We start from the raw sequence: 72,089 nt of genomic DNA, 5'->3' as shown, positions 1-72,089 counted from the left end.
AGGTATAGGCTGCATTCTCAGTGATGTTATTGGTCTCTACTAAGTGGATATGCTACATTCTCAGTGATGTCAAGGGAATATCAAGGGTGTCTAATCAGAGTGTGTGGACCAGTTTGATATATACAAACACAATAAAGTAAAAAAAAAAAAAAAAATAGAGGTTGACACTTTGTGCTTATTAGCTTCCTCAGGACCTCAAAAGAGTTGGAGATAAAGAAGTCCAATGCCCTAGATGTCAACATGAGTTGACATCTAGAGTTGACATAAAGAGTAGCAGCATCCACACAGCGGTTAAAATGGTCCTAGATGAACATTCGCACACACGGCCAAATCCCCTCGTATCCCACACAATTAGACCTCTAAGTAACTCACTGACAAAAGAGGCAGACAGCAAATCTATCCACATTCTGATGTCAAACATATGGGATATATCCTGTGCACACTCTCCACAGAGCAGTCTGGTAATCCCAACATCAAGGTGGAGATAGATAAAGTCCACCCACGAATAAAAATTATGCAGTATCACTAAATTGCTTGTCCAAAAACTTTTCAGTGTCAGACACCAGGATCATCTGCATATGGTTCCTCCAGTACACTGTGTAGTTGCAACCGCTCTCCGTGTGTGTGTCATTCCACGCTGGCGCCCTATAGAAAGTTTATGGAGGGAGCTGAAACTTCAAGTTGCCAAGCGACAGCCAAGAAACCTTAAGGATTTTGAGAAGATCTGTAAAGAAGAGTGGACCAATATCCCTCCTGAGATGTGTGCAAACCTGGTAACCAACTATAAGAAACGTCTTACCTGCGTGCTTGCCAACAAGGGTTTCTCCACCAAGTACTAATGCCGGCCATAGACGGGGCGAAAAGCGGCCGATTAGCACCGTTAGTGGGTTAATTGGTCGGCCGTTTTTCGGGCTTTTTGCACAGTTTTTTTATCAGACATGTTGGAAAATTCACGGCAGATTTTGACGATCGGCCGATTCTCCCGGCAATTATGGGCAAATCGGCCAATTGTATTTCCGATAAAAAAATCTGCGCATGAGCCGTGACCTGCAAGAAGAAGAAGAAGAAAAGAAGAGGAAGAAGAGAAGAAGAAGAAGAAAATAGGAAGCAGAAAAAGAAGTAGAAGAAGAAGAAAGAAAAAAGAAGAGGAAGAAGAAGAAGAGAAGAAAAAGGAGAAAGAAGAAGAAGAAAAAGAAGAAGAAGAAAGAAAAGAGAAGAAGAAAAATAAGAAGAAGAAGAAGAAGAAAAAAGAAGAGGAAGAAGAGAGGAAAGAAGAAAAAGAGAAGAAGAAAAAGAAGAAGAAAAAGAGGAAGAAGAATAATAAGAAGATAGAAGAAAAAGAAGAAAAAGAGAAGTAGAAAAAGAAGGAGAAAAAAGAAGAAGAAGAAAATAGGAAGTAGAAAAAGAAGTAGAAGAAGAAGAAAGAAAAAAGAAGAGGAAGAAGAAGAAGAGAAGAAAAAGAAGAAAAAGAAGAAGAAGAGGAGAAAGAAGAAGAAGAAGAAGAAGAAGAAAGAAAAGAAGAGAAGAAAAATAAGAAGAAGAAGAAAAAGAAGACGAAGAAAGAAAAAAAAGAGAAGAAGAAAAAGAGGAAGAAGAAGAATAAGAAGATAGAAGAAAAAGAAGGAAAAGAAGGGGAAAAAGAAGAAGAAGAAAAGATGAAAAAGAAGTAGAAAAAGAAGAAGAATTCCAGTCGGCTATATATTTTATATGAAAAGTATTGAGGTTGCAACAATGTATCTATTTGTATCCGAATAAAACCATCTGTATCCGAAATGGATACAAATGGATACATTGTTGCAACCGCAAGACATTTTCATGTAAAATATAATAGCGGAGCTCTCTGCAAGGGACAGAAGTAATTATGGGGTTAAATGCCGGCCATAGACGGGATGATAATCGGCCAATTTTTTTACCGTTGGTGGTAATATAGGTCGATCGAACGACCAATTTTTCTTTTGTTTTGTTTTTTAAAACGGCTGATTTTCGACCCATTTATGGCCTTCATAAGTCATGTTTTGCTTGGGGATCAAATACTTATTTTACTTACTGAACTGCAACTCAATTTAGAAAATTTGTATTGTTTGTTTGTTCTGGATTTTTGGTTGATATTCTGTCGCTATCATTTAAAATACACCTATGATAAAAATGATAGACCCTTCATTTCTTTGCAAGTGGGCAAACTTACAAAATCTGCAGGGGATCAAATCGTTATTTTCCCCTCTGTATATAGGCCGCATTCTTGTGTATATGAAATGTCTCATAAATGTCACCTCTGCACCGCATTCTCTTTAGTGGCTGCAATGCTTTCGCCAGTGAATGCCGTACGTACGTATTGTATCTGGCTAAAGGCTACTAGCTTGTTTACTTGTAATTCAGGTCATTGATGTTATTCCTGAGCACAGCAATTACTGTTTTCCAAGACTTACTGCTGTTTAAAGATCCAACGTATTATTCAAAAAGCATGTTTCTCATTAAACTCTGACCTAGTTTAGGTATTAGAGATTCCATATTCATCTTGCTTATTAAGGGGCCCTAATTAAAGCTTTCTATGACAGAAATGTCATATTGTTTTTGGCATGGCCCTAAATAATGGCATCCACTGCTTTTGTTGCTTTCTTTTTTTAGTAGCAAAAAAACCTTTGAACCAAAATTTTACAAAAACTAACATGAAACGGACCATACAGAAGGGTCAGATTTGCATGTTTTTATGATGCTAATTCTATTTTTGAACAATTGGGTATTATATGTATTTCACAATGTCAATGCACCGCTGATCCCTTGGCAGCCATATATTACCAGGCTTGGCTAAGGCGGGTAGATGACGAATGTTTGTACTTGTTGAGATGATATGAGTTGTAGCTGCAGACTGTCACCTTGGTTCAGTGGTGGGCAACCTTTTTTTTCAACTGAGCCAAATCTCGCCAAAACCACGATTGAAATTTATTTTGAGAGCCACACTTTTAAAACTGAAAATACATCTCCCATATAGTAATTCATCCCCCATAGTAATTCATCCCCCATAGTAATTCATCCCCCATATAGTAATTCATCCCCCATAGTAATTCATCCCCCATATAGTAATTCATCCCCCATAGTAATTCATCCCCCATATAGTAATTCATCCCCCATAGTAATTCATCCCCCATATAGTAATTCATCCCCCATAGTAATTCATCCCCCATATAGTAATTCATCCCCCATATAGTAATTCATCCCCCATAGTAATTAATCCCCCATATAGTAATTCATCCCCCATATAGTAATTCATCCCCCATAGTAATTCATCCCCCATATAGTAATTCATCCCCCATAGTAATTAATCCCCCATAGTAATTCATCCCCCATATAGTAATTCATCCCCCATAGTAATTCATCCCCCATATAGTAATTCATCCCCCATATAGTAATTCATCCCCCATAGTAATTCATCCCCCATAGTAATTCATCCCCCATATAGTAATTCATCCCCCATAGTAATTCATCTCCCATATAGTAATTCATCCCCCATATAGTAATTCATCCCCCATAGTAATTCATCCCCCATATAGTAATTCATCCCCCATAGTAATTCATCCCCCATAGTAATTCATCCCCCATATAGTAATTCATCCCCCATAGTAATTCATCCCCCATATAGTAATTCATCCCCCATATAGTAATTCATCCCCCATAGTAATTCATCCCCCATATAGTAATTCATCCCCCATAGTAATTCATCCCCCATATAGTAATTCATCCCCCATAGTAATTCATCCCCCATATAGTAATTCATCCCCCATATAGTAATTCATCCCCCATAGTAATTCATCCCCCATATAGTAATTCATCCCCCATAGTAATTCATCCCCCATAGTAATTAATCCCCCATATAGTAATTCATCCCCCATATAGTAATTCTTCTCCCATAGTAATTCACCCCCCATAGTAATTCATCCCCCATAGTAATTCATCCCCCATAGTAATTCATCCCCCATATAGTAATTCATCCCCCATAGTAATTCATCCCCCATAGTAATTCATTCCCCATATTAATTCATCCCCCATATAGTAATTCATCCCCCATATAGTAATTCATCCCCCATATAGTAATTCATTCCCCATATAGTAATTCATCCCCCATAGTAATTCATCCCCCATAGTAGTTCATTCCCCATATTAATTCATCCCCCATATAGTAATTCATCCCCCATAGTAATTCATCCCCCATATAGTAATTCATCCCCCATAGTAATTCATCCCCCATATAGTAATTCATCCCCCATAGTAATTCATCCCCCATATAGTAATTCATCCCCCATAGTCCTGACTTTTGGGGCGGCCGCCCGAGAGGAGGGAGGGGAGGGGGCAACCGCCCGAGAGGAGGGAGGGGAGCGGGCGCCCGGCACACAGAAGAGCCGCATTTAAGTTTGTAAAGAGCCGCATGTGGCTCGCGAGCCGCGGCTTACCGACCACTGCCTTGGTTTATATCCACCTTGGACTTTCCCCGTCCTGTCCATCAAGTTTATAAATCACAGCATTACTACACCGTGTTCCAAATTATTATGCAAATGATATTTTTCTCATTTACCTAAATAATTGATGTAAATAACAGCATAATTCTCATGTTATCAACTATTAAGAGTACAATTCACATTTTATTGAACAAACCTCCTAATGATAACAGGATTTTTGTTCCAAGTTATTACGCACAGTAAGTTTCAAAACACTTTATAGGTTGTAAAGAACTGAAAATTGTCATTTGTTGTATTTGCAGCATATTTACTGAAATCAAAAGCTATTTCAATCAAACTTTTAACAACATTTTAACTTTTTAAACATTTGAACCGGTCACGTTACATTGTAACATAGGACCCCTTATTTGATAGCAGCTTCACAAGTCTTGCATCCATTGAACTTGTGAGTTTTTGGACAGTTTCTGCTTGAATTTGTTTGCAAGATGTCAGAATAGCCTCCCAGAGCTGCTGTTTGGATGTAAACTGCCTCCCACCCTCATAGATCTTTTGCTTGAGGATGCTCCAAAGGTTCTCAATAGGATTGAGGTTGTCTTGGACTCGGTCACTTACAGACCATTTACCGTGATCTACCAGTGAGCCAAATTAATATGAGAATACCTGCACGTGGAAGTAAGACACTGACACTTCGCAGTTTGCCAACTTCCTAAAATTCTGTTTTATTGAGGAACTAACAGTATCATTTATAGGGCATATGATGCAGGCAAAGCATATACATTGATTGGGTGAAAAGTCCACTGGGTTTCTGCGTGTTCGTCCATCCATGTTGATATCTTCCAATCATTGTCCCCAAAGAGACTCATTCCCTTTTATGGGGGTTGTTTACATTAAAAGATACTTTTCTCTTAATGAGTCACCAAGGGTGAGACTCCGGATGAAGGCGCCATCTTAATTATCATCATTGTTCTGTCAACCTATATCTGATTGTTTACTTAAGAGAGTAAGGAATTTAAAGAGCAAGAAACAGACAGTAGCAAGACTATAAAATTGTCATTTTACTGATCATCTAATAGAATGTGGACTGTCTATCACAATCCACTACAATCCCCCCTTAAAATGGCTATTTTATTCCTGACTGTCCCTATGTCTTCTGATGTCCTAACTGCCTGGTGGCCCTCCTTCTGGAACTCTTTTAAGACGCATATAGAGCCCCTGAGTGGCTAATCCATCCCTAGAGTCTCGATGTGTCCTGAGAAGGCCACAGTCAGGCGCTGTCTTTCCCTGCTTATAGTTGTCTGTTAGGGGGGGGAAATTTGTAGCATTCCCTTTTTTTTTTTATAAGTCTGAAATATGATGATCAGGGGCCATGGTCTGTAAGGGAGTATAGGATTCCCTTTCTTCACGGGGGGGGGGGAGTTCAACATTGTTATAGTTCAGGAATGTAGGGGAGATCTCGTTCACAGCTTTCCCTATTAGCCTCTTAATGCAAGGGATCACACAGCAGGCGACTACTGCCATTAGAATGATAATATCCAGGATAACCACCCCTGCTTGGGCGAGGGCTTTCTGCCAGCCACTCAGCCATCCAAACCACTGATCCCAGGGATGTGTAATACCAGAGTTTTCCTTAAGCTCATTTGACAGGTCCTCCAACCTCTTGATGGCCAGTGTCACCTTCCCATTTGGGCCTGTGTTATCTGGGATATACGTACAGCAGGTCATGGTCTTTGGTATCATTTTACAAACCCCCCCTTTTTCAGCTAATAACATATCGAGTGTCATACGATTTTGAAAGACCATGTTAGAAGTAGCCTCCAACTGCTCTGCTATCCCCTTTAGGGCATCTCGTGTGTAGTTTACAAACCGTTGTTGATTATAGTAGATGTAGTTTATCCAATCTACATTCTTGTTCTCAGTGATGAAGAGGAATAGGGATTCAAATCCCGTGGCCACCTGGTCTCTGGCCTTGAATTCATCGGGTACCCCCCTTGGGACTCCTATCACATCTATATAGACATGGGGGTCAAAACTCCCTTGTGGGGCACTTCGTTTGTGCTTGGTTGAATGGGGGGGGTTGGGCGGCCCCTTAAGTAATGGATCTGAGAGGATGTGCAATGGCATTATGGCATTGGCAAGGGTACATTCCCCTCTCCATTTCCCTATCAGTCGGGTCCTAATCTTCTGATCACCACAGATCCAGAATATATCCCCCAATGACATGACCTGGTTCTGGGTTAGATCTGACCAGGCTGTACTATAAGCAGCACAGAATCCCTTTGTGAAGTTCCCCAGGAACCTTCCTCCTCCCTCATAGTTGGCATAGCAGGTATAATTACCGGGATATATAGTTAAACCATTTGGGGCCTTTTCGTCTCCTTGGATTAAGGGGTAACGCTTCTTCCAGTCCTCACATAAATACTGGTTCGTAGAGATGTTAGTATACAGGCTTAAGACACACTCCTCTATGGAATCTGGTAGGGTTAGTGGCACCGTCCCCAGATGTGGTCTGGCATGCCCACACACATAGCAGTTGGACTTATTATGCGAGTTTGCATTGTATCTCATCCATTTTAACCACAGATTAGTGTCTGAGAGGTCGGTTTCTACTGCTATAGTATCTTCGTATGTAGGGTTTGCTATGGCCACCATCTCTGCCAACGTTTTGATCTTTGGCATAAGTGGGTTATAGGTGGGAGCAGTATCTCTGGAAGATTTCCATCGGTTTGATCTATACATATCCCTTATCCAGAATTTTGCCATCACTCCCCCATGTCCCCAGTATCCCAACCAGTAAAGCCCCTCATCTCCTGGGCTGGGGTTCTCTATGGTGAGGGTGAGTGGCATAGTTCTCTCTGTTGGGTTTTCATATGAACATGTGCCTTTTTTAAATATAGTCAATCTATCAATTAGGCTCTTCCCATTTTTATCTTTGCGGTTTAAAGCACTTAGCGGTCTATACCCCCAGTCAGGCCCCGTATCCCATCCTACTGAGCCCCAGTATCTGCATTTGTCTCCCCAATAGTCATCCGTCACACATATATATATACTACTGGAGTGATCCTGATACGTAGTACACTGCCAAGGTTGTTTCGGACAAGGCGCTATGAAGCAGAAGTCAAAGGCAAAAGTGGCCACACGGGTGTTGGAAGAATTGTACCAAAATGTTATCAGGCCACTCTGTTCGGGTGTCCCACCTTCCCTTGTGATTGCCACTCTTTGTCCCCTACCCATTCCCAAAAGCACATACAAAAGGATATATGTGTATAGTCTCATGTTTCTAGTTGTCTTCTGGGGGTACAACTTTCTTGCAGTGAGAGGCGTGGATCCAGGTACTCTTTCCTTCTACCTTCACTGAGAATAATATACATTAACCCTGTAAACCAATATATCAGGAGCTACGATTGTCACTGTACTACTTTCACCAATCCTCACTCTTTCGTGTACACCAAACATTAATCCACATACACAGTGTGATCATGACATAGTATTTCAGACACGCCTGTCGGGAGTAAAATGTTTTTTTTTTTTTTTTTTTTCCTTTTCTCCCCACAAGACCAATCCCTGGCTGTGGTTATTTCCCTTGAGCCACCATTACTGTGACTACGAGTTCCCCTCGTCAGTCACCATCACTGCGACTGCAAGTTCCCGGCACCCTCTCTCAAATCAGGGTGTATGCTGTCCACTCCTGACGAGGAATATTTTGCCGTAATTCTCCCCTCCCTCACAGGCGCATCAACAACAACCCAACCAATCACACTGGTACACACAGACAACACAAAAGACAAGACATATCACACTGGTAGATGACGTTACACTGACAGGTGGGTTCAAAGGAGCCCCGGGCAAGTATACCTGTCACTTTGCTGATCAACGGACAGTCAGACGGGTGAGTAGTCCCGCTGGGCAATTCCAGACTACGCAGGTAAGGAATTATTAGACATAAAAATTCACTTACCGTTTTCGGAGGTGATCAGTCTCCACGTCTGGAATGCTCCACGGTAACCCTCATCCACCCTGGTTCGGGCTGAGCCGGTGTTCAGAACCCGGGCCCCATGTTGGGCGCCAAATGTCTTGGACTCGGTCACTTACAGACCATTTACCGTGATCTACCAGTGAGCCAAATTAATATGAGAATACCTGCACGTGGAAGTAAGACACTGACACTTCGCAGTTTGCCAACTTCCTAAAATTCTGTTTTATTGAGGAACTAACAGTATCATTTATAGGGCATATGATGCAGGCAAAGCATATACATTGATTGGGTGAAAAGTCCACTGGGTTTCTGCGTGTTCGTCCATCTGTGTTGATATCTTCCAATCATTGTCCCCAAAGAGACTCATTCCCTTTTATGGGGGTTGTTTACATTAAAAGATACTTTTCTCCTAATGAGTCACCAAGGGTGAGACTTCGGATGAAGGCGCCATCTTAATTATCATCATTGTTCTGTCAACCTATATCTGATTGTTTACTTGAGAGTAAGGAATTTAAAGAGCCAGAAACAGACAGTAGCAAGACTATAAAATTGTCATTTTACTGATCATCTAATAAAACGTGGACTGTCAATCACAATCCACTACAAGGTCAGGAGAGGATGGAGGCCACACCATGACTTTCTCTCCTTTTATCCCCATAACAGCCATTGATGCAGAGGTATTCTTTGCAGCATGAGATGGTGCATTGTCATGCATGAAGATGATTTTATTACGGAAAGCATAGTTCTTCCTTCTGTACCAGGGAAAAAAGTGGTCAGTCATAAACTCCACATACTTTGCAGAGGTCATCTTTACACCTTCGGGGCCCCTAAAGGGGCCGACCACCTCTGTTCCCATGATTCTGGCCCAAAACATGACTCCACTACCGCCTTGCTGACGTCGCAGCCTTGTTGGAACAGGGTGGTCGTCCACCAACCATCCACTATTCTATCCATCTGGACCATCCAGGGTTGCACGGCACTCATCAGTGAACAGGACTGTTTGAAAATTAGTCTTCATGTATTTTTCTGCCCGATGCAGCCGTTTCTGCTTGTGAGCATTGGTTAGTGGTGGCCGAATAGAAGGTTTATGCACAGTTGCAAGACTCTGGAGGACTCTACACCTTGATGTCCGTGGGACTCCAGAGGCACCAGCAGCTTCAAATATCTGTTTGCTGCTATGTAATGGTATTTTAGCAGCTGCTCTCTTGATCCGATGCATGGATCTGGCAGAAATCTTCCTCAATGTGCCTTTATCTGCACCAACCCGTCTGTGCTCTGAATCAGCCACAAATCTCTTAATAGTGTGATGATCACGCTTAAATTTTCGTGAAATATTGAATGTTTTCATACCTCGTCCAAGGCATTGAACTATTTCACTCTTTTCGGCAGCAGAGAGATCCTTTATCTTCCCCATATTGCTTGAAAATGGTGCTCTGCTTAATAATGTGGAACACCCTCCTTTAGTAGTTTTTCCTTAAATTGGGCTCACCGGCCAATTTAATTATCACAGGTGTCCGAGATTGTTTTCAGTGATCAAAAGAGCCCTGACACACAATGCCATCCATGAGTTACACTGAAAAACAAAATATTTAATCTTTGTGACACTTAAATAGAATTTACATAATAATTTGGAACACGGTGTATATGGACAGAAACGTATGACTCTGGTCATTAGGACAATATAAAGGAACAGAAGCAGACAGATATAATCAAGATATATTCAGTGATCTTTTGTTTTCCAAGAGGTTTTGGAGCTATTCCAGTTCTAAAGGATCTCGAAATCCAAGAACAAGAGTGTATTATATTGCAGCTTATCAATCCTTGGATGTGCTGGCTGCATTAGATTTCTCTTCACAGGCTAAGGATAGTTTCAGCAAGTACAGAATATGCTTGCTGATCCTGCTAGAAATGCTATGCTATCTTCCATCTTTCTCCCTCCTTCTAGGGCAGAGGAGGTCAACCCGTGGCCCTCTGAGCCATCTGATGTGGTCCTCGACCTCAAACTGAATGCAGGAGTTTTGGTGCACTTTCTGAACGTGCACCACACGCGCAAGCAGGGGTGGACTGACAACTCATGGGGCCCCCTGGCAATAGGAAATCATGGGGCCCCTGTGTCCTCGCCCACACTCAAACCACACCCAAAAAAGCCTATAAAAGGTACCAGGGGCATCTCATGGGGCCCTCTACTGACCCCAGGCGCTCGGACAGTGCCTGAGTTTCCAAATGGTCAGTCCGCCCCTGAGTGTGGGAGGAAACCAGAGTACCCGGCGGAAACCCACGCAGGCACAGGGAGAACATGCAAACTCCAGGCAGGTGGTGCCGTGGTTGGGATTCAAACCAACAACCCTAATACTGCCAGGCGGAAGTGCTAACCATTAAAGTCATCTGTAGTGGTTCAAATATTCACCCCCACTCACCCAATCAGGTGATTTCCTAAGTGGGCTTTAGGAATCAGACACACACATCAGAGGTGAGATGAGATCTCCACAATTGTACAACACTGAACAAATCTCCAAAATCTTCAATATTTTTCTGATGTAGGTGAGTATTCCCAGCTGTTATATGTCCATTCAGAAGATCTCAGCAACATCAGGAGGAAAATGTCTTGTTGGTGTCAGAGGTCAGAGGAGAATGGGCAGACTGGTTGCTGCGACATTCAGATGGTAGGGCCAGAATTTGGCATAAACAACATGAAAGCATCGATTCATCCTGCCTTGTATTCGCGGTTCATGCTGGTGGTGGTGGTGGTGTCATGGTGTGGGGGAGATTTTCTTGGCACCAGCAAGATGTACCTAATAAAATGGCTGGTGAGTGCATGTCCATTCAGAAGATCTCAGCAACGTCAGGAGGAAAATGTCTTGTTGGTGTCAGCGGTCAGAGGAGAATGGACAGACTGGTTGCTGTGACATTAAGATGGTAGGGTCATAATTTTGCATAAACAACATGAAAGCATGGATCCATCCTGCCTTGTATCCAAGGTTCATGCTGGTGGTGTCATGGTGTGGTGGATCCATCCTGCCTTGTATCCATGGTTCATGCTGGTGGTGGTGGTGGTGTCATGGTGTGGTGGATCCATCCTGCCTTGTATCCGTGGTCCATGCTGGTGGTGGTGGCGTCATGGTGTGGTGGATCCATCCTGCCTTGTATCTACGGTTCATGCTGGTGGTGGTGGTGTCATGGTGTGGTGGATCCATCCTGCCTTGTATCCACGGTTCATGCTGGTTTTGATGGTGTGGTGGATCCATCCTGCCTCGTATTCATGATGCTGGTGGTGGTGTCATGGTGTGGTGGATCCATCCTGCCTTGTATTCATGCTGGTGGTGGTGGTGTCATGGTGTGGTGGATCCATCCTGCCTTGTATCCACGGTTCAGGCTGGTGGTGGTGGTGTCATGGTGTGGTGGATCTATCCTGCTTTGTATCCACGGTTCATGCTGGTGGAAGTGGTGTCATGGTGTGGGGGAGATTTTCTTGGCACCAGCAAGATGTACCTAATAAAATGGCTGGTGAGTGCACGTCCATTATTTAGGACTTTGAAAGGGCGGGAGCTAACAATGCATTTTTTCTCCAATTTTTTTCTCTAAGGTTTCACAATTATTTAGCACAGCTGTGCACACGGTGCCTGTGAAATCTTAAATACCTGGGAACATATGGGATCTTTGAGTGCTATAATATTTCCAACTGAATGCTATAATAACTTTCCTGTGTCGAGGGGGTCTGTCTTCATCAATTCTGTTTACTGCATGAGCTGTGAAGTAACTTGATTTATTTCTACAGATAGAGATCACTTAGCTGATAGTTCCCCGTGCTGGGAACACCTCCCAATTGCACCCCCCCATACCCACCTTTTCATCATTTCCCCCCAGACCCTGAGCAAAGCAGCAGATGTAATCAGCTAAGCGGCTTTAATGGAGCTCCTTTTCTTTAACCCTCTGCTATTTTTATTCATCGTACATGAAGCCAAACAAACATCTGTTTACCTGACCTACCAATTAACACAACACGGCGACATTCAGGGACAAAACCTTTTATACGAGGCTTCTCCGAACAGATGGGCCCGCGGAGCTGGCATGGAGGATTCCCTGGCATTTGTGGCAGGAGCCGCCAAAATTATGGGTGCATATCTATTAGGAATGAAGAATTATTTTCTGCATATTGTCAGAACACAGCCGGTTTAACCTGTTGGCACATCCGGGGTGGCAGATATTTTTTGGCAATTTTGTGAATTGAAAAATGTGCACATGAAGGACTGTTTTCAGATGCCAGAGAAATAGAGGCATGGCTACAATTAAAGGATTGTATGCAAAATGAACCCACCTGCTACATCTTCCCGCAATTGCCTTTTTGTGGCAAGGGTGTTGTCAAGACTTCCCATTCGTTGGCTGTGTATCTTGTGATTGTCCACATTTTATAATATGTTTCAATTTATTTATAACAGGTTCCTTTTATAGCGCCGTCAATTTACACAGTGCTTTACTCACACTATATTGCCAAAAAATATTGGACTGCCTGCCTTTCCACGCACATGAACTTTAATGGCATCCCAGTCTCAGTTCGTAGCAGGGGCGGACTGACCATTTGGAACTCAGGCACTGCCCGAGGGCCTGGGGTCAGTAGGGGGCCAAATGAGATGCCCCTGGTACCTTTTTCATAGGCTTTTTTGAGTTTGGGCAAAGACACAGGGCCCCATAATCCCCTTTTGCCCGGGGGCCCCATAAGTTGTCAGTCCGCCCCTGCAACCAGGATGTTCTCTCCATCCATGGTTGGGCAGAGAACATTTGCCAACTAAAGTTGAAAAAACACATGTTAGTAGGGGCATCTCAGAATGTGTCAATTATGTTGATAGGTATAAGTCCCCTTAAGGGCTGTTCCTCCGGTATGGTGGAGTGTCACATGGGTGTTCCTTTATAAAGTGGGTTGAGCTAAGGGTTGGTGCCTTTTTGCCAGGAGACAAAGTGAGAGAGAGAGTATTTCTGCTCTCCCTTTCAGAGGAGAGGCCCCATGAGTTGTCAGTCCGCCCCTGGTTTGTAGGGTTCAATATTGAGTTGGCCCCGCCCTTTGCAGCTATAACAGCTTCAACTCTTCTGGGAAGGCCGTCCACAAGGTTTAGAAGGGTGTCTATGGGAAGGTTGGACCATTCTTCCAGAAGCACATATGTCAGGTCAGGCACTGATGTCGGAGGAGGGGGCCTGGCTCGCAGTCTTCGCTCTTATTCATCCCAAAGGTGTTTTATGGGGTTGAGGTCAGGACTCTGTGCAGGCCAGTCAAGTTCCTCCACCCCAAACTGGCTCCTCCATGTCTTTATGGACCTTGCTTTGTGCACTGGTGTGCAGTCTTGTTGGAACAGGAAAGGGCCATCCCCACACTCTTCTCACAAAGTTGGGAGCATGAAAGTGTCCAAAATGTCTTGGTATGCTTACGCCTTAAGAGTTCCCCTAACTGGAACTAGGGGGCCAAGCCCAACCCCTGAAAAACAACCTAAAAAACATACCATACAATAGGCACAATGCAGTCAGGAAAGTACCGTTCTCCTGGCCACTGCCAAACCCAGACAAGTCCACCAGATTGCCAGACAGAGAAGCGTGATTGGTAACTACAGAAAACTCTTCTCCACTGCTCTAGAGTCCAGTGGCAGCGTGCTTTACACCACTGCACCTGATGCTTTGTATTGCACTTGGTGATGTAAGGCTTGGATGCAGCTGCTTGGCCATGGAAACCCATTCCATGAAGCTCTCTACGCACTGTTGTTGTGCTAATCTGAAGGCCACACCAAGTTTGGAGGTCTTTTTAGCTATTGACTCTGCAGGCAGTTGGCGACTTCTGCACACTGCGCGCTTCAGCATGCGCTGACCCCGCTCTGTCATGTGACGTGGGCTACCACTTGGTGGCTGAGTTGCTGTTGTTCCTAGTTGCTTCCACTTTGTTATAATCCCACTAACAGTTGAGCTTGGAACAGGGGTGGACTGACAACTCATGGGGCCCCCGGACAGTAGGGGATCATGGGGCCCCTGTGTCCTTGCCCAAACTCAAAAAAGCCTATGAAAAAGGTACCAGGGGCATCTCATGGGGCCCCCTACTGACCCCGGGCACTCGGGCAGTTTCCAAATGGTCAGTCCGCCCCTGGCATGGAATATTTAGTAGCCAGGAAATGTCACGGATGGGCTTATTACACAGGTGACAACCTATCACGGGACCACGCTTGGTGTCACTGAGCTCCTGAGAGCGACACATTCTTTCAAAAATATTTGAAGAAGCAGTCTGCATACCTAAGTGCTTGATTTTATACACCTGTGGCCATGGAGGGGATTGGAACACCTGAATCCAATGATTTGGAGGGTGGGCCCAATACTTTTGGCAATATACGGTATATATTGTACATTCACATCAGTCCCTAACCCTCAAAGAGCTTACAATCTAAGGTCCCTAACTCACTTTCATACATACACATACTAGGGCCAATTTAGACAGGAGACAATTAACTTACCAGCATGTCTTTGGAGTGTGGGAGGAAACACAGGCACGGGGAGAACATACAAACTCCAGGCCGGTGGTGCTGTGGTTGGGATTCTAACTAATGTTCTTATTGCTACTAGGTGGCCATGTGCTGGCCATGCAATAGGTTTTATAGTTGGCCTCTTGAATGTGGTCAGTCCAGGGGTGGACTGACCATTTGAGCACTCGGGCACTGCCCGAGGGCCCGGTATCAGTAGGGGGCCCCATCAGGGAATCATGGGGCCCCTGTGTCCTTGCCCAAACTCAAAAAAGCCTATGAAAAAGGTACCAGGGGCATCTCATGGGGCCCCCTACTGACCCCGGGCTCTCAGGCAGTGCCCGAGTTTCCAAATGGTCAGCCCGCCCCTGCCTCCAGGGAGGTTAACCGATTCCCGACTGCACTGTAGCAGAAATACTGCTACAGGGCGACACGAGTGAGTAAAATCACGATATATATGTGATTTTGCATTTCCTGGTAGGGGGCGAATGCGAGGCGCGTGAGCACCTTACCCGCTCCGCCATTTGCGCCCGTGGGTGTCAATCACCGGGTCCTGGCTGGTGATTACTTGCTGACACCCGGTGATTTCTGAGGATCTCTGACGGGCAGAACTATTTTGTTTACTAACAGTTCTCCTCCCTGTCAGCTCGGGCACACTTCTCTGTGGTACCAGGGGCAACTCATGGGGCCCCCTACTGACCTGTGTTTCCAGCCCGAGTTTCCAAATGGTCAGTCCACCCCTGCCTGGTTGTGACCATTTTCACCCATGCCTTAGAATGTTTACGAACCATCCAATTAACCAGCTTCATGAGGTGGCATGCTAAGTATATGCTAATATCTGAGAATCCAAGGCGTCCCTTCCCCTTGCCATCTTTTAGAATGCTTTTCTGTATTTAAGGCTGTTTACCTTCCCGCACAAAGTGAAATAAATCTTTGTCCAATTTTTTGAGGAAGCCACATGGCAGAACGGTAGGAATTGACTTAAATATTTAGAGAACTCTGGGAAGAAACTATTTATTCCCACCATTCTGTCAGTCTATAGAAACTAAATGCCATATCTTTAAATCTGATGTGACCCTCTGTAGCAGTGGTCTCCACACCATGGCCCATATGCAGCCCTTTGCTTGCTTTTATTTATTTATTTCAGGTACTTATATAGCACCGTCAATTTACGCAGCACTTTACATATATATTGTACATTCACTTCAGTCCCTAACCCTCAAGGAGTGTACAATCTAAGGTCACTAACTAACATTCATACACAATTTAGACAGGAGCCAATTAACCTACCAGCATGTCTTTGAAGTGTGGAAGGAAACCAGGGTACCCAGAGGAAACCCACACAGGCAACAGGTATAACATGCAAACTCCAGGCAGGTGGTGCCGTGGTTGGGATTTGAACCAACGACCCTAGTACTGCCAGGCGGAAGTGCTAACCATTTAGCCACTGCGCTGCCACTTTTATCCTTAGAGCACTATTTCATAGATTAACATCAACAATGAGGCATAATTCCTTCCACTGATACTAATGAAGGGGCACAGTTTCTCCCAATGACACCAGTGATGGGGCACAATTCCTACCAGTGACATTAACAATGTGGCAGAATGTATCCCAATGACACCAAAAATGTGGCACAATGGCAACAATGATGGGGCACAATTCCTCCCACTGACACTAACAATGGGGAGCTATTCCTCCCACTGACACCAACAATGGGGAGCTATTCCTCCCGATGACAACAAAGATGAGGCATGTTTACTCCCACTGACATTGGCACATTTTTAACTCCCAATGGCCACAGTCTAGCCCCCCTTAAATCTGAAGGACGATAAACTGGCCCATTGTTTAGAAAGTTTGGAAACCCCTGCTCTATAGCATGTCTGGGTCTGAGGGAAGATTTATTCCTGAATATTTATTATGTAGCACCCTCTAGTTTAGCTAGATAGAATTTTTGTGTGTCAGAGACTTCCTAGAAGCCTGGAATGAGTCAGCCTGGGAGTGAGGTTGAGAGGTAACCTCAGTACAGACTGGGAGGCTCTACAGATCAGGGCATCTGAAGCATTCCCACCCTTCTAGAAACTGATGGAACTTTATGGAAGAGGGGTGGAGGAGGGAAGGAGGCCCAGATTTCTATGTTTAAGAGAACTTGGCTAATCCCCAGGCAGGAGGCCGGGCATGGCGGTGAAGAGCAACCCTTACATGTGGCAGAGCCTGTGCAGCAGGGGAGTAGGGTGGAAGATGAGAAGACTGAGAGAAAGTGCTGGAGTGTGGAGCCTTGTAGGGGCCCCACCTACAGGCTGGTGCTAGATGGAAGGATTTCCACTGTGCCACAAGTTTCCTAGTCAACAGGGAAGGAACCAACCTAGCGTAAGACCTAGCCCAGCCCAGCCCAGCGTAAGACCTAAAAGCAGCTGAAACCCAGCAAGCTAACAGGACAGTGTGAGTACTCCTACACCCCCAGGGCCAGAGAAGGAAGAGGGTGGTCAGGTGCAATACCCAACTAGTTTTCATCTGGGACTACTTAATTGCAGATCTTGGAATCCCTTACCCATAAATACCCTCAGGACAGCTGGGTGAAAGAGGAAGGACATCAGTGCTCCTTAAAGAGACAGTTGCTACTTTTTGGTCCACATTTTTGTACAGTGTTTGCTAAGAAGTTGTCCTCAAGTTTTACAGTTCCATGGGCATCCCATATACCTCTAGTTAATCCTTTAATAAAAACAACAAAAACAAGCTCAAATACTGTTTTACTGACTCTGTGTGTAAAGATGTGGAATATGCATGTTGCCTATTCGTGCAGAGCTTAGGGGGACCTATGAAATTCAGAGGCCCTTAAGGGAGTGAGTGCTACAGTTTTTATGACCAGGATCAAGTGAAGTCAAGCCTTTCCATCAGGGAGGTCACTGTTTGAGGCTAAGGCTTAACTTTTAAAGCCGCCAGCTTGGAGTAGCTGATTTCATATTTAACATCTCCCATATTGTTCCAAGGCTTGTGTGAGATAAGGTATAGATCTAGACAGGATTTTTTTATGAAGAAGAACACATGATCTGCAAATGCAGCTACTGTATAAGTGTTATTCAGTAATGTTGAGCCTTGAATTTTGTCCAAGAAAAGTTCAAGTGACAATATAAAGATAGAAGGTTCAAGTGACAATGTAAAGAGATAGGGTGTATCCTTACCAAGTGCCACTACAGCACTGTTTTGTTTGTTCTGTTTTTCAGCACAAGGACTGAAATATACCCATTCCAGCATTCTGCTTTACAAGTAAATAGATTTCAATACAGAGAAAATATAATCTGACACTATTTTGTCAAGTGCCTTTTGGACCATAAGATAGCACTGATCGTTTTCATTATATTGTCTTCCTTGCTCGAGACAAACTTTACTTGATCATTTGTGATCCACATGATCAACCATGAGAGAAGGCAATCAGAATCTTGGTGAAACATTTTAAATTCAAATTAGGTAGGGAGATTGGTCTTTAGTTGGCCTGGGAGTGTTTATCCTCTTGGGGGAGGTGCAAAGGGCAACAGGTATGTTTAGTCTAGAGCAGGGGTGGGCAAACTTTTTGACTTGTGGGCCGCAATGGGTTCATATATTGGGGGCCGGACCAAGAGTAGATGATGATGTGTATGTGTCATCCATAGTAAGTATAGTAATATTCCCCCATAGTAAGCATAGTAATTAATCCCCCATATAGTAATTCATCCCCCATATAGTAATTCATCCCCCATAGTAATTCATCCCCCATATAGTAATTCATCCCCCAGAGTAATTCATCCCCCATAGTAATTCATCCCCCATATAGTAATTCATCCCCATAGTAATTCATCCCCCATATAGTAATTCATCTCCCCTATAGTAATTCATTCCCCATATTAATTCATCCCCCATATTAAGTCCCCAAGTCCCCCCTGTGTCAATTTACTTACCTTTGCTCCGCGCGTTCCTCTCGCCGTGTTCCCGCGCCATTCCGGTCTTCAGGGTGGACTGTGAGAGGAGCCTAGCTCCCCTCACGTTCGTCACGCTGACCCACCTACACACATCCTTACAGCTATCCTGACAGTATCACGCTCCGCGGGCCGGATTAAAAGGTCCGCCGGGCCGGATTAAAAGGTCCGCCGGGCCGTATACGGCCCGCGGGCCGTAGTTTGCCCATTGCTGGTCTAGAGTGTTAAATGCTGTAACACATGTGGAACCAGGATTTTCAAAAAAAGTTTGAAGTAGTGTGAAGGAAGTCCATCAGCTTTTGAATGGCTTCATTTGTTTCAGTGCAGTGTGAAATTGCACAAGTGTGAAGGGTTAGTCTAACAATTTAACCATGGTTTTGTCTAAAGATGGCATATCTGACCTATTCAGGAATGCATGTATCTCTTGTTACCATTGTGTGCGGTTGGGGGAAGTGGCAGCTTCCCTACTTCTAATATATAATGAAATATAATATTTCTATAAGATTTAAGCAATATTGGGTGGGTTTTGAATAGTGTGGTTCGTAGTATCCTTTATGCGTCTAATAGTTGCCTTGGTCCTGTGGACCCTCAAGGCTCTAGCTAGGAAGATAGGAAGTTTCCACTCTTGCTGCTTGTTTCTTAGTAGATGCAATTATGCAGTGATTGAGCCCTAAGAGATTTTTTGGTTAGTAGACCAATCAGCTCTTGCCATGCTTACTTCAAATCTGTAAGTTTTCTTATCCAGTGTCTGTGTGTTCTGTCAAGGTCCTCTATCTTTCTTATTAAGGCATACATTTCAATTACTTGGCCTTTTAGAGTTGCAAGGCCTGCTGTGTATAGTCACCTCCGATCAGGGGCAGACTGACAACTCATGGGGCCCCCAGGCAATAGGGGATCATGGGGCCCCTGTGTCCTTGCCCAAACTCAAAAAAGCCTATGAAAAAGGTACCAGGGGCATCTCATGGGGCCCCCTACTGACCCCAGGCCCTCGGGCAGTGCCCGAGTTTCCAAATGGTCAGTCCGCCCCTGGTCATAATATAGGTAAGAAACCTACAGAAAAAATAAACAACACAATAATGTGGACAGGGCTGCAGATGGATAGAAAGCAGCAATAATATAGATGCAAGTTTACCTGTGAAGGGAGAGAAGAGGTGTTCAGATGAGCAAGAGTGGAACTTCCAGTTAATGAACAAACTCCACTTTGGTGGAAGAATCCCAACATGCATCACACTAGTATGTGCCCCCCATCAAGGTATGGCTGCCCAAACCATGACTGTCCTGCCACCATGCTTTACTGTTGGCACAAGACAGTCCTGGTTGTAAGCTTGGGATGGTGTTTGCCACGCATAAGCATGTCCGGTGGTTGGGAACAGTGTGACGCTTGATTTATTGGACCATATTACAATCTTTTCTTGATTGAGAGTCCATGATTTTTGGGTGTTGCGCCACTATCTTTTGAGCATTAATATCGGTCACTAGCGGTTTGGCAATTGCAGCTCACCCATGAATGTTTTGCTTATGGAGCTCCCTCCCCAGTTTTTGTGGACATGGGCTTTGGAAGACTGAGACTGAGCTCTGCAGTCACTTTTACAGCAATTATTTTCTTATTCGGTTTCACAATCCTGCACAATGCCCTTTTGTCTCTTTCGGTCAGTTGACCATGTTGACTGCACTTGTACTTATTAGATGACCTTTTCACGGAAACTGTATATGCAGCCATAACCTTTGACACTGTACCTCACGACTCGGCAAATAAAATGGCAGCTTCAGTCACAGAGGCGACGACAACAATTTCCCTCTCTGAAACTCAGTAAGCTCTGACATGACTCTGTTTTAATAGCAGTGTATGCAGTGAATGATGAAAGTAAAGTTTCCCAATTGTTAGCTAGGTGTCTCATCACACAGCAGAAATAAAAGAACGTTACATCACTTCCACTTTCAAAGCGAAACATGTTGTTGTCACATCTGTAAATCATGTAGTGTTTCCAGATTTTTGTCCAACCCTGTACATAGAGAAATAGGAGCATCAAACATTCAAACATGCTTTTTCACATATATGATGCATGTACAGGGGCGGACTGACAATTCATGGGGCCCCCAGGCAATAGGGGATCATGGGGCCCCTGTGTCCTTGCCCATACTCAACCCTTTCCTGTTCCAACATGACTGCACACCAGTGCAAAAAAAAGGTCCATAAAGACATGGAGGAGCCAGTTTGGGGTGGAGGAACTTGACCTCAACCCCATAGAACACCTTTGGGATGAATTAGAGCGAAGACTGAGAGCCAGGCCTCCTCCCCCGACATCAGTGCCTGACCTCACAAATGTGCTTCTGGAAGAATGGTCCAACCTTCCCATAGACACCCTCCTAAACCTTGTGGACGGCCTTCCCAGAAGAGTTGAAGCTGTTATAGCTGCAAAGGGTGGGCCAACTCAATATTGAACCCTACGAACCAGGGGCAGACTGACAACTCATGGGGCCCCCGGACAAAAGGGGATCATGGGACCCCCGTGTCCTTGTCCAAACTCAAAAAAGCCTATGAAAAAGGTACCAGGGGCATCTCATGGGTCCCTCCACTGACCCCAGGCCCTCGGGCAGTGCCGGAGTTTCTGAATGGTCAGTCCGCCCCTGTGCATGTATTTATTTTACTATGTATAGGTATAGTGTTAATATAGTCTACATATTTTTACAGGAAAACAAAGAAGCATTGAAATCAGGAAGGAACTAACAATCCAACATCTCCAGCACCGTCTTCCATACTGTATGCACATGCAGTATACTGTAGGACCAATTTGAGTGGATGCCACCAAACATAACAAAATGCATAAATACACTGGCAATTCCTATAATGACATAACCCATTTCCTTATCATTAGCATCATCTTTTCAAATCTTTCTCTTGGCAAAGCTTCCACTCTCTTTATTCTATATACCAGACTTCAAAAAAACTCTTTTTTTGTACTGTTTATTCAAGCTAGGCACTATTGCTAATTTCGAACAGTGTCAGATCTTCCTTTCCTTGGGTAAGGTCAGGTAGAAGGGCATTACAATTCAATAAAAAACCCATTAGTCAATCTGCAGTATGCATGGTCCCTCTCCATCAGGGTATGAAAGGTGACAAAGCCCTGACAAAGAGATAGATCATCTAATGGATAATAAGTGAGGAAGCAGATGGGTCACTGGTCCACCTTAACCCTCTTTGATCTTCTTGAGTTTAATAACATGGATTATTGTATCATAGTACAACTGTTGAGTGATATGTGCATTCTGTATTTGTAGGACTGCTAAAGGAGCTGGAAAATCCAAACTCAATTGAGTACCACCCCAAGTGTTCTCTGTACTTAGGAAGAAAGTGATTGTAGCTCTTGCCTCGTAGGGGCCAAGTGCTCAATTCCCAGTTGATATCTGAGAAGTAACTTAAAAAAAAGAAGTATATCAAAGGAGAAAAACAATGAAATGTGTGTGTATATGCATGATACTTGTGGGCTCAGGTGATTGATAACAAGTAGAGGATGCCATTAATTTGGATGGGTTCCAATATACTGTTGAGGTTATTAGAACATATGTATATACAGTTGTGTTCAAAATATTAGCAGTCAGACATCACTAACCTGATCAATCACTGTTTTTGGTAGAAATTATATTTCTAAATGGCAAATAATTTACTAGAAGGTGTAGTAGAGTAATAGAAATCCAACAGACCCAACAGTCATGACATGCATGCTGCTGATTCTGTGTCATTGAATCACTCATTGAAAGGGGCATGTTCAAAATAATAGCAGTGTGGAGTTCTATTAGTGAGGTCATTCATTCTTTGATAAACAGGTGGCAATTATTGCCCTTATTTAAGGAAGGAAGGCAGCAAATGTTGGACATGCTGGTTACAGTGCATTTCTCTCTGAAATTCTGAGGAAAATGGGTCGTTCCAGACATTGTTCAGAAGAACAGCGTACCTTGATTAAAAAGTTGATTGGAGAGGGGAAAACATATAAAGAAGTGCAGAAAATGATCGGCTGCTCAGCTAAAATGATCGCAAATGCAAAATGCAAAACCTGAAAGACGTGGAAGAAAGCGAAAAACTGCCATTCAAATGGATAAAAGAATAGCCAAAATGGCGCGGACTCAGCCAACAATCAGCTCCAGGAAGATGAAAGAAGGTGTAAAGTTCCCTGTAAGTACTGTTACAATTAGAAGACGCCTATGTGAAGCCAAGCTATCTGCAAGAAGTCCCCGCAAAGTCCCACTGTTGGAAAAAAGACGTGCTGAAGAGGTTACAATTTGCCAAAGAGCACATTGACTGGCCTAAAGAGAAATGGCGCAACATTTTGTGGACTGATGAAAGTAAGATTGTTCTTTTTGGGTCTAGTGGGCGGAGACAGTTTGTCAGACGACCCCCAAACACTGAATTCAAGCCACAGTACACTGTGAAGACAGTGAAGCATGGTGGTGCAAGCATCATGATATGGGGATGTTTCTCATACTACGGTGTTGAGCCTATTTATCGCATACCAGGGATCATGGATCAGTTTGAATACATCAGAATACTTGAAGAGGTCATGCTGCCTTATGCTGAAGAGGAAATGCCCTTGAAATGGGTGTTCCAACAAGACAATGACCCCAAACTCACCAGTAAACGTGCAACATCTGGGTTCCAGACCAACAAGATTGACGTTATGGAGTGGCCAGCCCAATCCCCGGATCTTAATCCAATAGAAAACTTGTGGGGTGACATCAAAAATGCAGTTTCTGAGGCAAAACCAAGAAATAGAGAAGAACTGTCGAATGTGGTCCAATCATCCTGGGCTGGAATACCTGATCACAGGGGCCAGAAGTTGGGTGACTCCATGCAACACAGATGTACAGCAGTTCTCAGAAACAGTGCGACTACAACCAAATATTCATGAAGTCATTCAAAGGAAAGCAAAATCTTCAAACATTTCTCAGTTTATATAGTGAATGTTTGAGTTTGTAAAGAAGAATACAAACACTGCTATCTTTTTGAACCATCTAATACTCACTTTTCTTAAATTTTTTTAGAGGAACAACACAAATTTGATCTATTTTTCTTCATGTTTTGATTTGGAATAGAATGTGTCGTGTTCCCAATGCATTTGTGTGGATGGAAATAAAAGCTATTAGAAGGATTTTGAGCTTTATTCATTTTTTTCAACACACTGCTATTATTCTGAACACAACTGTATATACAGTATTTTCTGGCGTATAAGACTACTTTTTATACTTAAAAATATACCCCAAAAATTGGGGGTCGTCTTATACGCGGGGTATAAAATGTGAACCTTGAGTTTGTTTGGGTCAAGCTGGCTGGATGTGTGGTAATATTGTACATACAGTATACCGTGCTGAGCCAAGCTGGCTCAAAACAAATGTCCCTATGAGAGATGAATCTGTCAGCCCGCTGGATGTACGGTATATACAGTATACTGCGCTGAGCCAAGCGGTTTCAAAACGTACCGGTACGTCCCTACTGTAATCAGCCCGCTGGATGCGTGTATGTACGGTAGCTGCGGCTACATACAGTATACACTGGGCCAATCACGGCGAGTGATGTATTCTACTAATGAATACAAAGCCTGCTCGGATTCGCTGAGTCAGAGAGGTGGGCTGATGATGTCACAACCTCAGCCAATCCGAGCAGGCTTTGTATTCATTAGTAGAATACATCGCTCGCCGTGATTGGCCCAGGGTACACTGTATGTAGCCGCAGCTACCGTACATACACACATCCAGCGGTCTGATTACAGTAAGGACGTACCGGTACGTTTTGAAACAGCTTGACTCAGTATACTGTATATACCGCACATCCAGCGAGCTGACAGATTAATCTGCCATAGGGACATTTGTTTTGAGCCAGCTTGGCTCAGTGCAGTATACTGTATGTACATTACTGCACATCCAGCGGGCTGTATATATACTGTATACTGTATGTAGCCGAAGCTACCGTATTACCGCACATCCAGCGGTAACCATCTGATTTGGAATTTGATCCATATGATGACTGTCTTACAAATGTATCACAAGATGTCATTCATGAACTTATGATGCCAGAGGATGAACATGAGGATTTTGAAGGATTTTAAGTACCGGTAAGTCATAACAATTTCAATTAAAAAATCTGATGTTTTTAAATGGTGTTGCCTCGGAAGGGGGGTAGTCTTATACGGCGAGTATAGCCCAAAACCTATGTTTTAACTGGAAAATTAGGGGATCATTTTATACACCCAGTCGCCTTATACACCGGAAAATATGGTATATATAAAATCTTGCTGCAGTGGAGAAGAAAGCTTGCCAAAAAGCAGTCCTCTTTGAAAGCTTCCTTTGATGTATTTTCAGGATTTGGTTCAAATTTGGAAGATTTGGACAATGCAGTGAACCTTTCATTAACTTTAGTAATCTGCATGTATAAGGTCCTGATATGTTACTGTTTTTTTTTTTTATAATTCAAATATTTATTAATTTTCCATTTCAATTACATTTCATCATCACAATATAAATATATATATATATATAAAATATATTCTATAATATTATATTAACCAACATTTCTACTTTATATACTCTATGCAACCTTTTCCCCCCTTCTCCACCCCCCACCCTATGTCCCCTCTGCCTATTCTATCTTTTCTCTACGTCTTCTTATATCAGCAAGTGGAATTTTTCTGTTGTTATCTTTATTCTTTCCTACACCTCATATATAATCTGGCTTTTTCCCAGTTCTCCCATTTCCCATGATAAACCTCCATCTTATCTTCTTGGGTATGGCACAGCCTTTCCATCTTTTTAATCTGCTCAACTCTTTCAATCCAGTCCTCTTCCTTTGGTGCCTCTATTTGCCTCCAGAACTTGGGTATCAGGGCTTTTGCAGCATTTATATAGTTCCATATCCCTGATTTTTTATATTTATTTACCGTTATATCCGTGATGTGCAAAATACATACTTCTGGATCTAGATTTATATCTATTTCTGTCAATTTTCTTATTAAGTGGATTATTGTTGTCCAGAATATCTGGATTTTTGGGCATCCCCACCATATATGGTATATTGTGCCTATTTCTCCACATCCCCTCCAACACAGCGGTGTACTCTCTCCACACATCTTATTTTCTACTACTGGTGAAATGTGCCATCTTGTCAAACACTTATAGTTCATTTCTACTTCTCTCATAGAGACGTTTTCGTGAGTTAATCTATACATTCTCCTCTGCTTTTCCTCATCTATCACAACTCCCATATCCATTTCCCATTTTGTTAAATATGTTGGTTTCGTGTTTGTGTCTAGTTCAGTGAGTATTTTATAAATTCTAGCAATCCCGTGTTTCCCATCACCTTGTGTTCCCAATGTCTTTTCAAACAAGTTCCAATTGTCTCTTGTCCTTAAAGGTCTTGGCAAACTTCCGACAAAACACCTCAATTGGAAATACCGCCATTCGTCTAATTTAGTGAAAATCTCTCCCTCTTTTTTTTTCAATTCGCCATATGCTCCTATTTCATCTCCCACCAAGATATCTCCTAATTGCACCTTATCTTTTTTAAACCACTTCCCTCCTATTTCTTCTCTACCTGGGGGGAAAAACTCTGTATTTTTTAGTGGAATCAGTGTAGAATTAAAAGTCCATTTCATACTTCTGTGTAAGTTATCCCAAATCTTTAAAACATTCAAAGTGTATGTATTTACATTGTCATTTAAACCCCTATACTGTGTTGGTACCCATATCATTCTTCCCAAGTCTATTCCGCTGAGTTCATTCTCTATTCTCACCCAGCTTTTTTTATTATTAAATATCCAATCTATGGTTCTTGCCAGTATTACCGCTTTGTAATATCTTTTAAAGTCTGGGAGCCCTAAACCCCCTCTTTCTTTCCTCCTACTTAGCAGTTCGTATGACAGTCTTGGTTTTTTATTCCTCCATATGTATCTTGTTATCAATTTCTTAATTATTTTAAAGAAAATCTCTGGGAGTTTAATTGGGATCATTTGATATCTATATATGATTTTTGGTACTATTACCATTTTTACCAGATTAATACGGCCCATCCATGTCGGGGTTCCTCCCTCCAATCTTTTTAATTCATCTCTAATCTCATTTATCAGTGTAATATAGTTTAGTTTATATAGATGTTTATGTGAGGCTGTGAGTTTTACTCCTAGATATTTTATATCTCTATCTTTCCATTTAAAGGGAAATTCTTTTTGTATCCTTTCTTTTTCGTTTTTTAAGATGTTTATATTTAGAATCTCCGTTTTTGTTGGATTTATCTTTAAATTTGATAGTTCTCCGTACTCCTTTAGTGACTTCATTAAGTTTGGAAGTGTTATCCTGGGGTTTCCTACATAGAACAACAAGTCGTCTGCGAAGGCAGCAACTTTATGTTCCGTATCTCCTATTCGGATTCCCTTTACGTCTCTATTCAGTCTTATTGTTGATAGTAGAGGTTCTAGAGATATAACATACAGCAATGGAGATAATGGGCATCCCTGTCTTGTTCCGTTTGACATCTCAATGGGTTCTGACCTCTCCCCATTTACCCCAATGACCACCGAGGGGTATCTGTACAGCTTTCCTATCCATTCTCTCATCCTAGGCCCGATTCCCAAAGCTTCCAGAGTATCCATCATGAATCTCCAATTTACCCTATCAAACGCTTTTTCAGCATCTATAGACAGTAGTACCGCCGGTTCTTTTCCCTTTTTACTCTTTTGGATTAGCATCAATGATCGTACCCCATTATCTTTTCCTTCCCTCCCTGGAACAAAGCCCACCTGATCCTCATGTATCCATCCAGGCATTAGCTCTTTCAATCTGTTTGCTAGGACCTTTGCGTACAACTTAGTGTCTGTGTTCAGTAGTGAAATAGGTCTATAGCTAGAACACTGAGAGGGATCTTTTCCCTCTTTCTGAATGAGCACAAGTTGGGCTTGTAATGATTCTCTTCTTACTTCCATCTCTCCACCTAGTGCATTCATGTAGTTTTTGAGTTTTGGTACTAAGATTTCACTGAATTTTTTATAGTATCTCACTGTATAACCATCTGGGCCTGGGCTTTTCCCCGACACTGTCCCCTTTAATGCTAGTTTTATTTCTTCCTGTGAGATATCTGCGTCTAGGGAGTTTAGTTGGTCCTCACTTAATTTTAATAACCTAGCCATTTCCAAATATTTCTTTCTTTTCTGGTTTTTCTCACTGTCTATAGTTTCTGAACTTTCCGAGGGGCTTATATTGTACAGTTTCCTGTAATATTCTATGAAGGCTTTGGTGATATCTTTATTTGAGTGTTTCATGTTTCCTTTAGCATCTTTTATTTTTTCTATATAATTTCTATTTTTCTTTTTCCTCAGGGCTCTCATCAGATACTTTCCAGGTCTTTCTCCCCATCTATATCTCTCACTTAGAACTCTATTATATACTTTTCTCCTCTCCTCTTCTATCATTTCTTTCAGTTCTTCCTTCTGTTTTTTTAACTTCAGCTCTATTTCTTTTGTTATTCTATTCTTATGTATTTGTTCTAATTTATCTATTTCTTCTAAGAGCTCATTCATTTTCTCCCTTCTTTCTTTTTTCTTTCTAGCCCCAATCGCCATTAATATTCCTCTTATATAAGCTTTGTGAGCCTCCCACACTGTGGCTGTTGACACCTCCCCTGTCTCATTCTCCTTAAAAAAGCGTTCGATCTCCTCCCCTATTTTCTGAGCTATTTCCCTTTCCACTAAAAGTGTCTCATTCAATTTCCATCCCAGCCCTCCGCTTTTCCTTCTCCCCCATTCCATTTTCATAATAACTGGAGCGTGGTCTGATAAAGTTATTGTCTCTATATCTACCTGGGTCAGATGGTCGATTAATTGATGTTCTATTAATATATAATCTAATCTTGAATATCTCTTGTGCATATTTGAGAAAAAAGTATAATCTCTATCTTGCGTGTGTGTAATTCTCCAGGCATCTACCAGTTGACTTATGTGTAATTCTTTTTTCAATAATTTCAGGGCCTTACTTCCTTCTGTCTTTATATGGGAGGTGGCATCCCTTTGTGGGTCCATACAGAAGTTAAAGTCCCCTGCCAGGATCAAACGTCCTTTTTTAAAGTCCATCAACTTCCTCAACACCTTTTTCAGATACTCCTCCGGTTTTTTATTAGGGCAGTAGATGTTGGCCAGTGTACACTCGATCTCCTGTAACTTGCCCCTTAAGAACAAAAATCTCCCATCTGGGTCTGTTTTTCTATCTTCCAACTCAAACCTAACGTTCTTTGCCAGGCCTATTGCTACCCCTTTTGCTCTTTTAACCGGGGAATCTGCATAGTACCATGTTGGGTATTTTTTAGACCTCAGTCTAACATTTGAGCTTATCTGAAGATGTGTCTCCTGTAAAAATATCACTGAGGCTTCTCTATGATGTAATTCTTTAAATAATCTATATCTTTTCCCGGGACAGTTCAACCCATTTATGTTATATGTTATAAACTGAATCTCTTCCATCTTCCTTAAATTTCCTCTTTTCTCCTCCATCTATATTTTTTATTTCTCTCTCCTTCTCCCTTCTCACTTGTTTTTATATCATCTTTTATTTTGCAGAGAAAACAACCTCCCTCTCCCATTTCCCACCCTGCCAACCTTCCAACCCCCTCCCTCCCCCCCGTTTCCCACCCTGCCAACCTTCCAACCCCCTCCCTCCCCCCTCCCCTCCCCCCTCTTTTTAGGCCTAACATTTGCCTACTAATCATTTATGGATTAAAAATCCACCTTTGATTTGATCCTTGGGCTAAAACTCCGTCCATGGACGACTTTCCCCTTGACTAACCTCCCCATAACCTCCCAAGCCCCACCTGGATATTATCACCGGCAGAAAAGAGAGAGAGAGAAAAAAAATGAAAAAAAAGAAGAAAAAATCCATAACAAAGGCAATAGAGTGGGGGTAGGTGGCGAGAGGAGAAGAAGGAGATAAAAAAAAAAAAAAAAAAAAAAAAAAAAAAAAAAATACCACACACCTCTCTCTTCCTCCATCCCTCTCGCCCCCTCCACCTCCTCCCCCTCACAAATTGCCAGTCCTCTTTTCTCTTCGCTCTACTTTCTCATCGTTCTTCTTCCCACCCAGGGATTTCCATTCTTTGAATTTTTAAACTGTCACAAAAATTTTTCATATCTTCTGGAAACCTAAGGTATGCTGTAGTCCCATTTTTCCATCCTATTAGGCATTCGGGAGTCCCCCATCTATATTGCACCTTTTGTTCTTTCAACCTTTTCAATAGGGGTCTCAAAGTTCTCCTTCTCCACAAAGTCTCTGGCGCCAGATCCGCGTATATCTGTATGTCTCCTCCTTCATACTTAATTACTGATTTTCCCTTAGTCTTCCTCCAGATTTTTTCTTTATCCCGAAATTCATAAAATTTGACAATTATATCTCTCGGCCTTTCTTTCCCCAGGTTTCTCAGGATTTTCCCTTTTCTAAAGGTTCCTTCTATTTTAGAGCTTTCCATTTCAGAGCTGTCTGTTATAATGTTAAATATTTTGCAAACCACCTCTTGCAAGCTTTCTCCCTTTAGATCTTCTGAAACCCCACGTATCAAGATGTTTCTTTTCCTATCTTTATTTTCTTGTATCTCAGCCTTATATAACAGTTTTTCTTGGACTTTCCCTATATTAATTAGTTCTTTTTCAAGTTCAGAGATAGCCTGGGTCTGACCTTTAACTTTCTCCTCCGTTTCCTCAATTCTCTCCAAGAGGTGCCCCAGATCACTGCGAATGTTTACCATTTCTTGTTTTATTGTTTTCTCCAGTTCTTTAAACATTTCTGCCATTTCCTTTTTATTAGGTATTTGTAGGTCTTTTTCCGCCTCTGTATTGCCTGATATTTGCTGGTTACTAGTGTCCGGGCCCATTGATACTCTAGGGCTTCTTTCCATACTAAGGTCTGCTTCTCCTTTTTCAGATCTGCTCTGAGGTCTTTCTGGGGTTACGTTTCCTTGGGATGTGTATTTTTTAATTGTGCCAGTCTGGGACCCTTTAAGCCCACTTCCTTTTACATTTTTGTTTTTCATTTTTCTCTGTGGCACTTATCCTTCTTATAGTCCTTTGTAAGTTTGTGGGTAGGGCGGGAAATTATTTCTTAAATCTTTCAAGTCTCTGCTCTGTCCCCCTGCTGGTTTTTTCTCCTTCTCTTCTCCTCCTCCTCCTCCTTCCCCCCTCTCCCCCTTCTTCTCCCCGAGCCTCTCCTCTTCTCTCTGCGTACCTCTTCCACTTTTTATACAGTCTCTAGGGGTCCCCCGTTCTTATACACACTTTTTAGAGGTCAGCATGATAGATCTTCAAAAAATGTTATTCATAAGTGTCACTCACCCTCCTCCTATGTCTTCTTCCAGTGAGTGCCTTTTCGGTCGATTCCTCTGAGGGTCTGTTCATGGGGGGGAACTCCCCAGGGTCTCTTCAGACTCCTTGTCCAGGTATCAGTAGTTCTCCTTTCTCCTACTTTTAGGCTCCAGGGTTACTAGGGGGGTAGGGGGAGAGTGGGAGAGTGTGAGAGTGTGTCGGCCCCCGGCAAACAGGTCAGCGCTGCTCTCTCTCCACAAAACGCCGGCCGGCCGGCTTCCCGGTCTCCCAGAGGTGCTTTGCGGCCGGTCACGTGATCGCGCCGGCCCCTCTCGTCTCCCAGCGTCCAGGGACTCTCTCTTCCTCAGTCGCCAGCCGCTCCCCTCCTCTCCCTCACCCGCATCAGTCTCCCCCCCGCCGAGAGCCGCCAGACCGGGTAAGTCCCCCACCGCTAGGCTCTAACATACTCCAGGGGATAAGCTTGGAGGCCTGGGGAGGTCAGACCACGGAGCTCCGTCCACGAGCTCCTACATTGCCGCCATGTTCAGGCTCCGCCCCAGCCAGCAGGAATGGGCCTGATATGTTACTGTTATGCAATGGGAGTTGTGTGCTTGGCTGTATGCCTCCCTCAGACTTTGTGATTGAAACGTGTCGGGGGGGAGGCACTTAACCTGGCTCTATACATGTAGCCCTTCAGAGTACCCTAGCATAGTGCCTACTGTGTTCCGAAACATATTGCCTATTGGTGGACATCTAGGATGGTACCCAGTCTGGCCTAACCACAGTGCAGGCAGGTGGTAGAGCAGGTTCCCCTTTAAGATGCCTCCATCATCTATGAGAAGGCTGGGAGTCTAGGCAGGCAGGAACTAGGAAGGTGGTGGATAAGACTACAGAGGAAGAGGAAGGGGAAGAGGAAGAGGAAGAGAAAGAGGCAACATCTATCTGCTGGCAATTGCTCTTCCCCCTCTGGGGGGAGAGCAGGGTGCCCTGGGGCTCCCCAACCTAGCCCCAAGGAGAGACAGTGACATCAGGTCAGTTCAGGCCCAGAACAAGACTTTGGAAGCTGATCTACCCCTTGGCCCCTACCGTCCTTAGCTCAGGAGGACTAACAGGCCCACAGGTAGTGAGTACCTTTCTGCAGGGACATGAGCAGCCACCACCAGGGCCTGGTACTGTATTGGTATTGGAACTTGGGATCTGAGACCACTGAAACCATGTTATTAATTGAGGCTTTCAATTATAGCACATTAACCACATCCAGCCTCATTGTGCCTTTACTTGGTCAGAATGCTGCTTTGAAGAAAGTGAGCGTGAGTTCTACAGATGTCCCCTGGCTGTCGGGCCTGGGAAAGGTAGGCCTGCATCTGGTACCCCTGGAAGTGAGGGGGTAAAGCCACACAGCCAGGAGGGTGGACAGTGGGTCAGTCTCCACCTGCCACCCACACATAGAGGACAGTTGTGGGCAAAGCTATTGTATTGCCCTGATGGTCAGTTTTACCTTGGGGGTCGGCTTGGCTGTTCGCTATGGCCACATGTGAGGCAGCCCGTCACCCACTAACAAGTGTATACCACTAGTTTGTGCGGTGCCTTAGCATTGGTCTTTTTCCAGAAGACATTTTCATGTAGCTGATCAGGAGTAACAGAATGACCACACCATAGATGCCTTTGAGCATTTTCTTTGCTAAATGAAGCAGAACTCACTCATTCCTTCATTCAGTTCATTCATGCTAGTTCATTCAACCTTTCAGGAGAAGGTAGCTCATCCATGAAGTTGCAAACAGAACAAATCGATAGAGTGAGGTAGAGTGCTGCAAGATCTTACCACTCCGGTAAGGTTCTCCCTAAGTCTAAAGTACTCAACAGTATAGTAGCCCAAATGGCTACCCCCCCCCCAATTTTCCCTCCAAGAGGGGATTACCCTCACTGGGCCTCCTGCCTACATCTTGGGTATGGAGCTGGTCACCTCTACCATACATACCAGACTTTCTACTGCAAGATAATCCCTCAGCGGCTTCATGCCTCTGCTATACAAAGTGGTGTCCATCCACAGGCTCGGACAGAGCATATATAAACTTTTAACTCCTAAGCAGCCCAGTCTGTGTCGCACTGTTTCCTACCTGCAACCAGTGGGGGACAGGGGAAACACAGCAGTGCACATCCATGCCCCTACACTAAACTACAATGTTCATCAACAGAGCCATTTGTTAAAGGTTTAGCTTTGATGAAAAAAAAAATCAATATAAACAGTACTCTATATATAATGTATATATGGCTTTTTTCTCAGAGAATAGAGACAGGTATTCCCCCATCCCCATCTCTGCCCCTACTCACCTCCCAACACCTCCTCTTGTCTCCATCCCTATACACCTCCCAGCACAACCCCCTTGTAAAGAATAATCCCCCAGCAGTTGAAAGCTTTTGCACCGACATCTTTTTAACAGATTTGGGATCCCCAGGTCCACTTAGATGTCTCTTTAGGAACTTGGACTTGCGTCATCTGTCAGGGAAACCTTCCAATACCCTCTAGTGAGATCAAGGTTGGTTATGTACCTGGCCTGGTCCACAAACTGGGCATGAACCAGAATAACTAGGATTCCATAGTCCAGGAGGGCATGCAAACTTTTCTTCCTTGTTTTGTACCACAGAGTTCGGCATGTCTGGAATGGCAACTAGTCTGTGTGAGCAAACAAGGACATGCGCTGGACTATGGTGCACTCCATGGGCACTACAAGGGACACTTGGCCTCAATGTGACCCCACTCACCATACCTCCAACACTATGTGTTGTCCACGTGCTCCAGCAGTATTGTGCAGATGGGGTCTTTCCACAGGGACTGATCTTCTGGCTGAAAAGTACCAACTCTCCAGCACCTCAAAGGGGTGGGGGGATTGGGGGGGGGGGGGGGGATGCCAGAAAGAGGCCAGGGATTTCAATGTGCTGATAGCCTATGGATACATTCTCGGTGGTGCAGCCCTCCTCACACTGAGAAATCATCTAAACTGGAAAGGAAGCACACAGGTGGTGCAAACACCATGGCATTATCCAAGGTTTATTTTGAAAGAAGAAAGACAAAAAACATACTCACAAAATGAAGAGAAAATAAAAGCCTGAATGCCTCAATGATGGCCTACAATGATGGCAAAGTGTCCGACTGGTGGTACAGTCAGCCTGCTGATGTGTTTCCTTCCTCGGAGCTGATCCTCTGGCCACTCTCAGCAGCCTATCATGTCTACTCCTTTTGGGCTTTACCGGTTGCACTTCTGAGTTTGACCTGGTGGTTACCAGAGGGGGTCTTTTGGCAGTAAGGGACCTTGACCCTGTAGACCTCGCAATGAGGTCCTCTGCAGCAAGGTAACATTACACCAGCTCAACCAGGTCACCCAGTGAATTTGGATCAGCTTGCCTCACTCACCTATGCAACTCAAAGGGTAAAGCTCTCAGGAACAGGTCCATTGCAACTCTCTCCACTATTTGGGGCCCTGTGAGGACTTCATGCTGCAGCCACTGTTTGACCAGGTTAATTAGGTCATACATTTGGAAGATCTGTCTGACTTAAAACTCTAGCCATGCTGCCATTGATGGCCCCTGCGTGGGCGTATCTTTTGCCCTGTTGGTGTTAGAGCACTGATTTCTCTCATTTCTAGTTCCTCTATGTGCAATTGATAGCCCCTGCATGGGTGTGATTTGTTGCTCCTGTGTTAATTGTTATAAATTAATAAAAACCATTGAAATACAAAACTCCAGCCATGCACTCACTGGGGTGGTGACTCCCAGATGCTCCAAGATCTCTGCTTTGTTTATCATAATCCCGGGCATTCTCAACAGACAAGTCATAGTATACCTTTTGGAAGTCCCTTGTTAACAGTGGTGCAACAAGCGCATCCCAGCGATCCTATGACCAGGCTTGGACCTCAGCAGTTCCCTTAAAAGTACATGAGAAGGCTTCCACATCATCCTGGGCTGTCATCTCTGGCACCTGGCTTTTGGCTCTTGGTGCCTGGCAGGGTTTCACCAGGGGACCCAGTGGAAACACTTACAGTCTGGGTTGGCAGCTGCTGTAGCACTTCTGCTAAGGTTTGTCAGTCTTTCTTGACTGACTGGGCCAAAGCAGTTACTTATGCCTCTGTTGCTTGAGTCTGGACAGTTACTTGGGCTCCAGCTGGTAAGCATGGAGGCTCAGGTGACTGCCTTAGCTCAGGCAGCTGGAGCTCAAGTGCCCAACAGTCTGCTAGTTTTGGGTCATGCAGCAGCAGCTTGCTGGCTGGCTGGTTGCTTGGGCCTGCTGCTGCTGAGCAGCCAGCATTGTATTGGATTCTTGCTGTTGTGTGGCAGCTTTGCTGCTGCTGAGCCAGGGCTTTCTGAAAAGTCTGTTGTTGTGCAGCATTACTTTGGAGCAAGGCCTTTATCAAGTCCTCCATGCTGTAGATTCACAATTCCACTACAGTACACTGTGCCTTTAACCTCCCTGGTGGTATTCCCGAGTGTAGCTCGGGGTAAAGTTTCTGTACCAAAAGCAGTAACCCCGAGCTACACTCGGGCTTACCATGCGGCGCTGCATAGGGAGTCCCTCCAGCACTTACCTTGTCCTTCGCTCCCGCGATGTGTCCCCTGCAGCGTCTCCGGCCATCTCCTCCGGCCGATGCCGGCATCCGGCTTCTGTGTTCCGGTCCCTGTGACGTCGGGACGTACGGGCGCCGCCACCGGTGACGGGAAATTTGAATATTTATAAATAAATGTCATTTTTTTCAAAACGAATTTTACATAGTATAACATTGCTGTTTCAACCCATTTCACATACATTTTGTCCCGAGTGCTTTGTCCGGCGCCCTGCCTGCATTTTTACTGTTCTTTCTGCCTGGAAACTTAGAAAAGTCCATGGCGTCCAAAAAGCGTCCCTTTAGGTCAAAAGCGGGTTTAGATCAGCTAGAGAACAGCGATAGTAAATCAGAACCACTTGCAGAATTGAGTGATAATGATTTGTGGGGGAAATTTCTCATCAGACACTGAAAACGATTCTGCGACTGAGCTCAGCGATGTGCGAACTTGGCGCTATATTTCAAATTTCAGTGTTTTGGTTTGATTATATTATTGAATTAAATTTATTATTATTATATTATTATTATTTTTTATGATTATTTATTAAATTATAATTTATGATTTCGTGTTTCAAATTTTATCATCCCCGGGGTGTTTACTAGACTCTTGTTCGGACAGATTTCAGTCAGTTATTCCTAAATATTACAGGCCTACAATAAAAAAACTACATATTTCCATGCAAAAAAATGGTACCGCTTTCAGCACCAAAAATCTGAAATAATCATAGCGCCAGGGAGGTTAAATGGTATAGACATCGTCTGCTGTCCTCCTAACACCGCTGACACAACTTTCACACAGCTTATCTCAATGCAGGTTTTTAACAACATATGCACAGCATATCCAGCAAACCTACCTCTCAGCGTGGATCAGTAGAGGGATGACCGCATACTCCACCAATTGTGGGGTTCAGCATTAAGTGGAGAGTTCGCAGAGAGGTAATCCCAAGCCGCATGTAAGTTTAAAGGGCTTCCTGCCGTCTTTATAGGTCAGCATACCGCAAACAAAAGGATAGGAGACACAGTCCAAAACAAAAGTCCAGTAACACAGTTTAATCCTCCTGGTTACAAAATAGACCTCACTGGGTCTGCTTCAGTCTTATAGACATGTTACCTTGCAGCCTGCTTGTCTCCTTTCTCAGCACCAACCCTGATTAACCCAGGAAAGAAAAATTATACCCAAGATGGGAAGCAAGGCATGGCCAGTGCTTAAACCCTTGCGTCCTGCTACAGACCTCTCACTGCCACCCATTTACCTTACAAGCCTCTGTGTGGCAGATACACTCCACCCATAACATAGTTATATAGTTAGTCTGGCTGAAAAAAGACAAATGTCCATCCAGTTCAACCATAAAAAAGAGAAAAAAAAAGAGAATAAAAAAGAAAAGTTATAATCCTACACCTACAGTTGATCCAGAGGAAGGGAAAAAAACCAGCAAAGCATGATCCAATTTGCACCTGCTGGGATAAAAAATTCCTTCCTGATCTCCTGAGAGGCAATCGGATATTCCCTGGATCAATGTTACTTAAAAATGTTATATCCAGTTACTGTATATTCTGTGTATCTAAGAAACAATTCAGGACTTTCCTACAGGAATCCACTGAGCTGGCCACTAGAGATGAGCGAATTATTCAAAAATTCGATTCGGCTGATTCGCCGAATTCGCGGAATAAATTCGATTTGAGGCGAATATATTCGCTGCGAATTTAACTTATAAAAAGGGTGTTTCTAGGCTTCAGAGAGCCTTTATATTAGTGCAGAACACTGTACCTTTAATTTAAATGCCCTTGGAGTCTGCTGGGGAAGAGAAATAATACTGTCAGTCAGTATGACATGCAGATGAGTGCCGTCGATCTTAGAATCACCGCACACTTCACTCATTTGGGCAGTCACGGGGCCAAAACCAGAGTGTGGAGCCACAGTGTGGCGGTGGAGGCAGCAGCAATGGGAGGCCATACAGCACCCTATGACAAAATGGAACCCACCAGCAGTGTGAGGAGACCTGAAAGTGGCACATGGCAGAGTGTGGCGATGGAGACAGCAGCAATGGGAGGCCGTACAGGGACCCATGAGACACTCTGGACCTGGCAGCAGCATGAGGAGGCGGTACAGGGGCCCATGACAGATTACGGGCCTGGCAGCAGCATGAGGAGTCGGTACGGGGGCCCATGGCAGATTACGGGCCTGGCAGCAGCATGAGGAGGCGGTACAGGGGCCCATGGCAGAGTGGCGGAGCGTAAGCAGCTAAAATTGAAGGCCATACAGAGGCCTATGTTAAAAAGTCCCCCCAGCAGCAGCGTGGGGAGACGACTATCAAGAGTCCAATGGCAGAGTGGCGGAGCAGAAGCAGCTTCAATTGAAGGCCATACACAGGCCTAGGTTAAAAAGCGGAAGCCGTCAGCAGCGTGAGCAGATGACAGAGGCACATGGCACAGGGTGGCGGTGGAGGCAGCAGCAATGGAAGGCCATACAGCACCCTATCACAAAATGGAACCCACCAACAGTGTAAGGAGACCTGAAAGTGGCACATGGCGCAGGGTGGCGGTGGAGGCAACAGTATTCGGAAGCCATACACAGGCCTAGGTTAAAAAGCGGAAGCCGTCAGCAGCGTGAGCAGACGACAGAGACACATGGCGCAGGGTGGCGGTGGATGCAGCAGTATTCGGAAGCCAAACACAGGCCTCGGTTAAAAAGCGGAAGCCGTCAGCAGCGTGAGCAGACGACAGAGGCACATGGCGCAGGGTGGCGGTGGAGGCAGCAGCAATGGAAGGCCATACAGCACCCTATCACAAAATGGAACCCACCAACAGTGTAAGGAGACCTGAAAGTGGCACATGGCGCAGGGTGGCGGTGGAGGCAGCAGTATTCGGAAGCCATACACAGGCCTAGGTTAAAAAGCGGAAGCCGTCAGCAGCGTGAGCAGACAACAGAGACACATGGCGCAGGGTGGCGGTGGAGGCAGCAGTATTCGGAAGCCAAACACAGGCCTCAGTTAAAAAGCAGAAGCCGTCAGCAGTGTGAGCAGACGACAGAGGCACATGGCGCAGGGTGGCGGTGGAGGCAGCAGCAATGGAAGGCCATACAGCACCCTATCACAAAATGGAACCCACCAACAGTGTAAGGAGACCTGAAAGTGGCACATGGCGCATGGTGGCGGTGGAGGCAGCAGTATTCGGAAGCCAAACACAGGCCTCGGTTAAAAAGCGGAAGCTGTCAGCAGCGTGAGCAGACGACAGAGACACATGGCGCAGGGTGGCGGTGGATGCAGCAGTATTCGGAAGCCAAACACAGGCCTTGGTTAAAAAGCGGAAGCCGTCAGCAGCGTGAGCAGACGACAAAGACGCACATGGCAGAGGATGGATCTGGCAGCAGTATGAGAAGGCGGTACAGGGGCCCGTGGCACAGTGTGGTGATGGGGGCTACAGCAACTGGATGCCAGAAAGTGGCCGATAGGGCTATATACTGCATGGAATTATAAAGTTGTAAAGACAGCGGCCTATTTGTCCCTAATAACATGTTTGGGGCATGATTCATGGCGGATTTAGTCAGTTGTGTCAGGAACTGGTGGTTTGAAATCCAGACTAATCCACGCCTGATTCATTTTCACAAACGTGAGTCTCTCCACACTTTGGGTGGACAGTCGTGTCCTCCGCGGAGTTACAATACCTCCTGCCGCACTAAACACGCGCTCCGATGCCACGCTACTGGCCGGGCATGACAGCCTTTCAAGGGCAAATTCAGCTAGTTGGGGCCAAAGGTCAAGTTTCGTTGCCCAGTAGTCAAGGGGATTGTCTACCTCGGTTGGCAGGGTGCTGTCCAAGTAGGCCCAAGCCTGTTGTTTGAGGTCCTGCTCCAGGTCCACCTGATGCTGCTGCTGCGGCTGGTTAGTAGTTTCCTCACTGCGCTGGTGAAGAAAGCTACTCATCATCGACTGCAGACTGAGGCAGCCGCTGCTGGTGGAGCTGCCACTGCTCCTACCACCCCACCCCTCCCCTGCTGCCATGGCAGTGGAACGCGAGCGCACAGGGCCCACAGTGTCTGAGGATGGACGTTGGCGCAGAAAGGCAGAGACCAACTGACTACATAGGTGGTTTTTATAGTACTTTATTTTGGCCTCCCTCTCAGCAGGTGTGAAAAAGGCCACCATTTTTGAACGGTAGCGAGGGTCCAACAAGGTGGACAGCCAAAAGTCATCCCTCTGTCTGATGGTTATTATTCGGCTGTTGCTACGCAAGCAACCGAGCATGCTATGGGCCATTTGTGCCAAGGAATGCGAGGGACTCCCTGCCTCCATCTCCACAGCATACTGCCATGGTGCATCTGGGTCCTCTGTCTCCTCCTCCTCCTCTACCAGATGCTCCTGCTCCTCCACTCCTGTCCGCTGAGTGGAAAAACCACCCATTTCACTCAATAATTCCTGAGCACCAATGTCCTCCTCTACCTCCTCCTCTTCTTCCTGTCCTGCCCCCACAGGGGTCATGTGGCGTTGAGATCTGTGCGCCACGTCTACCGCACCCTGACCAGCCATTGTTAACAGCATTTGTTCCAGGACGTGCAACAGAGGAATGACGTCGTTCATCCCATAGTCCTGCCGACTCACGAATAGCGTGGCCTCCTCAAAGGGCCTGAGCAAGCGGCAGGTGTCACGCATGAGCTGCCAATGGTTGACATCTAAGTTACACAGGGGAGTACCTTTATCCGCTTGTAACATCAGGAAATCGGTGATGGCCTTTCGCTGTTCGTAAAGGCGGTCTAACATATGTAGGGTTGAATTCCACCTTGTTGCAACGTCGCAGATCAGGCGATGCTGTGGAATTCCGTTCTGCCGCTGCAGCTCAAGGAGGGTGTGCTTTGCGGTGTAGGAATGGCTGAAATGCATGCAAAGTTTACGTGACATTTTAAGGATGTCTTGCAGTGGGATGGTGGATTTTAGGAACCGCTTGACAACCAGATTGAACACGTGAGCCATGCATGGCGCATGGCACAACCTTCCTTGACGCAGAGCAGACACCATGTTCTTTCCGTTGTCGGTCAACATGGTTCCGATTTTCAGTTTGCGCGGAGACAGCCATCTGTCGATTTCTCTGTTCATTACACTCAGAAGTTCCTCCCCTGTGTGACTACGTTCGCCAAGGCATACCAGGTGCAGCACAGCATGACACCGTTGCGCCCTGCACATGTGATATGCCGGTCGGGTAATGGGACTTGGCACGGGGGTGGCGGCTGAGGACACGGCGGAAGAAGAGGTGGTAGAGGCGGACATCTTTGCTGGACCAAGGACGTGCAAACGTGGAGGCAAAAGCGGCGTGACCTGTCCAAGTTGCTGGTTCGGCTGTGCCGGCACCACGTTCACCCAGTGGGCCGTAAATGACATGTACTGTCCCTGACCGTAGTTACAGCTCCACACGTCGGCGCTGCCGTGCACTTTGGCAGAGACCGACATGCTCAAAGACTGGCCCACCATCTCTTCTACATGTGAATGCAGGGCTGGCACTGCCTTTTTGGCGAAGAAATGCCGGCTTGGCACTCTCCACCGCGGCTCGGCACAAGCCATCATTTCTCGGAAAGGTGCTGAGTCCACCACTTGGAAAGGGAGGGACTGCAGCACCAGCAACTTGGACAGGAGGACGTTCAGCTTCTGCACCGTCGGGTGCGTGCTCGCAAACTGTTGTCTCTTGGAAACGGATTCCAAGAAAGACTGCTGACGGAATCCGTGAAGAGGAGTAGCAGGAGAAGGAGCATCTGAACGAGCGGAAGATGCCAACGAGCGACAACTCCCCTCAGCAGAGGTGTTGGAGCCTTGACTGGCTGATAGAGGGCGATTAACGTCGGGTGACGGAGCAAGTAACGGAGCTGGTGATGGAGCGGGGGCTGGGGCAGGCAGAACCGCCGTATCTTTATCACGGTTTTCCCAGGCCACCGAATGGCGACGCTGCATATGCTGACGCAACGCTGTAGTCCCAACATGGGCCCCCTGGCCACGCTTGACTTTCTGGCCACATAGTCGACATACGGCTACGTTTACTTCCTCGGGCGGCTTGACGAAAAATTGCCACACCGCCGAGTAGGAAACTTTGCCCCCGCTACTCCTCACTGGCTGACTGCTACTTCCTCCGTGCACACCGGCACCACTACTGGCCGTGGTGGTAGGCTGCAGTGGAGCTGGTGCTCTACTCCGTGGCCGTTTGCCTCCACTGACACTGCTGCGACCCTGCTGCCTCCTGGGCAACCCACCGACTGTTTTGCTCGCTGGCAAGCTGGCACCCTCTTCTCCTGATGATGCGGAAGCAATAGCCTGATGACGACGAGGCTGCCAAGTGCGATCAGCCTCATCATCATCAATTAGGGTCTCCGCACCACTACTAGCCCCCTCGGCTGCGTGTGGGTCAAGAGACAGACCTGTCTCTAGACCGGCTACCGAGCCACTCTCCTCGCCAGTACTTCTTCGCCTGGCTGCTGAAGAGGCGGATGTCTCCCCCCGTTCCTGACCGCCCTCTGTTAGCTCTTCCTCACTGTACAGTGGGGCTGAGCCCACAGCATGCGATACTTCGCTTGGTGAGGGAACACCAAAGGACAGGGGCAGGTCGAGGACACGTGATTTCAGTGGGCTTGCTCCCGGGCCATGCCAACTAACGGTTGTGTCTGACGTACCCACCGACCGTTGGCTGTAGGTGTCAGAGGTGACCTGGGAAGAGGAAGACGACCGAGTCAACCAATCGATGACGGCAGGGTTGTCAGTGGAGACACGACCGCTGGATGACACCGGGAGCACTGGCCTCTGGCTGCGACTAGTGCTGCCTCGACCCCTTCCTCTGCTGCCACGTCTGCTCGCTCCTGAAACATTGCCTCCTCTGCCACTCCTCTGCGTGTTGTCTGACATACTCTTTAATTCAATAAGCACCCCAAAAATAAAACCGGATTTAACTCTTTGAACGTACAATAGTGGTTGTGAAGCAGAAAGTCAGTTTATTTAGCACAATCAGTCAATTGCAGCTTGCCGTTGGCTGGAAACTGTACGTTTATGTCACTGGAATGCACTAATCACCCAAAAAATATTACCGCCACCCGGCGTGTAAATGGATCTAACTCTTTGAACGTACAATAGTGGTTGTGAAGCAGAAAGTCAGTTTATTTTGCACAATCGGTCAATTGCAGCTTGCCGTTGGCTGGAAACTGTACGTTTATGTCACTGGAATGCACTAATCACCCAAAAAATATTACCGCCACCCAGCGTGTAAATGGATCTAACTCTTTGAACGTACAATAGTGGTTGTGAAGCAGAAAGTCAGTTTATTGTACACAATCGGTCAATTGCAGCTTGCCGTTGGCTGGAAACTGTACGTTTGTGTCACTGGAATGCACTAATCACCCAAAAAATATTACCGCCAGCCGGCGTCTAAATGGATTTAACTCTTTGAACGTACAATAAGTAACGATTCTGTGTCCCTGAGTAACGATTCTGTGTCCCTGAGTAACGATTCTGTGTCCCTGAGTAACGATTCTGTGTCCCTGAGTAACAATTCTGTGTCCCTGAGTAACAATTCTGTGTCCCTCAGTAACAATTCTGTGTCCCTGAGTAACGATTCTGTGTCCCTGAGTAACGATTCTGTGTCCCTGAGTAACAATTCTGTGTCCCTGAGTAACAATTCTGTGTCCCTGAGTAACGATTCTGTGGCCCTAAAGTCTCTGTGGCCCTAACTCTGTCCCTCAATACACACAGGTCTGTCTCTCTTGAATGACCGGAGGCTAATGGAGAATTCGAACATGGCCGCGATTTATAGCTCCACCATTACACAGTGCTGGCTGGCTGGCTGCTGATTGGCTAATGCGATCACATGTCATGATTCATGACTCATGAATGCATTATGGGTCAGCGCGCCTTGTCTGCGCGCCTTCCCAGAGATCCCCGCCCCATCTTCTCTGTCCATTTTCTCCTGTCGCCACACATGTCGCCGCCATTTTTGGGAAAATTCGATTCGTGCATCCAAAGTTTGCTAATCTTCGGATTCGTCGCGAATCGAATTTTTCCAAATCTTCGAAACAAATTCCACTTCGTCATGTTCGATTCGCTCATCTCTACTGGCCACAACCAACTCTTGAGGGAGACTATTCCACATTTTCACAGCTCTCACTGTGAAGAAACCTTTCCGTGTTTGGAGATTAAATTTATTTTCCTCCAGACCTAAAGAGCGCCCCCTTGTCCTCTGTGATGACTTCAGGGGGAATAACTCTACACCAAGTTCACTATATGAACCACTGATGTATTATACATGGAGATCATATCCCCCCCTTATGTATTATACATGGAGATCATATCCCCCCTTATGTATTATACATGGAGATCATATCCCCCCTTATGTATTATACATGGAGATCATATACCCCCCCTTATGTATTATACATGGTGATCATATCCCCCTTATGTATTATACATGGAGTTCATATTCCCCCTTATGTATTATACATGGAGATCATATCCCGCCTTATGTATTATACATGGAGATCATTTCCCCCCTTTATGTATTATACATGGAGATCATATCCCCCCTTATGTATTATACATGGAGATCATATCCCCCCTTATGTATTATACATGGAGATCATATCCCCCTTATGTATTATACATGGAGATCATATCCCCCCTTATGTATTATACATGGAGATAATACCTCCCCCTTATGTATTATACATGGTGATCATATCCCCCTTATGTATTATACATGGAGATCATATCCCCCCTTATGTATTATACATGGAGATCATATCCCCCCTTATGTATTATACATGGAGATCATATCCCCCCCTTATGTATTATACATGGAGATCATTTCCCCCCTTATGTATTATACATGGAGATCATATCCCCCCTTATGTATTATACATGGAGATCATATCCCCCTTATGTATTATACATGGAGATCATATCCCCCTTATGTATTATACATGGAGATCATATCCCCCCTTATGTATTATACATGGAGATCATATCCCCCTTATGTATTATACATGGAGATCATATCCCCCCTTATGTATTATACATGGAGATCATATCCCCCCTTATGTATTATACATGGAGATCATATCCCCCTTATGTATTATACATGGAGATCATATCCCCCCTTATGTATTATACATGGAGATCATATCCCCCCTTAATCTCCTCTTCTCAAGAGAGAAAAAAATCACTTCCTCTTTCCTCATAGCTGAGCTCCTCCATGCCTCTTGACAGTTTGGTTGCCCTTCTCTGTACTTTCTCCAGTTCCCCAATGTTCTTTTTATGAATTGGTGCCCAAAACTGAACTGCATATTCCAGATGAGGTTTACTAATGATTTGTACCTGGGGGGGGGGGGGGGGGTGATATCTCTCTCTGGAGTCTATACCTCTTTTAATACAAGAGAGGATTTTGCTTGCTTTAGAAGCCGCCATTAATTAAGCTTGTGATCTACCAGAACTCCCAGATCCTTCTCCACCATTGATCCCCCCAGATCCTTCTCCGCCATTGATCCCCCCAGATCCTTCTCCGCCATTGATCACCCCAGATCCTTCTCCACCATTGATTCCCACAGATCCTTCTCCACCATTGATCCCCCCAGATCCTTCTCCACCATTGATTCCCCCAGATCCTTCTCCAGCATTGATCCCCCCAGATCCTTCTCCACCATTGATCCCCCCAGATCCTTCTCCACCATTTATCCCCCCAGATCCTTCTCCACCATTGATCCCCTCAGATCCTTCTCCACCATTGATTCCCCCAGATCCTTCTCCACCATTGATTCCCCCAGATCCTTCTCCACCATTGATTCCCCCAGATCCTTCTCCACCATTGATCCCCCCAGATCCTTCTCCACCTTTGATTCCCCCAGATCCTTCTCCACCATTGATCCCCCCAGATCCTTCTCCACCATTGATCCCCCCAGATCCTTCTCCACCATTGATTCCCCCAGTTGTACCCCCCTAGTATGTATGATGCATGCACATTCTTAGCCCCCAAGTGCATCACCTTACATTTATCAACATTAAACCTCATTTGCCACATAGTTGCCCATTCAGAATTCCAGTGATCAGTTGTTGTCGCAATGAATCCCAGCTAAATGGAGGTTTAAAAGGGGGAGAGCTTAACTGGGGGCAAACATTGCCACTGTCCCTGAGTGGCGCCCCCAGCCATGACTTGTTCCCACCAGAGGTTCCGGTACCGGCATGTTCCTCCTGAAAACAAACCATGTCCATGTGTATATATACTGTATGTGTATTTTTATAAAATTGACAAGTACATTTTCAAAGGTTGCTTTCAGATAAACAATAAAAAGAACAATTTTACTGAAATCTCTCTGTAGTTCAAACAGGTCAGCGCTGACGAATGTGTTTTTGCCGCCCTCTCTCATTGCATACCTTACATTAGCACAAGGATCAATGTTTAAAATATAAATACAATTCCTCATATGCGTAATGATCTCAACTACCCGACTACAAGCCATTTTCAGTTCCAGTTACCAATGCTTGCGATAGACTTTTTATTTTCTTGAGTTTTCTTCTCACCGCCGATCGGCGTTCCCTTTGTTCGCCCGACACCCATTTCCTTTCTCCGTTTGAAGGGTGACATTTTCTGGCCCCTTGTTTTTCCTTCTGTCTCTAATTGGAATTTCATAAATCTTTTCAGACGCGGACATTCCTTCCTACACGCGCCGGTGACCTTCAGCAAAAAGTATAAAGATACCTCGGCGACACATTAAGTGTAAATAGAGCGGGAAGCGTGCAATGTTCTCCGGGAGAACCCGGTCCAAAGGTCTCTCTCTCTCTACAGACAGAATTGTGATCCTTCCATTTAATTGTCACCAATATCCATTCTTTTCTGGTTCTCCCATTCCGGGAGAGCTGATAGTATGCAAATTAGCAGTTTGTAGAGTCACAACTGACTTGCATTGTTACAGGAATGTTCAGACAAAAATGAAGGCGATAAAGAAATGAGGGGGAAAAAAAAGGGACAGGTTTAAAAGTGAGCTTGTATAGTTGTACAGACTCCTCTCCTGTACTGAAACTGCTCAGGGGCGGACTGACCATTTGGAAACTCGGGCACTGCCCGAGGGCCCGGGGTCAGTAGGGGGCCCCATGAGATGCCCCTGGTACCTTTTTCATAGGCTTTTTTGAGTTTGGGCAAGGACCTGGGGTCCCATGATCCCCTATTGCCCAGGGGCCCCATGAGTTGTCAGTCTGCCCCTGGACCAAGATATCATTTTTTAGAGCGAGCGATGCTGAACAAAGTAAAAGTAATCTGAGTGGCTAAAAAGCTACTGGATTACTTTTACAGGCTATGGAATGGGGTCACCCCCTCTCACTGCTGCCGCTTTTTGTAGCTGACCATTTGGAAACTCTGGCACTGCCTGAGGGCCCGGGGTCAGTAGGGGGCCCCATGAGATGCCCCTGGTACCTTTTTCATAGGCTTTTTTGAGTTTGGGTACAAGGCTGTTGTGATCTCTGTGATCATTCACATATTTCACTAGTAGTAAGCAATGATGTCGGAAGTGACATCTTGCTTACTACTCTGCATGTGATCACTGATTGACCAATCAGTGCTCACATGATCGGGACCTCACACAGAGGTCCCGTACAACGATCAGTATTCCAGAGGACACAGCGGGCACCGGATTGCAGTGCTGCGCACTCCCAGGGAGCGTGCATAAGCAGGGGGTGGGGAGGCCGTTTATAAACGGCCACCTGCTCCTGCACTGCTCCCGTCCGGCCGTTTATATACATGGGCCGGACGGGAAGTGGTGAAGGACTGGTCCCCCGCTCCCCGTTAAGGATTGGCACCTACCCAGGGGCGGACTGACAACTCATGGGGCCCCTGGGCAATGGGGGATCATGGGAACCCTGTGTCCTTGCCCAAACTCAAAAAAGCCTATGAAAAAGGTACCAGGGGCATCTCATGGGGTCCCCTACTGACCCCGGGCCCCAGTTTCCAAATGGTCAGTCCGCCCCTGCACCTACCTTTGGAAAGTGGGTACCCAAAATTGACAGGTACCCGCTTCCACTTCCGCTGTGATCACCTATGCAATTGGGAGTGGAAGTTGTCCTCCCTCCTCCTCTCCGTAGTCTTCTGGGACACATGACAGGTCCCAGAAGACTACGGGACCATTCACAAAGTGCTCAAGCACAGTGGGCAGTGAAGCTGCAAGCTGTCACAGCTGGGTGCCCCCAATGAAGATGCTGGCGCCGGGAACACAGGACGGCTGCGGGGGGGGGGGGGGGACGACACCGCGGTATCCAGGGACAGGTAAATGTCCATTTATCAAAAGTCAGCAGCTACAGTTTTTGTAGCTGATGACTTTTATTTTTTGTATTTTTTGCACTGGAACTCCGCTTTAAGATACAAATATTATGGGTGAATTTCTGCTCACAAGAATTATTTTAAAAATACTCATTAAGATTCATCGTCGGTTGCCTTTGATGACCTCATTTAACATTGTACTTTTGTTTTATTTTCTCCGAGTCATTTTTTTTTTTTTGCTTTACCACTCTGCATAACAATGTTACTACATTCGATCCGTAATATTCTAGAAATTCCTCTAACAGAAGGTAATTAACATGTCTCACTTATTTGGCAATTTCGGCTAATGGAAATGGGATGCAGAGGGACTTTGATGCATACAAATAGATGACGGAGCATCTTGAAAAAAAAAAAAGACATCAAAACACTTGTCACTTTTTGATTGTTGAATGTAAAAGTTTAGCAAACTTAATATCACATCAATCTTATTTTTGCAAAGCTGCGGAGTAATTTAAAGAACCGACCAAATGTTCGGAAAAATGTGGTTTTGTTAGGAAGAATGAAACACGTTCATAAAAGGGATATGTTAGGACTAAGACAGGGGGAAAAAAATCTTCTTTTGTTCCTGAGAGAATTACAGTGAGGAACAGAAGTATTTGAACATTCTGCGATTTTGCAAGTTCTCCCACTTAGAAACAGGGGCGGACTGACAACTCATGGGGCCCCCGGGCAATAGGGGATCATGGGGCCCCTGTGTCCTTGCTCAAACTCAAAAAAGCCTATGAAAAAGGTACCAGGGGCATCTCATGGGGCCCCCCTACTGACCCCGGGCCCTCGGGCAGTGCCCGAGTTTCCAAATGATCAGTCCGCCCCTGCTTAGAAATCATGGAGGGGTCTGAAATTCACATTGTAGGTGCATTCTCACTCTGAGAGACAGAATTAAAAAAAAATTCAGGAAATCACATTGTATGATTTTTAAAGAATTTATTTGTCTTGCACTGCTGAACAGAAGTATTTGAACACCTAAGAAACAGCAAGAATTCTGCCTCTCAAAGACCCGTTAGTGATCCTTTACAAAGTCCACCTCTACTCTACTCATTAATCTAACTTAGTAACACCTGTCTGAGCTCTTACAGACACCTGTCCACCCCACAGTCAGTCAGACGCCAACTACTACAATGGGCAAGACCAAAGAGCTGTCAGAAGACACCAGAGACAAAATTGTGGACCTCCACAAGGCTGGAAAGGGTTACGGGGCAATTGCCAAGCCGCTTGGTGAAAATAGATCAACTGTTGGAACAATTGTTAGAAAATGGAAGAGGCTAAAGACGACTGTCAGTCTCCCTCGGACTGGGGCTCCATGCAAGATCTCACCTCGTGGGTATCACTGATGATAAGAAAGGTGAGAAATCAGACCAGAACTACAAGGGAGGAGCTGGTCATTGACATGAAGAGAGCTGGGACCACAGTTTCAAAGGTCACTGTTGGTAGAACACTACGCAGTCATGGTTTCAAATCATGCATTGCTCTCTTTGAAATTGTATACACCTGTGGAAAGGCGTCAAACTTCAGTGCCTAAAAATCTCCATGAACACCATTTTAAAAGCCTTTACGGGTTACCAATTTAGAGTTACACAGAAATTCTGGGGCTACAATTATTGCCCCTTTTCTGACGTTTGCGGCGATACCTCACGTGTGGTGCAATCATTGTTTACATATGGGTGCGGAACTGACGCGCGTGAGCACGTGGGAATGGGGACGCTTTTCTAGCTTTATTATTTATTGTATTTACATTTTTTTTGCACTGTAACTTAATTTTTTTGTATCACTTTTATTGCTATCACAAAGGATAAACAACATCCGTTGTGATAGCATGGGTGGTGGCAGGTCCTCTTTTTGGAGAGATCTGGGTCTATTAGATCCCCAGATGTCTCCTCTGGCCTCTGAAGCAGGGGTGGGCAACTGCGACCCTCCAGCTGTTGTAGATCTACAAGTCCCATGAAGCATTGCAAAACTGACAGTTACAAGCATGACTCCCAAAGGCAGAGGCATGATGGGACTTGTAGTTCACCAACAGCTGGAGGGCCACAGTTGCCCACCCCTGCTCTAAAGCATCAGATCAAACAGAGATCGGTTTGATCTGATGCTTTTACAAGCCAGTAATGGCCCCAAACTGGACATGATAAAATCCTTGTTGCTTCTGGTTTCTGACATCACACAGTGGGAGGAAGAACATTATTATTATTATTATACAGGATTTATGGCCCCAACAGTTGCTCAGCGCTTTACAATATAAGGGAGACAGTACAGCAACAATACATTTCAGTACAGAAGGAATAGGAGGGCCGGCTTGTGGAGCTTACAATCTAAAGGAAGGGGGAGGTGATACAAAAGGTGATAGCTGCGGGGGATGATCGGATGGAGGTGATTCAAGTACAGCTCTTAGGTGGAGGTGGGGTAGGCTTCCCTGAAGAAGTGAGTTTTCAAAGATCGCCTAAAGGCAGACAGGGTGGGGGCTGACCGGACATACTGTGGTAGAGAGTTCCAGAGGAAGGGAGAGGCTCTGAAGAAGTCCTGGAGGCGAGCGTGGGAGGAGGTGATGAGGGAGCTAGAGAGGAAGGTACTATATCTTGGGAGGAGTAGAGCGGGCGATTTGGGCGGTATCTGTGGATGAGGTTGGTGATGTAGATAGGGCCAGTGTTGTGGATGGCTTTGTAAGCTGCGGTTAGTATTTTGAATTTTATACGTTGGGTTAGTGGAAGCCAGTGGAGGGATTGGCAGAGAGGGGTGGAGGACACTGAGTGGAGGCCAGTGGAGGGATTGGCAGAGAGGGATGGAGGACACTGAGTGGAGGCCAGTGGAGGGATTGGCAGAGAGGGGTGGAGGACACTGAGTGGAAGCCAGTGAAGGGATTGGCAGAGAGGGATGGAGGACACTGAGTGGAGACTAGTGGAGGGATTGGCAGAGAGGGGTGGAGGACACTGAGTGGAGGCCAGTGGAGGGATTGGCAGAGAGGGGTGGAGGACACTGAGTGGAAGCCAGTGAAGGGATTGGCAGAGAGGGGTGGAGGACACTGAGTGGAGGCCAGTGGAGGGATTGGCAGAGAGGGGTGGAGGACACTGAGTGGAGGCCAGTGGAGGGATTGGCAGAGAGGGGTGGAGGACACTGAGTGGAAGCCAGTGAAGGGATTGGCAGAGAGGGGTGGAGGACACTCAGTGGAGGCCAGTGGAGGGATTGGCAGAGAGGGGTGGAGGACACTGAGTGGAGGCCAGTGGAGGGATTGGCAGAGAGGGGCAGCAGTCGCTGATCGGTTGGTAAGGTATATAAGTCTAGCAGCAGCATTCATAATAGACTGAAGGGGGGATAGCCTGTAGACCAGTGAGGATGGAGTTGCAGTAATCAAGGTGGGATAAAACCAAGGCGTGGATAAGTTGTTTTGTGGTGTCATTGGTCAGAAAGAGGCGGATTTTGGAAATGTTCCGGAGGTTGAAAATCTGTTCCTTTTGCTGTGTCTCAGGAACCAGGTGCTGCCGGTTGCATCCTTTCTGGGCTCTCTAATCGCTTAGGAGAGCTTGGTAAAAGCAGCAGCAGTGGGAGGGGGTGACCCCATTCCAAAGCCTGTAAAAGTAATGCAGTAGCTTTTTAGCCACTCAGATTACTTTTACTTTGTTCAGCATCGCTGGCTCTAAAAAATGATATCTTGGTCCAGGGGCGGACTGACAACTCATGGGGCCCCCGGGAAATAGGGGATTATGGGGCCCCTCTGTCCTTGCCCAAACTCAAAAAAGCCTATGAAAAAGGTACCAGGGGCATCTCATGGGGCCCCTTACTGACCCCGGGCCCTCGGGCAGTGCCCGAGTTTCCAAATAGTCAGTCCGCCCCTGTCTTGGTCAACACTACTGCAATGAAAGCAGAAACAACACCTCCTGTGCTCAGGGACCCAGATCAGAAATAGGTGAATGGATCAACCTCTATGGGAGTTTGTCCATCAATGGATCAAAGGTTGTGCAGCTCCTAAACAAGGCTGGGGGAAGCCCAACCAATACTGCAAATGAGAGCAAAAGAAAGCGCACCAACCTTGCACATTACCTCAGTAAAGAAGTGTGAATTTATGAAAATAAGATGTATACTCCCAAACATAGCACCATAAAACGCATATAAAGTCCAAAATTGGAACACTGGAGTATGAGACATGTGCAGTGCGGGTAGGGCGGTGCGCATGCACGCGTGCACCCCACACGGAAATGCAAAATCATGCATGTATACGTGCAGGGACGGCCTTACAACTCATGGGGCCCCCGGGCTATAGGGGATCATGGGGCCCCTGTGTCCTTGCCCAAACTCAAAAAAGCCTATGAAAAAGGTACCAGGAGCATCTCATGGGGCCCCCTACTGACCCTGGGCCCTCGGGCAGCGCCCGAGTTTCCAAATGGTCAGTCCGCCCCTGTATATGTGATTTTGCGCAGCCCTGCCGCCCTGTAGCAGTAGTTCTGCAATCGGGCGTCGGGGAAGCAGTTAACTAGTTGCAGACATTGGGCATACTACCTTCACCCGAAAAAACCCTTCATCATTGTACACAGGATGTGTGTAGCATGCCCAGTCTGTTTGTCCTAGGACCCCCTCTTCTCCCATTATTCAGTAATTGTCGGCTTTGATTAATCAAAGCCGGCATTCCTGTATTATGCTCAGGGAAGGTGTGGGCAGCTCTAGCTGTCAAGAAAGCAGTCTGAGTCAGTGTTTATAAATGATTATACAAAGATACAAAGTAACAGTGTATGATTTGTATCATTCTGTTCATTCATCTTCAGATCAAAAGGATGAACTTTGGATGTTCTGCAGATGATGCCAGTTAAAGTGTTACTAAACCCACAACAGTACAATCAGTCTGTAGATGCAGGAAAGCATGCTTGTTATACTCACTGTGGGACCTAAGGGGTTAATCCTCCGCATGGTGTAAAAAGGCTATTTGATCCTGTCTTCTCTGATCCTCCGCTTTTTCTATTGTCCCCAATCCATCTGCTGATAGAACAGAGCCTTGGGGGGCAAGCTGCACATGCTCAGTTTGGTGTGTATTTCTAGAGAGGTTTTTTTTTTTTCTTGGGAGAGTGCAAGTGATCAGCACAGGGCAAATCAACACTTTCCAGACAGAGGGTCAGGGGACCTGCAGCCTCATAGGAAAATGAAAATTCCTATTACAAGCTTTAACCAGTGCTCTGCTGGATACTGATAGAAGTCACAAGACTGCTATATACTGCTGATGAGAAAATGTATTTAGCAGTTTATATTTACTAAAATAATGGCATTTCCATGTTCTGTGTACTGTGGGAGACCGGATATAGTGAATGCAGGGTTCGGGGAGAGCGGATATAGTGAATGCGGGGTCTGGGGAGAGCGGATATAGTGGATGCAGGGTTCGGGGAGAGCGGATATAGTGAATGCGGGGTCTGGGGAGAGCGGATATAGTGAAAGCAGGGTCCGGGGAGAGCGGATATAGTGAATGCGGGGTCCGGGGAGAGCGGATATAGTGAATGCAGGGTCCGGGGAGAGCGGATATAGTGAATGTAGGGTCCGGGGAGAGCGGATATAGTGAATGCAGGGTTCATGGAGAGTGGATATAGTGAATGCAGGGTCCGGAGACACCAGATATAGTGAATGCAGGGTCCATGGAGAGCGGATATAGTGAATGCAGGGTCCGGGGAGAGCGGATATAGTGAATTTAGGGTCCATGGAGAGTGGATATAGTGAATGCAGGGTCCGGGGAGACCGGATATAGTAAATGCAGGGTCCGGGGAGAGCAGATATAGTGAATGCAGGTTCCGGGGAGAACGGATATAATTTCCTTCTCATCTTTTCATCAATTTTGGAGGGACATCCAGTTCTTGGTGATGTCACTGTTGCATCATATTTTATCCACTTGATGATGACTTTCTTCACTGTGTTCCATGGTACATCTAATGCCTTGGACATTCTTTTGTACCCTTCCCTTGACTGATATCTTTTAACAATGAGATCCCTCTGATACTTTGGAAGCTCTCTGCGGACCATGGCTTTTGCTGTAGATGCAACTAAGAAAATGTCAGGAAAGACTGACTTTATGTGGGGTTAATCAGAGGCACTTTAAATGATGGCAGATGTGTACTAACTCCTCCTATTTAACATGATTTTGAATGTGATTGCTTAATTCTGAACACAGCTACATCCCCATTTATAAGAGGGTGTGCAGACTTATGCAACTACACTATTTTTGTTTTTTATGTGTGCTTCCCTTCCTAAAATATTTCAGTTTGTTTTTCAATTGAGTTGTACAGTTTATAGGTCACATTAAAGGTGGAAAAAGTTCTGAAATTATTTATCTTTGTCTCATTTTGTTACATCACAGAAACCTGACATTTTAACAGGGGTGTGTAGACTTTTTATATCCACTGTATAGATAGATAGATAGATAATAGATAGATAGATAGATAGATAGATAGATGATAGATAGATAGATAGATAGATAGATAGATAGATAGATAGATAGTGTACTTAATATTCCTCCTTTTTAGATTTATTACTTTTGTACAGCATCATAGCAGATGAACATGATATAATCAGTATTATCATTTTATTATTATTATTACATTCTGTCACCCTAACAATTCTTATGTATCTTTGAAGCTTGCTAAGACCTCTGCAACAAAGTTTGGAGACAGATTGCACCACCCTAGTGTCTCGCATCAGAGCTCCCAATCAATAGGTCACCGACACAAATGGATACATCCATCATCACCTTAAAAAAGGCAGAAAAACACGAACAATAATTCATGTAAAAGTAGACTTTGTCAATATCATCAATATTCAGACACATTCTTGCATGCAAATTTATGTAGTTGCTTTTCAAATTCCAGAGCATGTGACAATTTCATGATTCCTGTAAAACCTCTCTCTAGACTCCCAGCCCCCCCTCTACCCTCTACTAAAGGTTATGCAGTTATGTTCATTCGTTTACTTTATGCTATTTTTTTTTTTATTTTATTCATCTACTGATGAAAGTGCTGGTGAACAATATTATTGGTGCCCAGCAATTTACACCAACAATACACAAGTTTATAAATCCAGGGGGCAGTAGATAAGTGAAGGCAGGGGCGGACTGACTATTTGGAAACTCGGGCACCTCCCGAGGGCCCGGGGTCAGTAGGGGGCCCCATGAGATGCCCCTGGTACCTTTTTCATAGGCTTTTTTGAGTTTGGGCAAGGACACAGGGGCCCCATGATCCCCTATTGCCCGGGGGCCCCATGAGTTGTCAGTCCGCCCCTGAGTGAAGGTACAATATAAATGCCCCAGGGTCAGTGGGAGTAAAAAATACCATGGAGGTAATGTGCACTCTTCAAACCTGGAAGTACCTTTGGAATAAATATAGATAATATGTACAGATGGTACATATAATAAATTGCCATTATGTCCACGTACAAGCATATCATTAACCATTTGCCCTCCAGAGGATCCCCCCCCCCCCCCCCGCTTCCTGACCAGGCCATTTTTTGCGATACGGACCTGCGTTACTTTGACAATTGCGCGGCCATGCAACACTGTACATAAATGAAATTTATGTCCTTTTTTACCACAAATAGGGCTTTCTTCCAATGGTATTTGATCTGTGCTTTTTTATTTTTTTGTGCTATAAACAAAATAAGACCGACCATTTTGAAAAAAAAAAAACGATATTTTTGACTTTTTGCTATAAAACATATCCAATAAAAACATTTTTAAAAATCAAATTTCGTCATAAATTTAAGCCAAAATGTATTCTGCGCCATTTCCTTGTTAAGAAAAATCCCAATACGTGTAAATTAATTGGTTTACGTGAAAGTTATAGCGCTTACAAATGACGGTATAGATACTGGAATTTTCTTCTTTTTTTTTATACTAGTAATGGCGGTGATCATCGACTTATAGAGGGACTGTGGCGGGCATTCTGACACTGGGGGAGGGAACTGACTAACTGCCACTGACATACCCATTGACGCCAATACAGTGAACACTGCTGACCAGGGGCGGACTGACCATTTGGAAACTCGGGCACTGCCCGAGGGCCCGGGGTCAGTAGGGGGCCCCATGAGATGCCCCTGTTACCTTTTTCATAGGCTTTTTTGAGTTTGGGCAAGGACACAGGAGCCCCATGATCCCCTATTGCCTGGGGGCCCCATGAGTTGTCAGTCTGCCCCTGCTGCTGATAAAACGCACTGACACTGTACTGATGGCACTGGTCAGGAAGGGGTTAACATGTGGGGCAATGTAAGGGTTGTGTGCTGTGTGTGTTTCACATTATGTGCTGTGTGCTGTTTTACAATGGAGACATGCTGCTTTGTATTTCTCTATTACAAATTTGGGGGGAAACGTGTCATGCCAAGAAATTATTAAAATATCAAAAATTACAAAAAACTCAAGACATAAACACAAAGATGCCGATTACGTTCCTTTCGAAGTCTACATCACATGGACTTAGTGCGGACGTTTATATACCGATTTCCGTTCAGAATTCAGAGACGTGCGTTCCTCTGACCGTACGGCCGGTGCTCCGTGCGCACACAAGGTGAGATGCTGCCGAAGTGATGCATGGCCTTTTATATCACTCGGTAATGTCTAAATAAAAATTTCTTTTAGCCAATACATCAAGACGCCCTATTCCGGACACCGAGCCGTAAAACTTTTATGTCATTAATCTGTGTGTGTTTATAGACCCTGGAGAAGGCACATCATTCCTGGGAGGAAGTTTCAATAGTACGAGGCTTCTACAACTGCCGAATTCCAAAATAAAAAAGCCAAAATATCTGCTGTTCGTTGGAACTTTGACATTGGACAGCTAAAATGACCCTGCTACTGACAATAGAAATTCACGCCAAAAATTATTAAAGAAAACTTTTTTTAAGTGTATGTAAAGGCATTTTTTATAAAGTAGAACTCCACCTAATTATTTTCTTTAGATCCCCCTCCCATTTATATTTGTTACCTAGAACAGGGGTGGGCAAACTTTTTGACTTGAGGGCCGCAATGGGTTCATATATTGGACCCGGGGGCCGGACCAAGAGTAGATGAATGATGTGTATGTGTCATCCATAGTAAGTATAGTAATATTCCCCCATAGTAAGCATAGTAATTCATCCCCCATATAGTAATTCATCCCCCATAGTAATTCATCCCCCATATAGTAATTCATCCCCCATAGTAATTCATCCCCCATAGTAATTCATCCCCCATATAGTAATTCATCCCCCATAGTAATTCATCCCCCATAGTAATTAATCCCTCATATAGTAATTCATCCCCCATAGTAATTCATCCCCCATAGTAATTCATCCCCCATATAGTAATTCATCCCCCATAGTAATTCATCCCCCATATAGTATTTCATCCCCCATAGTAATTCATCCCCCATATAGTAATTCATCCCCCATAGTAATTCATCCCCCATATAGTAATTCATCCCCCATAGTAATTCATCCCCCATATAGTAATTCATCCCCCATAGTAATTCATCCCCCATAGTAAATAATCCCCATATAGTAATTCATCCCCCATAGTAATTCACCCCCCATAGTAATTCATCCCCCATAGTAATTAATCCCCCATATAGTAATTCATCCCCCATAGTAATTCATCCCCCATATAGTAATTCATCCCCCATAGTAATTAATCCCCCATATAGTAATTCATCCCCCATAGTAATTCATCCCCCATAGTAATTCATCCCCCATATAGTAATTCATCCCCCATAGTAATTAATCCCCCATATAGTAATTCATCCCCCATAGTAATTCATCCCCCATAGTAATTCATCCCCCATAGTAATTAATCTCCCATATAGTAATTCATCCCCCATAGTAATTCATCTCCCAATATAGTAATTCATCCCCCATATAGTAATTCATCCCCCATATAGTAATTCATCCCCCATAGTAATTCATCCCCCATATAGTAATTCATCCCCCATAGTAATTCATCCCCCATATAGTAATTCATCCCCCATAGTAATTCATCCCCCATAGTAATTAATCTCCCATATAGTAATTCATCCCCATAGTAATTCATCCCCCAATATAGTAATTCATCCCCCATATAGTAATTCATTCCCCATATAGTAATTCATCCCCCATAGTAATTCATCCCCCATAGTAATTCATCCCCCATATAGTAATTCATCCCCCATATAGTAATTCATCCCCCATAGTAATTCATCCCCCATAGTAATTCATCCCCCATAGTAATTCATCCCCATATAGTAATTCATCCCTCCTATAGTAATTCATTCCCCATATTAATTCATCCCCCATATTAAGTCCTCAAGTCCCCCCTGTGTCAATTTACTTACCTTTGCTCCGCGCTTTCCTCTCGCCGTGTTCCCGCGCCGTTCCGGTCTTCAGGGCGGACTGTGAGAGGAGCCTAGCTCCCCTCACGTTCGTCACGCTGCCCCGCCTACACACATCCTGACAGCCATCCTGACAGTATCACGCTCCGTGGGCCGGATTAAAAGGTCCGCCGGGCCGTATACGGCCCGCGGGCCGTAGTTTGCCCATTGCTGACCTAGAAGGATGCCTGTCCAAAGGAAGAAGAGGAACCTCCTAAGATTTTGGGGACTTTTTGACCACTGACAGGTTAAGTGAAAAACAATGATTATCTCATTACAATGACATCTAAAAGCTGGTTGGATATACTAAGCAGCAGGTAAACATGCTATCCCTGAAGTTGAAAGCAGAAAAAATGGACATCGCAGTTTGTTGTGTATGGGGTCGTGTAGCTGCAGACAGGTCAGGGTGTCCATGCTGACCCGTGTTCACAGCCAAAAGTTCCTACAATGGGCAAAGAGAATCAGAACTAGACCAAAGAGCAATAGAAGAAGGTTTTTACGTATGTCATGTGGATGGCCGGGTGCTTGTGCATCACTTACCCAGGGAAAATATGGCAACACAATGCAGTATGGGAAGAAGGCAAGCCAGCAAAGGCAGTTTGATGCTTTGGGCAATGTTCTACTGGGAAACCTTGGCACCTGCCATTAATGTGGATGTTACTTGACACCAGGGCGGACTGACAACCCCCAGGCAATAGGGGATCATGGGGCCCCTGTGTCCTTGCCCAAACTCAAAAAGCCTATGAAAAAGGTACCAGGGGCTACTCATGGTGCCCCCTACTGACCTTGGGCCCTCAATAGGGGATCATGGGGCCCGTGTGTCCTTGTCCAAACTCAAAAAAGCCTATGAAAAGGTACCAGGGGCATTTCATGGGCCCCCCTACTGACCCCGGGCCCTGTGGCAGTGCCCGAGTTTCCAAATGGTCAGTCTGCCCCTGCTTGACACATACCACCTACCGAAACATTCTTGCTGACCTAGTACACCCCTTCATGGAAATGGTATTCCCTAATCAATGTGCACTGCCACACTGAAAAAATGGTTCAAGAATGGTTTGAGGAACACAACAACGTGTTTGAGGTATTTTTTTTTATTATCTTTATTCAGATTTTCAATTTGTCTTTGCACAACATTACAAAAGAAAATAATATACAAAATCCCGATACAGAGGAACCAGGCAGGAGATAAAAGCAACAAATGAAAGAACAAATCAACAGAATAACTAAGTGGAATGTATACTTTGAGACAAATAATCAGAGGAAAGCCTGTCATTCACAAGTTAGACACGTCATAATCATGCATATACAGAGGAAAGCCGAATTCAGGACTGGAGACCTCAACTCCATCCCAAAGTGGCACATACAGTATGTAGATCCCTTGTGAAGATTGCACAAGCAAGTGCTGGATCAAGTAAGTTTAAGTCCTCATGCACACTGGGCGTTTTTTCCATCTGTCCTAGCTGTCTTTTCCTCCCGGAAACAGCGATTTGGCAGAAAAAAACACTCGACGCTCAGAACTTAACAAATAAAAACTCAACAAAGCCGTTCTCTACTCTATAGTTTCACCGCTAGCCTACAGGGCGCTTATACCCCCTGCTAGTCCAGGCCAATTTCCAGCTTTCAGCACTGTCGCACTTTGAATGACAATTGCGCGGTCATGCAACACTGTACCCATATGCAATTTTTAGCATTTTTTTGTGACAGACAGAGCTTTATTTTGGTGGTATTTAATCACCTCTGGGTTTCTCATTTATTCTTAAACAAACCTAAAACCACTGAAATTTTTGAAAAAAAAAGTTTTTTCTTAGTTTTTGTTATAAAATTTTGTAAATAAGTGATTTTTCTCCTTAACTGATGTGCGCTAATGAGCCTGCAGTGATGGGCACTAATAGGCTGCACTGATGGTCACTGATGAGGAGGCACTGGTAGGTGGCACTAATGGGTATTGAGAGGCATCACTGAAAGACAACACTCATATATGGCACTGATAGGCGGCACTGACTGGCACTGATAGGCGACACTGACTGGCACTGTTAGGCGGCACTGATAGGCAGCACTGACGGGCACTGATAGGTGGCACTGATGCACACTGATATAGGCGGCACTGACTGGCACTGATAGGTGGCACTGACTGGCACTGATAGGTGGCACTGTTTGGCAGCACTGATAGGTGGCACTGATTGGCATTGATAGGTGGCACTGGCTGGCACTGATGGGTGACACTGAAAGGCAGCTCAGATGGGCACTGATATGTGGCATTGATGTGCACTTGTAGGCACTGATATGTGGCATTGATGTGGCACTGATGGGCAATGGCAGGTGGGATGGATGAGCACTGAGAGCTGGCCCTGATGGTGCCCAATCACGCATTTATTTATCTCCATGCATTCCTCTCCTATGGCTAGGTTAATCACTCAGATTAGTGTCTATGTATAAGATTTTGAGCGCAAACCTCCTTCCATCAGCAAGGGCATTGAAGATGAAACGTGGCTGGGTCTTCCAACATGACAATGATCCCAAACATACCGCCCGGGCAACGAAGGAGTGGCTTCGTAAGAAGCATTTCAATGTCCTGGAGTGGCCTAGCCAGTCTCCAGATCTCAACCCCATAGAAAACCTTTGGAGGGAGTTGAAAGTCCGTGTTGCCCAGAGACAGCCCCAAAACATCACTGCTCTAGAGGAGATCTGCATGGAGGATGAGCCAACATACCAGCAACAGTGTGTGCCAACCTTGTGAAGACTTACAGGAAACGTCTGACCTCTGTCATTGCCAACAAAGGATATATAACAAAGTATTGAGATTAACTTTTCATATTGACCAAATACTTATTTTCCACCATAATTTGCAAATAAATTCTTTCCAGATCAGCCAATGTGATTGTCTGGATTTTTTTTCTCATTTTGTCTCTCATAGTTGAGGTCTACCTATGATGCCAATTACAGGCCTCTCTCATCTTTGTAAGTGGGAGAACTTGTACAATTGGTGGCTGACTAAATACTTTTTTGCCCCACTGTATCCCTGCCTGCACACTCCATGGCGCTCTGTGGTTCCTTTCTCTGTCCCTTATATCCTGACTATATCGAGAATCGCTTTAAATGTCAAGTGCCAGAAGGTCGTAATGTAGAGTTTTTATTTTTTATAACCAGTATCCAGCTCTATATGTGATATTCAGGGTTTGGGGCACTCTCCATTGCAGGCTGTCACCCCCCCCCCTCCCCTATTGATACTATACCCAATGCCAGAATGAAGCAAATGAAGGATTCAGTAATGTTTCACTCTACATACATGCTCTGCTACAAATACTTCCAAGACAGCATGACAAAAGCTGTCTTTTTTATTTTAATTACTATGAGTTACCTGTTAAATGAAAGGAATTCATGGCTTGGACAGCAGAGCGGTGGCACACACAAATTCTCAGCGCTGTCAGGATCCGTTTTACGACCGGTTCGATTGCGCACCATAAAGAAAAGAACTTTTACAAGCGCGTTATTGTGCTGTGTGTTTGGTATGCAGTTTTTTTTTCTTTTAATTCCAAAAATGACATTATTATGTTGGCTGTAGGTTTTATACCATTCATTTATTTATCCAGGGGAGAATCGTAATCAATCACGGTAACTACCGATGATATTGAGCGGGTCCTGTAAGAGCAATGCAGTGATACAGAATGGTAAAGGTGAATGGCTTAGTATTGTGTGGTAAGAATGCATTTTACCGATGTCTACTTTAAAATGCCATTACATCTTTATGGGGTGTGCCACTGCCCCCTTAGAAGTTGCTAAGGATTTGGGTCCCCCTAAAGTCCTGCACAGCCAGGCAACATGCATTCCTCACAAACTTGTATCCAGGAGACAGTAACCAGTTCTTGAGCTTGTTTTTTGGGGGGATTTTATTAAGGGGTAAATAACTTGGATGGGGTAATGGGTGTATGAGATGCTTAAGGGAACTGCAACTGAGGACAACTTCCTGGAACTATGTACAAGTCTTTACACAGCAAACATTTCTTCTTGGAGAGCTCTCCAGCCTCTCCTGGTGTACCACCCCAGACCCCAGATGATCCTCCTCTATCCAGCTGTCAGAAGGAATCCCTGGGCAAGGGGATCCAGTGCCTGCCACTATAAGCTGAACAATCCCGGGTAAGGCGCTAATCAAGTACTCCACCAGAGTGCTCCTTTCCCCTTTAACTGGCCAAGGGGGTGTAGGATTAATCACTCAGTCCTGTTCCTATGAGCTGGTGGATTAATAGCTGCTTTCAGGCCTCTCGCTGGGCTAGCTCCTTCCCTGCTCCACAGGTAGTCCTCTCTCTGGGGGACAATGAGGTCTGAGCTTTCTTCCTCTCCAGCACCACTGCCTGGAGGTGGGCCCCTTCCCAACTGGACCCCCTCCCAGGCTCCTGCACCTCAGCCTTCTCACACCATCTTCCACCAGAACTCTCCTGCTGCTGAACAAGCTCTATCACATTTAAAGGCCACCCTAGCCCCATGTCAGGCCTTCTGCTTGAGGATTGGCCAAGCCCCTCCAAGTGTGCAGGGCAGCCCCTCCTCACCCCTGCCCACTGCTTCTAGAATCTTCTCCAAGATTCTAGACCAGGGGGAGATGTCAAGAAACTTACCTGCAGAGCCTCCCAGCCCTGACCTGAAATAACCCCTTCTAATTCAGTCCAGGCTTCTATTCAGCCTCTCTAGCTGAAAGCCTAATCTAACTCTCCCTAGCCATCTAGGATGGTGCTACACGGGTCTTTTAAATGGAAACTCTAACAAACAGCAAAGTGAATAGACGTAAGACATATACAGCAAGTACTGTGTTTGCTCAATGACTTGCACATAATCTTTTAATCTACAGACCCCTGTATTCTAAAGGATTGGGTGGTATAAAAAGGATGACAATACAGTTCTGTAGCCTTCATCCTCTGCTCCCTGTCCTCTTTGGACTATACCGCCTTCCTATGCCAATGAGTGACAAAACTCATTGTATCTATAGAGAGAGCCATGGTTGTCATACTAGGACAGAAATACCAATATGTCTTACTCCCTTCACTTTCATTATCATGGGAGGAGGGGGGCAGGATAATTAGTAGTCTAGAGAAGGTAGATTTGAAAGAAAAATGACAATTTTAATAAATGAGCTCAATTCACGTGAAGTTTCAAGAATGCTGCATCTCCAGCAAGATCAACAGAGAGAAAGAAGACTGCCCTTCCCAAGTTCTTTGGCTGCCCACACCCATGAGCATGATGGTGAAGGCCAATTGGAGCTTGTCTAGGTTGTCCCAGATCTAGGTTGTCCTGAACTTGATGAAAATGTTCTGAGCCTGATAAGAAAAACCTAATACAACCACCACATAAAAGGACTGCAAAACATTTCTGTTTATGGGATTAGAGATACTTAAAAGAAGGTTTTCTCAACCAGGGTTCCATGGAGTTTTAGATATAGTCATTTTTAGCAGGGGTTCCCTGAGATCGGAACAGGGGTGGACTGACAACTCATGGGGCCCCCGGGCAATAGGGGATCATGGGGCCCTTGTGCCCTTGCCCAAACTAAAAAAAGCCTATGAAAAAGGTACCAGGGGCATCTCATAGGGCCCCCTACTGACCCCTGGCGCTCGGGCAGTGCCCGAGTTTCAAACGGGTCAGTCCGCCCCTGGATTGGAAAGTTGTTTCAAGGGTTCCTCTGCATTGAAAAGGGTATGAAAGGATGCTTTAACCACTTGACCCCCTTCATGATCAGGGCTTTATTTTTATGTTCAGCACTGCACTATTTTTATTAGCAAATGATCAGCCATGCAACACTATATCCAAACACAATTTATATAATTTTTTTCACACAAGCAGAGCTTTTTTTTTGAGGGGGGGGGGGGGGCATTTGATCACAACTGGGCTTGTAATTTTTTTATTATATATTTAAAAAATACATAAAATTTTGAAAAGAAAACAATATTTTCTACTTTCTGTTAAGAAACATATCCAAAATAGAGATTTTTAAAAAGTCACATTGCTTCATAAATTCAGGACAAAATATATATTGACATGTCTTTGGTAAATAAAAAATCCCAATAAGTGTACATGAATTGGTTGGTGTGAAAGTTACAGCGTCTAAAAACTATGGTATATATACTGGAATTTATGTAGCTATACTGGTAATGGGGGTAATCAGTGACTTACAGTGGGATTGTGATAGCGTGGTGGATAGCAACTAACTGACACTGTCATCAATAGCGACACTAATACAATGCTCGGATATAAAACTGTACTAATGACACTGGCTGGAAAGGGGTTAACATCAAGGGACAACCAAAGGGTTACTGTGTGCCTAAGAAGTGTAAAGTGTGCAATATGTGCTGCTTTTACTAATAGATCTGGCTGTTTTTGATCCCTGCTTTGCAGGGAGCTGAAACAGCCAGTTTGCTGGTCTGTGTACAGAGCTCTATGTGTTTGTAAATGCAGTACTCTGTGCTGTGATTGGCTACAGCTGATTAGCAGGTCTCAGCCATAAATCATTGGCTGAGACCTGCTGACAAAATCCCACTGTAGCCAGTGGCAGAGCGGGTCAGCAGGGAGTGTGTGGCCCTAACCTGGAATAGGCTTGATGACGTGCATGTATGTGATCCAGCCTGCCCGTTCTGCAAGCTCACGGTAAATGAACTGTGGGCGGGCAAGAACTGGTTAAAGTGCTTCAACACCGAGGACCCTGCATTCACTATATTTGGTCTCCCCGGTCCCTGCATTCACTATATCCAGTCTCCCCGGTCCCTGCATTCACTATATCCAGTCTCCCCAGATCCTGCATTCACTATATCCAGTCTCCCCGGTCCCTGCATTCACTATATCCAGTCTCCCCGGTCCCTGCATTCACTATATCCAGTCTCCCCGGACCCTGCATTCACTATATCCGGTCTCCCCGGACCCTGCATTCACTATATCCGGTCTCCCCGGATCCTGCATTCACTATATCTGGTCTCCCTGTACCCTGCATTCACTATATCCGGTCTCCCCGGACCCTGCATTCACTATATCCGCTCTCCATGGACCCTGCATTCACTATATCCGCTCTCCATGGACCCTGCATTCACTATATTTAATCTACCCGGACCCTGCATTCACTATATCTGCTCTCCCCGGACCCAGCATTTACTATATCCGCTCTCCCCGGACCCTGCATTCACTATATCCGCTCTCCCCGGACCCTGCATTCACTATATCCGCTCTCCCTGGACCCTGCATTCACTATATCCGCTCTCCCTGGACCCTGCATTCACTATATCTGGTCTCCACGGACCCTGCATTCACTATATCTGGTCTTCCCAGACCCTGCATTCACTATATCCGCTCTCCCAGGACCCCACATTCACTATATTCTCTCTCTCCGGACCCCGCATTCACTATATCTGCTCTCCCCAGGCCCTGCATTCACTATATCTGGTCTCCCACAGTACACAGAACATGGAAATGCAATTATTTTAGTAAATATAAACTGCTAAATACCTTTTCTCATCAGCAGTATATAGCAATCTTGTGACTTCTATCAGTACCCAGCACAGCACTAGTTAAAGCTTGTAGGAGCAGTCATTCTGCTCTGACTGTCCTATGAGGCTGCATGACCCCTGACCCTCTGTCTGGACAGTGCTGATTGGCCCTGTGCTGATCACATGCACCCCTCCAAAGAAGAAATACACAAAAAACTGAGCATGTGATGTGCAGCTTGCCCTCAAGGCTCTGTTCTATCAGGAGATAGATTGGGGACAGTAGAAAAAGCAGAAGATCAGAGAAGACAGGATCAAACAGCCTTTTTACACAATGCAGAGGATTAACCCCTTAGGTCCCACAGTGAGTATAACAAGCATGCTTTACTGCATCTACAGACTGATTGTACTGTTGTGGGTTTAGTAACACTTTAACTGGCATCATCTGCAGAACATCCAAAGTTCATCCTTTTGATTTGAAGATGAATGAACAGAATGATACAAATCATACACTATGTTACTTTGTATCTTTGTATAATCATTTATAAACACTGACTCAGACTGCTTTCTTGACAGCTACATCTGTCCAGTTTTCACTGTTGTCTGTACCCTCATTTGGGAGATTCATCCTTTCTATCTGCCCTATTTACCCTTATTATTGAAATTGAAAGTAAAAGAAAATCCCAAATTGTGGGTTGTCCCTAGAAAAGTAAGAGGGAAAAACTTCCAACGGGAACACTAGTTTTGGTGGATTATTTTACCTTTGAGAGATTTCCTCTCACTTCCTGTTTTGGCTATGGGACAGGAAGTGAAGAGAAATCTCCCCCAATGGAGCGCAGGTAGCAAAAGAAAACAAATTGGATGGAGATTATAACCCCCTTTTACACATTTTTACCTTCAGTTCTACTTTGAGTAAGGGTGGCTAAAAATAACTGTAAGTCATCTTTGTTTCCAGTTCCTTAGTTACCAAGCAGCATCCTTATTACTTCCAAAACACGGCAGGTTGGTTCATCTGTAAAAGCTAAGAATGGTTCTAGGAAGCCATGTCAATAGTTTTATCTGTTTCGTCCTAGGAAAGAGCATTTCCCAATTCCCCTTCCAATTTAGCAGATCTTAAGAATGTCCTCCAGGTAAATGAGACACATCTATATTTCATACCCATGAAGTACGCCATACATCATGCTGCCACCTAGTCGGTATTTAACTAGAACAGGTGGTATTTTTAACAAGAGAAGGCTGTCAGGGAGAGAAGTCTCAGTGGCCACCCGGCTCTGTACTGTATGAGCCCGAACATCTGCAAAGCTGTGTACATTATCTTGTTTCCTCCGGGGAGACGCACGCAAGTCCGGAGCCTTTTCAGACGTAGCGTTGCACTGCTTAATTACTAAGATCTCTTGCTAAGATTTAAGCCGGAGCAGAGGGTTCCTTTGGCGTCCTACTTGAGTGAGTGAAATGCCGTGGTTGCTAGACCAATTTCTGCAAAACCTGTAGAGATGGAAGAGAAGTGGATGTAGGTCAAGACATTCGGAGAATGGAATTTACTGTGTAACGTTCACTAGCCCGGCCAAAGGGAATATACAATGAAGGCACACGGTGACTAGTGTTTGTCATTCAGGATGCCTGGTTATTTGAGTGTCCCCTGATGTTGCGGATAAAAAACAGAGGTCTTCGAGACCCACGGGGTTTAGAAAACGAAGCATGTTTTTTTACCTTGATAGTATGTTATAATTTTGATGTATTTGCTGTGTATTCCTTATGTTATCAACTAATTAGATTGGAATTACAGCCAATAGTTGTGATATTTACGAGATATGACATCTGAGGGCATGCCACTGTCCATTATTAAAGCCCAACACCAGGCAAATAGCAACCCTCTCCCATCTCTTCTTTCAACTACTCTCTAGCTGACCTCATCTAAATCCAATTTACTTAGAAACATAGAAGAGTGACGACAGAAAAAAAGACCAAGTATTCCATTGAGTCTGCCCCATTCGATATATATAGTGCTCAGCATAAATGAGTACACCCCAACAGATTTGTCAGAAAACCTTTACTTTCTTTTCAGAATTCTTTTTATGGGACACTATATTACAAAATACTCCCACAAATGTCGGCCATTGTGTCAGTTATGGACTTGCCAGTGGTGGTGGGACTCACCTGCCTTGTGGGCTGCAGTACCAGGACTGGCCAGCGGGTGCTCTCAGAAACCAGAGGCTCACTCCTGCAATAAGTCATCACCTGGGGCTGATTACAGCAGGTGTATTTAAGGAATGGCCAGGCCTGTGATCAGGGCCTTGGTGTATGTTTCCCACGAGCCCCTGTACCTGGTATCCTGTGTTCCTGCCTCGTTGCTGACCCTGCTTTGATCCTGACCTCTGCTGACCGTCTCTTGTTGAACCCCTGGCTTGCCTGACCATCCTTCTGCCTGATCCTCGGTACCGCGCTGCCCACTACGTGCTGAACCTGGCTTGTGACCCCGACCATTCTCTGCTTGCTCCTCCTGTACCACACTGCCTGCATGATACCGACCCGGCCTGTCTGACTACGCTTACTCACCCGACGATCCATCCATCCCGCATGTATCACCTTTAGTAAGTCTGCCTGCCTCTTCCCATCAGACTCCGTTCCTGCACTCCCCTGCCAGTACTCTCTACCACAGCCGGACGCACTCAGGGGTCGCGACCTGGTTCCAGTCTGCACCAAGTCCATCCCCACCATCAGGGGCCCTGGTGAATAGCAGGCTGGGACTTAGACCCCGCGCCCTGAGGAAATCCGTGCTGTGGGCTGCTAGAGACACTGCCAGGCGGCACCTGACAGTACCTTACGGCCTGCCTGACCATTCCACCTCTTCAACCTGACTACGCCTGTGTTCCTGAAGCCTGCTACTTCCCTGTGTCAGTCCACACATTTCTGGTCACACCCGGATCCCTAACACATTGATTGCAAACAAGATTTGTTCATTTGCACACACAAAAAAAGTATTTTTCCTAACAAATTCATTCAAGACCATGTTGCAAAAATGAATATACCCTAATGAAAGTCTTCAGAGCAGAGGGGCGGTGGCCTTACCTTGGACCCTGTGAAGATTACACATAGATTTGCAGATTTTTTATCCTCTCTATACCAAAAACTGAACACCTTTGTCACTGAACATGTTTAGTGATAGTTTTTTCAATGAGCTGAACCTACCCTCTTTATCCGTTGCAGCCCGAGATGCCCTGAATGCGGATATCTCTGAATCTGAACTCTTTCAAGCCATCAAATATTTGAAGGTCTTCAAGACTCCAGGCCCTGATGGGTTTTCTGGGCTTTACTATAAAAAATTTGCCACCGTTTTGGTCCCTCACTTGACGGCCTTTTTCAATTCTTTGAAGCAGGGTTCACGGCTTTCTTTGGAGTCTCTCCAGGCGCATATTACTATGATTCCTAAGAAATCTGAAGATGCTTTTGAACCGCAAGCTTTCAGACCGATCTTGCTGCTAAATGTGGACTTGAAGATTTTTGGCAAGATTTTGAGCACCCGAATTAATAAGTATCTACTCTCCCTTATTCATCGAGATCAGGTTGGCTTCGTTCTGGGATGACAAGCTGCTGATAACATCCGTAAAGTCATCCATCTCATTCATATTTTACATCACCGCAGGATACCAGGATTCCTTTTATCCCTGGACATTTATAAAGCGTTCGATTCACTTTCGTGGGAATACTTGACATATACGTTGTCTAGATGGGGGTTTGGTGATGCATTCCTGGCATGGATCTCAGCTTTATATTCATCTCCCTTGGCCTCTGTTAAATATGCAGGTTTTTTTTCCTCGTCCTTTCCTATTTTCAGGGGCACGAGACAGGGATGCCCATTATCACCTGTTCTTTTCGTTTTTGCTCTTGAACCTTTAGCTGCAGCCATTCAAAATCACCCAGATATTTCTGGTGTCCTCTATGCCGGCACTCAATACAAGGCCAACTTCTATGCGGATGATGCCCTTTTGGTTTTAACCAATCCTCTTATCACTCTCCCCAATCTCCAAGTCATCTTGGACCGTTTTTTGACTATTTCTGGCCTCCGCATTAATTTGTCTAAAACCACGACTTTGAATATTACGCTTCCTGACAACCTGGTTGAACGGTTGCAGACACACTTTCCCTACCGTTGGGCGTCCCATTCTCTGGCTTATCTTGGCGTTACACTTACTTCCTCCTATCCTACTTTATTTTCGGCTAATTATTACCCCTTATTGCACTCTGTTACTTCCCTGCTTCATTCTTGGCAGTTTCCTTCTCTATCTTGGATTGACCGGATACATGCTGTCAAGATGACTATTTTGCCGAAGATCCTGTACTTTTTCCGTACTCTTCCTTTTCAGGTCCCTGCATTTTTCCTTTGTGTACTGCAAATCCAGATTCACAGTTTTATTTGGGCTCATAAACGGCCCAGAGTGCCTAGAGCCACTCTATATACTCATAGATTGCAGGGAGGTTTGGGAGTCCCCCACGTTTCTAGATATTACTTGGTGGCCCAGATTTCCCAATTGTCTATGCTTCATGTCACAACAGATATCCCATTATGGGTACTATTGGAATTACCCAACTGTGCTCTGCTTTCCTTAACTGCATTGCTTTGGCTCCCACCTAAGCTATGCCCTCCGGATTTGAACCCTATCATGCTTCACAGTTTATGAACCTGGGATTCTGTAAAATATTCTGGTAATTTGATTTAATAATTTCTACCTCTTTTGCCGATCACATATAATCCTTTTTTTCCGCCAGGCCTAGAACACCCCCCTTCTTTCTCTTGGTGGACCTCCCATGGCTTTGTTACTGTACATAATTTTCTGAGCGCTCGTACGTTTCCTTCATGGGAATCTCTTCAAGCATCAAAGGGGTCCCGCCACGGGAATATTATCGGTATTTGCAATTGCGCCACTTGGTCCTTTCCCTCCGTCGTACTTCTACATACCCTTACCGCAAAACGTTCTTTGAACGCGTTTGGCAGCACTCCCCAGGGTCCCCTGGTCTCATTTCTGTAATTTATGCCTCCCTTAACAGTAGGTCCTCCTCACCACCCCTGTCTTATGTCTCTCAGTGGGAGCAAGATCTGGGTGGCTCGATTGCAGCAGAAGATTGGCGTAGGGCCTGGGGGACGGTGGCCAAATGTTCATTCAATACAGTCACTCTTGAGGCAGCCTACAAAGTTCTGCGGTGGTATTGGGTCCCGGCCCGGACTGCGCACTTTAATCCGACTGGCGGAGATAGATGTTTCCGGAATTGTGCTCTATGCGGGGAAGTCTTACACATTTGGTGTTCGTGTCCGTGATTGATAGGCTTCTGGTCTAGGGTTTTTGGTTTGTTAAAGCGCTATTTCACATTACGGTCCGAAGGGATGCAAGGGTGGCCCTTCTACATTGCCCAATTCTGGGTCTGACTAGATCTCAGCAGAAACTGGCATCCTACCTATTTATTTCGGCAAAACGCACCATAGCTCAAGCTTGGAGAACCCCTTTGGTTGTTTTCCAAGGGGTGAAGACCCAGATGAATGATATATTGATCAGTGAATAGATGTTTAGCATTCTTCATGATTCTCATCCAAGATTTCTTAAGGTTTGGGAACCTTGGATACAATATTCCTTGCCATCCCTGCCCCTTACTAGTTATGACCCCTTATAATTGCTACCTGTGCTAGCCCTGGATCCGTGACTCTTCTAGTCTCCCTTTCCTCTATGTTTTCTTTCTGACTCCTTTTTTTTCTTTCTTCTAACCTTTTTTCTATCTCTTCTCTTTACCGAATTCTGTTTGACTACTGCTGATAATGTTTGGTTCGGCTTTTTGCCATCCTTCCTTGCTGTTATTGGTCATTATATTATTTGACTAGTGCAAGTCAGCAGGATGTACCTGTTCCTGAGTTACTGTTACGCTTGGCCCCTGCGTGGGCGTATATTGAGCTTGTTGTGTTCATAAAACAAAACTTTCTTAATAAAAATATTGAAACAGAAAGTCTTCAGAGCAAAGCTTACATTTTAGACAAAAAAATCCTAATTAACAAGAATTCAACTCCAGGTGAGTCTAATTATTCATTAAACAGGTGTCCAGCAGAAAGGTGATTATAAAAGGGCATTACTTAACAAAGAAAACCCCCGCCCATTTCATGCTGCCAGCAATGGGACCACATGGAAGAGAAATGTCACAAGGCCTGAGAAAGAAAATCTTACACAAA

Source organism: Staurois parvus, unplaced genomic scaffold (assembly GCF_062004578.1).
Source record: "Staurois parvus isolate SC_StPar_1 unplaced genomic scaffold, SC_StPar_1.0 ptg001044l, whole genome shotgun sequence".
In the NCBI taxonomy this organism is placed as follows: domain Eukaryota; kingdom Metazoa; phylum Chordata; class Amphibia; order Anura; family Ranidae; genus Staurois; species Staurois parvus.
Note: the sequence above shows the minus strand (reverse complement) of the source record.